Below are 72089 nucleotides of genomic sequence, written 5' to 3'. Positions count from 1 at the left end.
CGGTTGCAGGGTGACCAGCTGAATCCACAACCTTAAGTTTCTCATGTGAAATTTATCGATGGGGAAGGGTGGGGCCGGGGAGCTTGGGAGGGCGGCATCTGGTTGGACTCAGGCTAAACTGAGAGTCTTCGAACCAGAAGTCTGGGCCTCCCGGGCCCAGGCACATAATGTGCCCTCCTGTGCCAGCTGAGGAGGCCCACTAACTGGAGACGGGTTGCCTCGCAGAGAGATGCTCATTCTCAAGAACTCCTTTGTTGCCACGTATGGGCAGAGTGACAGCAAAGGGGAAATGTAAGCTGTTCCCACAGGCCCGGCAGGAACCTGGGGACGGTGTGGGCGTTAGGGCAAGAACAGGATATAACAAGGTGGAACCGAACTCACTGACAACGGGTGCCCTTACTAGAGATTCTGGATTTGAAGTATTGGCTCTTAAGGCTCTAAGTCTAAGAGCTTCCTTGCTTGGATTTGACTGGAACTGGGGCTCCGTGGTGGCCAACGGGTGATGAAGCTGAGGAGCTAGAGCTCCCATAGCAGACGTGGAGAAAGAAATCACCCGCCACCACATTCAGCTGCAGCTTCCTTGTGATGAGAACGTGTGAGATCTCACCTCTTGGTAACTTCCAGATATACAAACAGTATTAACTGTAGTCACCATGCTGTACAGTACACCCCAGGACTTCTTTTATAGCGGGAAGTTGGAAAAGTTTTGACCACTTCCACCCATTTCGCCCACCCCCACCACCCTCTGCCTCAGGCAACCGCCAATCTGTTCTCTGTACCGTCGAGCTCGGGCTTCTTTGTTTACTTCCACATATAACTGAGATTACATAGTATTTGTCGAGTTCTGTCTGAACGATTTCACTTAGAATAATGCCCTCAAGGTCCATCCATGTTGTCACAAATGGCAAGATTTCCTCCTTTTCTTGGCAGAATAATATTCGTGTGTGTGTGTGTGTGTGTGTCTGTCTGTCTGTCTGTGCCTATCAGTCATATTCTCTTTATTCATTCTCGATGGAAACTCGGGTTGTTTTCATATAGTGATGTTGCAAATAATGCTGCAATGAACGTGGGGTGTAGCTATCTATTAAAGTTAGTGTTTTTGTTTCTTTTGGACAAATACCCAGAAGTTAAATTGCTGGATCATATGGTAGTTCTATTTTTAATTTTTTGAGGAACCTCCATACTGGTTTCCATAGTGGCTGCACTAATTTATATTTCCACCAACAGTGCACAAAGGTTCCCGTTTCTCGACATTCTCACCAACATTTGTTATTTATTGTCTCTTTTTATAATGGCCATTCTAAGAGATGGGAGGGGCTACCTCATTGTGGTTTTGATTTGCATTTCCCTGATGACACCTTCTCATGTGCCTGCTGACCATCTGTATGTCTTCTTTTTTCCAGCCCCCCACCCCCCCCTTCCCTTTAATTCTGTGTATGTCTTCTTTGGAAAAATGTTTATGCAGATCCTCTGCCTATTTTTTAATAAGATTGTTATCTCGCTATTGATTGTATGAGTTGTTTATACAGGGTGGGGCAAAAGTAGGTTTACAATTGTGAGTACCCTAAACAGGGTTTGATCTTGTATTATTATTTGTTATTGTGTTATTTTCCATACCTTTGCCTCACCCTGTATATTTTGGATGTTAACCCCTTATTAGATAAATGATTTGCAGATATCTTCTTCCATTTGCTAGGTTGCTTTTCATTTTGTTGACAGTTTCCTTTGCTGGGCAGAAGTTTTTTTTAGTTTGATGTAGCCTCACTCGTGTTGCTGTTACCTTTGCTTTTGGTGTTAAATCCAAAACATAATTGTAAGACGGATGTGAAGGAGATTACCCACTATGTTTTCTTCTAAGAGTTGTAGGGGTCAGGCCTTGCACTGAAGTCTGTAATCTACTTTGAGTTGGGGTTTGTGTAAGGTGTAAGATAATGACCCAGTTTCATCCTTTTGCATGTGACTGTCCAGTTTTCCCAACACAATTTATGGAAGAGACTGTTCTTTCCCCAATGTTTATTCTTGGCTTCTTTGTCATCAGTTAATTGACCACCTACATGTGGGTTTATTTCTGGGCTCTCTATTCCATTAATCTGTTTGTTTTATGCCAATACCATACTGTTTTGATTACTACAGCTTTGAAATAGGGTATGTTATGCCTCTGGCTTTATTTGGAGGGGTCTTTTTTCTCAAGATTATTTTGGTATTCAGGGTCTTCTCTGGTTCCATACACATTTTAGAATTGTTTGTACTATTTCTGTGAAAATGCCATTGGAATTTTGATAGGGATTGCATTGTATCTGTAGATTGCCTTGGGTAGTATGGACATTTTAAGAAAATTCTCCAACCCATGAGCACTGAATATCTTTCCATTTCATTGTATCCTCTTCAATTTCTTGCATTAATGCCTTGGTAGTTTTTAGTGTAGAATTTATTTTAGGCACTTTATTCTTTTTGATGCAATTGTAAATGGGGTTCTTTTCCTAATTTCCCTTATAAGTCGTTATTTACACATGAAATGCAGTTAGTTTTTGCATATTGATTTTGTAACCTATAATTTTACTGAATTTATTAGTTCTGACAGCTTTTTGATATTTAGGTTTTCTATATATAATATCATGTCATCTGCAAATAGTGAGTTTTACTTCTTTTCTGATTTGGATGCTTTTTTGTTCCTTGCCTACTTGCTCTGGCTAGAACTTCCAATACTGTGTTGAATAAAAGTGGTGAGAGTGACGTCTTTATTTTGTTCCTGATCTTAGAGGAAAAGCTTTCAGCTTTTTCATCATTGCGTATGGTGTTAGCTGTGGGTTCATCATATATGGATGGCCTTTATTGTGTTAAGGTACATTCCCTCTATACCCACATTTTGAGAGTTTTTATCATAATGAATGTTGAATTTTGTCAAATGCTTTTTCTGCAACTGTTGAGATGATCATATGACTTTTATCCTTCATTTATTAATGTGGTATATCACATTGATTTGTAAGATGTTGTACCATCTTTGCATCCCTGGAATAAATCCCTTAATCATGGTGTATGATCCTTTTTAAAAAAATGTTTTAATTGATTTCAGAGAGAGGAAGGGATTGGGGGGGGGGGGAGAGGGAGGAGGGGAGAGAGAGAGAGAGAGAGAGAGAGAGAAACATTGATAGGTTGCCTCATGTACGCCCTCTACTAGGGATAGAGCACACAAGCCAAGCATGTGCCCTGACCAGGAATCAAACCAGTGACTTCTGGTAACATGAGATGACACACAACCAACAGAGCTGCACCAGATGGGCCATATGATCCTTTTAATGTATTATTGAATCCAGCTAATATTTTGTTGTTGAAGATTTTTGCATCTGTGTTCATCAGAAATATCGGCCCGTAATTTTCTTTTCTGGTGGTGTCCTTGTCCAGTTTTGCTATCAGGTAATGTTGGCTTCATAAAATGAGTTGGATATGTTCTGTCTTCTATTTTTTGAAGAGTTTTAGAAGGATTGGTATTAATTCTTGAAATGTTTGGTATAATTCATTAGTGAAGCTATCTGGTCCTGGACTTTTATTTGTTGGAAGGTTTTTTGTTTTGTTTTAAATATATTTTTATTGATTTTATAAAGGGAGAGAGAGATAGAAACATCAATGATGAGAGAGAATCCTTGATAGGCTGCCTCCTGTATGCCCCCTACTGGGGATCCAGCCGGCAATCCAGACATGTGCCCTTGACCGGCATCGAACTGGGGACCCTTCAGTCTGCAGGCCAACGCTCTACCCACTGAACCAAACCAGCTAGAGCTGTTGGGAGGTTTTTAATTACTGATTTAAGCTCCCTACTAGCAGTTGGTCTATTTAGATTTTTTATTTCTTTGTTGTTGTTAATCCTCACCCGAGAATATTTTTCCATTGATTTTAGAAAGAGTGGTAGGGAGGTAAGAAGGAAGGGAGCAGGATGGGAGAGAGACAGGGAACCATTGATGTGAGAGACACAAGTTGGTTGGTTCCTCCTGCACGCACCCTGGCAGGCCGGGCATCAAATCTGCAACCCAGGCATACACCTTTGAATGAAAATCAAACCCATGACCCTTTGGTGGGTGGTCTGATGCTCTAACCACTGAGCAACAGCATCCAGGACTAGATTTTTTATTTTCATGATTAAGTTTTGGTAGGTTGTATGTTTCTTGGATTGATTCATTTCTTCTGTGTTGTCCAATTTGTTGGCATATGATTGTTCATAGTCCCTTATGATCCTTCATATTTCTGTGGTATCAGTTGTAACATGTCTTCATTTCTGATTTTATTTGAGTCCACTCTTTTTTTTCTTGAAGAGTCAATGACAATTAAACGATCATCATTGTATCTTTTCAAAAACCAGCTCTTAATTTTATTCATCTTTTGTATTGTGTTTTTAGTCTCTGTTTCATTTAATTCTGCTCTGATCTTTGCTATTTCCTTTCCTCTGCTAACTTTGGGCTTAGTTATTTTTCTATTTCCCTGAGCTGTAAAGTTAGGTTGTTTTTTGAGGACCTTGTTTTTTTCATGTAGGCATTTATTGCCTTGAACTTCCTTTTTATAACTGTTTTTGCTGTATCCCATAGGTGTGTTGGTATATTGTATTTCTATTTCCACTTGTTTCAAAGTTTTTCTTTTGATGTTTCTCAGATTGCTATGGCCTTGTGCGAGCCCCATTGGCTTTCACAGGTAGATGTTTTGGGGGCCCTTCTCTCAGGGAGAAGTTCAGGGTTGTGAGTTCCCTCCTACTTGTGGGTCATTGCACCAGGGGTGGGATTTATGGCAAAATTGCATTTCAGCCTCTTTTACCCATTTTGATATGGGGATTTCCTCATTTGCCCAAATTGTGGGAGTTGCTCAGCTAGTTTGGGGTTTCTTTTAGAGGAAATTGTTTTGCATGTAACTGTAGATTGTGTCTGTGGGAGGACTTGAGATCAGGATCCTATAACATCGTCATCTTGAGCTGGAATGCTCCTACTCGGTTTTGATTGACTACAGGTAGTAAGATCCGGAGGCGTGATCAAACTCACGTTTAATTAACGGAGTAATAGATGTTCTCTGTTCTCTATTGTATCACATCAGGAGGCATGCCTGGCCGTCTTGAGTGATGAGAGAATTTAGGTGTTATTACCTTGATCCATCAGTATAAAGTCCCCCATTTTCGTAGATCTATGATTTCACTAGGAGTTGTAAAATGGATTGCTTCTATCATTTCTCCTGTACTTAGTACCTGGAATTACTCTATGAAGAAGAGTTTTTCCTCAACTGTCAGGTTATCCTGAAATGCAGTTATACTGATAGGACAATTGCTTGATTCTCTTTCATTTATCAGTTTTTATTGCTTAAAAAAATTTAACATTCTTTTATGGCTTAAAGAGCTTAAACTAATATCAATACCATGGCTTTTCTTTCCATAAATACCTCACAAATTTAAAACACTTGATAATTCTAATTGCAGTTTCCCACATGCTAAATGAGCATGAGCTGACTCTGCCAAAGGGCCAGGTACTCAGAGAAGAATGTTCTACCCGGAGACAGCGTTCAGAACTCTCTAGCTCTCTTTAGTCTCCGTGGATCTTCCTGTGCCTGGCTGAGGCCTCAGAGAAAGATCCTGAGGCAAGCTGAGCCTTTATTTTATAGTCAGAGGTAAACAAGGTAGTGGTTTCCATAGTTACACAGTTCTTGTGAGTTTCACTTGTTTACACTATTCTTGTGAGCTTCACTTGTTTTTGTTCTTGTTGCACTTCCCTCAGCCCATTAGCTTCCCAGGTAAGATCTAGGGATGTTATAAGGTCAAGCCTAATTATGCTAAGAGGACTGTGCCCTCTAAGCTGTGACTTTGCCAACAGGTCAGTCCGAGGTTTAACCCTATGGCGGCTCCCCACATGTCACCCTTCTTTTACTTTTATGCTACTATAATGAAAGTTTAACTTAAGCATCAAGAACAGAAAGCTACCATAATGACAGTAAAACTTAAATTAAGCATCAAGATAAAAAAGCTACCATAATGAAAGTAATACTTCAGCATCAAGAACAAAACTCTGGCTATTAAAATAGTAACAAAGCAATGCCAATGCAAAACCCAAACTACAGATCATGATGAAAGTAAAACTTAAACATCAAGCTCTGGCTATTAAAACAATACTAATGTGTTAACATTTTTAAAACTAGTAAGAATAACAAAAAATGCCAATGCAAAACCCAAAACATTTTAAAACTTAAGCATAACATTTTTAAAACTAGTAAGAACAATAAAACAATGGCAATGCAAAACAGCAATAAGTGAGTTTCTGCTAAATGAAAGTTTCTTTTGCGATTTACTCAGAGTCCTCGGACTTGGCTGTGCAGGTCTTTACAGAAGACTGGCGGCTAACCAATGCTAGCACAGCCAGAAACGTGGTGGAGGGAGTAGCTTCCACTTCTTGCTTTTCTACTAGCTGACCCCATGTTGGCACCTCGGTCCCTTGCGTAGCCTTCGTAATCTTCCTTTTCCGCTTTACTGTCATCTGGGCAACTTTCAGTCTTTGGAATGATGGGACAAGGAGCTTCTCTGGGTCCATGGTGGTGACGCACGTAATGCTCTGGTACCCAAATTAACTGTACTGCTCCTTCTGGAAAGATATAAAGCACAACCTCTTCCCCACATCGTTGCTGAATCTGGTAAAACTCTTATCTGGTTTTGCATCCTTCCACTGGGCTAAGTCGGCAGAGGCTATTGTACAGGAGGCCCGATGCCTTTTGGCTGCTGTACAACCCTCTGCATTGTATTTTTTAAAAAATTTAACATACAACATTCTTCTCTCCCTTTTTTTTTTTTTAAATATATTTTATTGATTTTTTACAGAGAGGAAGGGAGAGAGATAGAGAGTTAGAAACATCGATGAGAGAGAAACATCGATCAGCTGCCTCCTGCACATCTCCTACTGGGGATATGCCTGCAACCCAGGTACATGCCCTTGACCGGAATCGAACCTGGGACCTTTCAGTCCACAGGCCGACGCTCTATCCACTGAGCCAAACCGGTTTCGGCCCTTTTTTGTTTTTACAGAAAAGGTTTACATTGATGGAATTCTGACCATATATAAACATACATACTCCTCTGTATCCACAACTTCCCACTTCAACCCCAAAAGCTGCAGCTTCACATTTCTACCGTGAATTGGCTCCACCCCCAGCCTCAGCACCTCAAAACAAAACCCCAATTTCGAGCCAAACTGTTAGTTTTAACACATCAAAGTTAGCTATTGACACAAAAGGAAAAGCTAAGTAAAATCCATTTACTCAATCCAAAACAGGCATTAAAAAGAAAGACCCCAAATGCTCTCTTGTATCCATTTTAAGAGTAGGATTGGCGCTTTCTGCTATTACCTGAGTCCTGATCTATCACCCCAGGGAGAGCTTTCCAATCCTGCACTTTCCCGGGGTGGAAAGGCTGCAGTGGGGTTAAGGATAAGGCTCCTTGGGCCTACCTTCTCCCATGCCTCTACATTTACCTTTCCGGCACCTTTACTTCCTCAGAAAAGCATGGACATACTTTTTTTTAAAAATTTTTTAATTAAATCTTTATTGTTCAGATTATTACATTTGTTCCTCTTCCCCCCCCCCCCATAACTCCCCTCCTTCCAGTTCCCATCCCACCCTCCGCCCTCACTCCCCACCCACTGTCCTCATCCATAGGTGCACGATTTTTGTCCAGTCTCTTCCCGCATCTCCCACACCCCTTTCCTCCGAAGAATAGTCAGCCCATTCCCTTTCTATGTCCCTGATTCTATTATAATCACCAGTTCATTCTGTTCATCAGATTATTTATTCACTTGATTCTTAGATTCACTTGTTGATAGATGCATATTTGTTGTTCATAATTTGTATCTTTACCTTTTTCTTCTTCTTCCTCTTCTTAAAGGATACCTTTCAGCATTTCATATAATACTGGTTTGGTGGTGATGAACTCCTTTAGCTTTTCCTTATCTGTGAAGCTCTTTATGTGACCTTCAATTCTGAATGATAGCTTTGCTGGATAAAGTAATCTTGGTTGTAGGTTCTTGGCATTCATCACTTTGAATATTTCTTGCCACTCCCTTCTGGCCTGCAAAGTTTCTGTTGAGAAATCAGCTGACAGTCGTATGGGTATTCCCTTGAAGTTAACTGAGTTTCTTTCTCTTGCTGCTTTTAAGATTCTCTCTTTGTCTTTTGCTCTTGGCATTTTAATTATGATGTGTCTTGGTGTGGTCCTCTTTGGATTCCTTTTGTTTGGGGTTCTCTGCGCTTCCTGGAGTTGTAAGTCTATTTCTTTCACCAGGTAGGGGAAGTTTTCTGTCATTATTTCTTCAAATAGGTTTTCAATATCTTGCTCTCTCTCATCTTCTGGCACCCCTATAATTCTGATGTTGGTACGCTTGAAGCTGTCCCAGAGGCTCCTTACACTATCTTCGTATTTTCGGATTCTTTTTTCATTTTGCTTTTCCGGTTGGGTGTTTTTTGCTTCTTCGTATTTCAAATCTTTGACTTGATTCTTGCGCTCCTCTGGTCTGCTGTTGGGAGACTGTATAATATTCTTTATTTCAGTCAGTGTATGCTTAATTTCTAGTTGGTTCTTTATCATAACATCGAGGGTCTCATTAGATTTCTTGTAGATCTCATTAAGTTTATCGGCAGCTTCTAGACAGTTCTTGAGAGACCTTAAAAGTGTGGTTCTGAACTCTATATCTTCCCTTGACAATTTTGTCCTGTTTCTTTGTCTCCGCATTTTTTGTGCTTTCTTGGTGCACCCCCTAGTGGTCTTTGTGCGCAGTCTTATTGTAGTTAAGCCTTGATTATTGTAGTTACTACTAGGGGGATTTGACCTCCAGGCCAACTGGCTGTGAGAGTCAGCTGTGTCTGCAGTGGGAAAACTTCTGTCCTCTGGGGAGGTGCTAAGCTAGCCTTTGCCTGAGGCTATCCGACAAATGGCTCTGTGCAGGGCTTGGGCGGGGCGGGTCGCACAGGATCAACAGAGCGGGCGGAGGGAGCAGTTATGGCTGCTCTCAGTCCTGTCCCCAGAGGCTCTGCCTCTCAAGTCCCAGCAACCGCTGCAAACCTCGGAGAGAAACCTGCACTCGCGTTCCGACCGATGCCAGACAGTCCCGCTTCTCCCGTCTGAGTCTGGGTCCCCAGAGACTTGCCCAGACCTGGAGCCCCGAGCCTGAGCCTCCCTCCCGACCGAAAACGACAACCGCACCCTCAGCTACCAGCCCGCTCTGCGCGCACCTCCGCACCTTTGTATTTTCAGCACTGCGCCTCCTCTGAGTCTGGGTATGCTGTTCTCTTTCCTTCTAGTAGAAGAATTTCCCCTCAGCCAGCCTTCCTGTGGTTCTGGGTGATGTCCGTTCCGTCTTTTAGTTGTATTTTTGAAGTGGTTGTGCGAGGCAGCAATCAACGGTGTTTACCTATGCCGCCATCTTGGTTCTCTCAGACATACTTGTATAAAACATTCCGTCTGACTGGGAGTAACCTTAACTCCTCTGCTAGCAAGCATGTGTTAAAAGATCAATATGGAGTCTTTTTCCTTTAGACCAGGGGTCCTCAAACTATGGCCCGCGGGCCACATGCAAATACAAATATTGTATTTGTTCCCATTTTGTTTTTTTACTTCAAAATAAGATATGTGCAGTGTGCATAGGAATTTGTTCATAGTTTTTTTTAAAACTATACCCCGGCCCTCCATCGGTCTGAGGGACAGTGAACTGGCCCCCTGTTTAAAAAGTTTGAGGACCCCTGCTTTAGACTCAGTACGGCACATCTTCTCAATCTAAGTTCTGAACTATCCACCTTCTTACCCTACTTATCCTCTATAGGGGGTGTCTGCAGCACCCTGGTGGAGTCCTATCCATCCCGAGTGTGGGTTCTCAATGGGGGTGGGGGGGTGCTTACCTAGGGGAATCCTGTTCGGCCTGTCCGGGCGCCATACGCCGGGGTCCAGGGGTTGGTTCCCAAAGGTGTAGACGGAGTCGGCGAATAATGTTTTACCCGGAGACAGCGTTCAGAACTCTCTAGCTCTCTCTAGTCTCCGTGGATCTTCCTGTGCCTGGCTGAGGCCTCAGAGAAAGATCCCGAGGCAAACTGAGCCTTTATTTTATAGTGAGAGGTAAACAAGGTAGTGGTTTCCATAGTTACACAGTTCTTGTGAGTTTCACTTGTTTTTGTTCTTGTTGCACTTCCTTCAGCCCATTAGCTTCCCAGGTAAGATCTAGGGAGCAGTTATAAGGTCAAGCCTAATTATGCTAAGAGGACTATGCCCTCTAAGCTGGGACTTGTGATTTTGCCAACAGGTCAGTCTGCTAGGGGCTCCCCACAGAAAACAAAGAACTGTGTGTCTGGCTTGTTGACAGATGTAGATTAAAGTTTCTTTAGGGCTATAGGGCAGGGATCCACACACCACCATCCATTGCATGCATACATGTATACATACATATATATTTGAGTTTCCAATCAGCATGTCAGAATTTAAAAAAAAAAATATTAAACTTGTCTAGCCAGTGTTGCTCAGTGGTTGAGCATCATCCTATGAACCAGGAGTTCACAGTTTGATTCCAGGTCAGGACACATGCCTGGGTTGTGGGCTTGATCCCGCGTAGGGGGCGTGCAGGAGGCAGCCAATCAATGCTGCTCTTTCATTATAGATGTTTCTACCTCTCTCTCCCTCTCCCTTCCTCTCTGAAATCATAAAAATATATTTTTTAGAAGTTAAATTTATTGAGATAATTGTAGATTAGCATACAGTTTTGGAAATAAGTGATCCTGAGGACCTTTTTACCCATTTCCCCAAATCTAACATCTTATAAAATACATAGCACACCACAGCCAGGAGACTGACATCCACAAGGTCAAGACAGACAGTGCAGGAGTATCTCTCTGCTCCCTGCATGACACACTGCCCACTTCACAAATCGTTTAATAAAGTAATTAGACCTTCAAATTCGTATTTAAAAAGTAAGATACCAACAGTTCCATCATAAGAGTCCCTCAGATGCCCTTTTACAGCCACATCAACCCCGCCCCCAACTAATTTTTACACTGATACGGTTTCCTCAGGCTGCAGCAGCACCTTCCGCCCACCACAGAACAGGTCTGGTGTTGGGCGGTAGGTGCCGAGGGCAGGCCAGCCTCCTGCCAGGAGCTGAGGGGACAGCCGAGTCTGCACTGGGCTATTCTCCCTTCCTGCATTTAAAACATTTTTTTATTTTAAATTACACTTGACACACACTATTATATTAGTTTCAGTGTACAACCCAGTGAGTAGACATTTTTTTAGACATTAAATAAGTGATCACCCAGATAAATCCAGTACCCATCTGACATCATACATACTTATGACAACATTGACTACATTCCCCTACCAGTGGTCGACAAACTGTGGCTCGCGAGCCACATGCGGCTCTTTGGCCCCTTGAGTGTGGCTCTTCCACAAAATACCAACTTCTGGGCATGGGCCATGAAGTTTCCATCGCACTGTATGTGCGCGCCCGCACATGGTATTTTGTGGAAGAGCCACACTCAAGGGGCCAAAGAGCCGTATGCGGCTCGCGAGCCGCAGTTTGCTGACCACTGCTGCTTTACATCCCTGTGACTATTCTCTGACTACCCGTTTTGTATTTCTTAATCCCTTCACCTTTTTCCCCATCCCTCCAACTCCCTTCCATGTGGCAACCATCAAATTGATCTCTGTGCCTGAGTCTGTTTCTGTGCTTCATTTACTTCTTACACCCCACATAAAAGTGAAATCACAGCATTTATCTTCCTGACTCATTTCAGCACAGTACCCTCTGGGTCCATCTATGTTGTTGCAGATGGGGAGATTTTTTTTTTTTTATGGCGGAGTCATATTCCATTGTATGTTTTCACTTCTTCATCCACTCATATACTGATGGACACTTAGGTTGCTTCTGTATCTTGACTATTGTAAATAATGCGAAAATAAACATATGGATGCATGTCTTTTTGATTTAGTGTTTTGGGTGTCTTTGGATAAATACCCAGACTACTGCCTATTTTTTATGGCCTCCAGCTGAGAATGGCTTTTACATTTTTAAAGGGTTGAAGGAAAATTGCCAAGCTTAAAATGCTTACTATTGGACTTCTCCAGAGTTTGCCAAACCCCGATGTAAAGCAGTATGTGTTAAAAGCACCTCTGGGTGAAGGCTGTACTGTGTGGGAGGTCTCAGACCTGAATTCTAAAACTGAGCTCTCTGCAAAAAATGCACATGTACAAAGTTGTGCCTGTGTCCATCCCAGGCATTATGGCCCCAGGTTAAGACCTTGGCACCACAATATTGGATTAGCCTGCTCGAGCTGCAGTGAAGTACCAGACCCGGTGCTCAAACAATAGGAATTTCGCACCGTTCTGGAGGCTGGACATCTTAAGCTCAAGATACCGGCTGGGGTGCTTTCCTGACTTGCGGACGGTGCCTTCTGTGACCTCCCATGGGACTCGCCTTTCCTCTGTGCGTATGCCCTCCTAGTCTCTTCTGAGGTCACCAGTCCTTCTGAACTGGGGCCCCACCCGTATGACCTCATTTAACCTGAATGACTCTTAAAGGTTCAGTATCCTCATAGAGCCACCTGGGGGTTAGGACAGGACGATGGATTGGGGAGGGGGGCCACACAGTTCAGTCCGTATCACTATAAATACTAAATCTGAGGACAGCCGAGTACTGCGTGTCCACACTGAGGGCCTCGCCTCTTCAGCCCTGAGAGAGCATGTGGTCTGGGTGGTTTGCTCCTGAACCCCAGGCACTACCTTATAGGCTAAGGAGTCATCTTTGTTGAATTAATGAATGTTGGTGAGATTAATGCGCAAGGAAATTCATGGAGGAATGTAAGTTGCTAATTTGAGTATCACAGATTAAAATACTGTAGTAATTCTGAGGAGAAACTAGGAATTAGGATAATCAAGGGAAGTGGTGTGTTTTTTTTCTTCCTTTTTAAATGAGAGAACTACCTGTTTGGAATGATTTGCACGTAGGCAGACCTTGCTGGCATCAGGGCAGAGTGGAAATGGTTTACATAGGGTGTGGGCAGATTCTGGAGTCAGGAGAAGCTGAGATCTAGAGCCTTAAAACTGTAAACTACGTTCAAGACAAGCTGAGAAAATAGTTAATTTTAGCAGAGAAGAAAATGAATGATATATTAGGTAATTTTATCAAGTGTTCATCAACTAAAGAATTTTAATTGGTGAAATTCAGGGAAATGCACTGCAAACTGCCTGGGAAACACCCAGCGAACATGAATGGCTCTGATGAAACCAGGCCAGGAGGTTTTTGTTTGTGGGAGGAGCAGGAGTGGTTTACAGGACAACCTACACCTATTTGGTTGTGTAGGAATTTGTATTGTCCTAAGCCAGCGGTTCTCAACCTGTGGGTCGCGACCCCTTTGGCGGTTGAACAACCCTTTCACAGGGGTTGCCTAAGACCATCCTGCATATCAGATATTTACATTACGATTCATAACAGTAGCAACATTACAGTTATGAAGTAGCAACGAAAATAATTTTATGGTTGGGTCACAACATGAGGAACTGTATTTAAAGGGCCAGAAAGTTGAGAAGCGGTGAATTAGCTCTAAGCTAAATGATTTGAAGGGCAGGAAAACCCCTATTCCATTTAGAGAAAAATCTGATAAAAACTTCAGTTCTTTTGTGTCTGGGTGTGCAATACTTAACCTCTTTCCCCTTAGATTGTCACATTTAAATTAAAATCACGTGTCTAGGTTAAGAACTGAGACCCTCACCGCCTGCCTTTCAAAGAGAGTAACAGTTACATAAACACTCTGCTCCTTATTCTGGTTTGTTCCTTAAAAAAACCAGGCAGCTTTATATTTGGGACACTGTGGCAATGCATGCAGTATTTGGTAATAAAGGCTAATACAATTTTGTGCTTCTAATAAGTTTTTTAACCCAATAGAACAATATTGTAAATAGCATCAGATATCTGCCTAGCAATTAGCTTTTTAAGCAGTTTTACAAATCTTATTGCTTTGAGAATGAGTGCCAAAATACTTTTTCTTTTAAAAAACATATGACTTTTATTCTTTATTGTTTTTATTTTCCAAGTTTGGCATCCAAACTTAGCAAACATCATGGAGATTTGTACAAACATACATATACATATATACACACACACATTTTAATTTAAAGCCTCAGTTCCTCATTAAAGCTTGTGTTCAGGCTCCTGTTAAAAAGAGGTAAAAATGGTGAGAATTTTAAAATCAGGAAAACATGAATAAATCCCAATAAACTTCCTTGTTATGAATTCAAGCAGACATTTTAAGGCAAAATCCATCACTTTGCTAATAAAACTCCCACTGACAGCCTCAGATATTTACAAGAAAATACATACATAAAAAGCCCCTTGCACACTTCAACGTGTTTTAGTAACAAGCTAGCTGAGGGGTTGTGTTTTGTTATTTCAGGGAACTCTCCATTCAGGAACAAGTAATACTTCACTGATTGAAATTTCAAGTGTTAAAAACTAACTTCAAGCAGGGTCATCATTCTCCCCTGAGCGGAGTTCTTCACAAACCATCACAGTAACATTCAGGCTCTGAATTTAACAACGTTTACGGTTTGGTACTGAAGAGCAGATGCATCAGTTCACTCGAGGCCGTTTGGTACTATTTTTCTCTGGAGGAGCTTTTCGCTTTTGTGATAATCCAGACCCCAGTTCCTTGTAATTCTGAAGAAAGGAAACAGCTTCTGGTAGACAGTACTTTTCTACTGGAGGCGGGGTTTCCTGGAAGGGGGGAAACCATACATTATTCATTTTTTTCAAATTTCAAACTGTTAAAATCAGGTAATAGGTTCCTTCACTCTGCTTTTTGACTACAGGAATTTTATACATTTCCCTTTCATTCATATATTCATTCCTAAATTCTTGAAAAGAAAGCATTTATTTTCAAGGTTTGCTGTTTATCATGTGTCACATTTAGTGAACAGTCATTTATCAGAAAAACGAGCTGCTAGCTCAGACCTTAATAATGGATTAAATACAAGAATATGGAAAATTTAGAAAAATACAGTTAATAGTTATCAAGTGTGAGACAGCATGCTTAGTGTAATTTTTGAAAATCTGTTTACTGAATTTTTACTTGATCTTTACAATAAATACGTGAGGTATTTTTTGTTCCCTGTTTTACAGGTAAAAGAAAAAGGTTAAATAACAGTCAATATTATATAATTACCCCAGCTGGCAAAGCCAAAATTCATATAGTGTCCCCCAAAAAAGTATATACACTTAGCAGCGGATAGATCAATTGATGTTTCTTTTTAGATTTAACCCATTAGAATAAAAAATTGTGTATCCACTTTTTGGGGACACCCTATGTATAAAACATCAACTGTCACAATAGCACAACATATTCCTCCAGAAATCTAGTTAGTGCCGGACACAACCAAAAGTCAGATAGTGATCACCTCTGGGGTAAGGATTGAGGTGCAACAGGAATGCTTACGGAGTAGCAACATTCTGTATTTTTACCAAGTACCTAGATCCGTGGTCGGCAAACGGCGGCTCGCGAGCCACATGCAGCTCTTTGGCCCCTTGAGTGTGGCTCTTCCTAAGCCTTAGGAGTACACTAATTAAGTTAATAACAATGTACCTACCTATATAGTTTAAGTTTAAAAAATTTGGCTCTCAAAAGAAATTTCAATCGTTGAACTGTTGATATTTGGCTCTGTTGACTAATGAGTTTGCCGACCACTGACCTAGATGACATTTTGCTATTCTTTAATAAGTACATATGTTTTTTCTTAATAGATTTTTTTTTTTTTTTTTTTTACAGAGAGGAGGAAGAGAGAGGGATAGTTAGAAACATCAATGAGAGAGAAACATCGATCAGCTGCCTCCTGCACACCCCGTACTGGGGGATATGTCCACAACCAAGGTACATGCCCTTGACTGGAATCGAACCGGGGACCCTTCAGTCTGCAGGCCGACGCTCTATCCACCGAGCCAAACTGGTCAGGGCAGTATATATGTTTTATATGTGAGAATGCATACACAACACTGTGCCCAGCACAATATAGGCAATTAATAATGACCAGTTCTTGCCCTGGCCAGTTTTGCTCAGTGGTTAGTTTTAGGTCTCAGGTTCAATTCCCAGTGGGGGTGCGTGAGAGGCAAGCAGTCAATGCATCTCTCCCACTCCTATTTTCTCTCTAAAGATAAATAGAAAAAATATCCTCAGGTGAGGATTAAAAATTAATTATTGGTTCTTATCTTAGGTGGCAGCTGTATTCCTAAAATATCAGGGATGAGATTCAGTACACCCTACTGCTTTATGAAAAAGGCTTCATGTTTATATTTTGGGCATTCTTTTGTCTAAACCCAGAGCAAGCAGCAAAAGTCACATGGCAGGCTGCAAACTGGCTCCCCCTTTTTCCTATGCCATTCTGTTTGAAATCCTTTATAGTAAAGACATTTGTGACCATGTGTCACACTTTGCTGATGGCGTTTTAGGCACTCTGGTGTCAGGAAGATTTTTCTTTGCCCATTCAAATCATATGAACATGGGCCACTCACTACAAGTGTAGTGAGCCCTCCATATAAGCAAATGCTTGACTTACCTTAGCATCTAACACAGGTGTTCACTATATATCAATGCAAAAGGTTAAGAAAACTAGAGGACCCTTGGGTAAATGTTTCTCTTTGGACTCTTGAAATCAATTACTGCTTTCATTATATTCCAACGTCTAAAAGAGCACTTTTACACCTAGCTCATATTTAAATTCCAAGCTAAATGTTTACATATGTGTCCATGATTATAAAAAAATGAAATAGAAAGGGGTTAAATAGAAAATAACAGAGTCTGACATGTATTAATGAGGAGCTGAGGGTGGTGATGTGCAAACTTCTCTATGGAGATAAGCAGATAGCCGTAATGAGGTCAAGGACCTAAGCTTACAAACCTGCATGAGATAATCAGCGATGTATTCCGTTTTCAAGCAGTACACGTACTGGGCAGCAGCTTCTGCTATATTAAGTCCTGAGTCATCTGGTTTCAGTTTATTGAAGTCAGAAAAGAGATGTGTGGCTTCTTTAAATAAAGGCACAGAATGACCAGGTAGCACCTAAAGAAAAAGAAGCACCACAAGCTATGAGTGTCCCAAAATAATTCAACTGTATATCTGTACCTAGGGGTTACCATCTCACAAAGCACAGGAATTAGGAACTGATCATAGCAACCTTGCTTAGAAAGTGATGCATGTAAAAACCCAGTGAACTGGTTCAATACAAACCTTCGCTCCTCCGGACTGAAGCAGCCGTCTGAATCCTGCTTCTCGGGACTGATCGGCAACATGTAAAATAACCTTCCACCCGCTAAACGCCCCCTGCAAACACAGAACATTGTGTTGAAATTATTTGGAAAATAAATGACAGATAATGTTTTATGTGAATGAATAATCTTATAACCTTCATTCTGCCACAGTGGTAACTGTCTGGTCAGAATCCTCTGAAACACACAGCCATGTCTGGCACACAGTAAGCCACCAATAAGTACTTGAATTAAGGAAAATGATTGAATAGTTAGGTAATGTTAAAACAAAGCAACTTGAGTTTTGCTGAATCTTTTCTAGTGTTTTTTCTTACAATTAAGGGTAGAGCCTCAAGCACAGCTTCTTAGATTAGATGAAGCCTCCACTGTATTTCTCTTGAAAACATTTACAAATTGGGTACATACAGTGGAATTACTCCAAAAGAAAGGGAGTCAAAACAAGGATGTGGAGAAGCAGAGAACTCAGAACAGAAAGATTACTCAGGGTTTCTTAACCTTTTTGTGAGCCATGGACCCCTTTTACAGTCTGGTAAAACCTATAGACCTATTCTCTAAGTAATTTGTGTGTGTGTTTTTTTTTTTAATAATAGCTTTGTTTGTCATTTCCATAACATATGCATGTTTTTAAATATCCAAAGTTAGAGGATTACATAGGAAATAGTTTTATTGAAAATTACCCAATTATTAAATTATTTTAAAAACTGGGACATAATAGATGTGTGCTTCTGTACTAATGTATTAAATTGAAAGTGGTGGTGAGTTGAATACTATAATTTTAAAGTAGTGAACATAAACACTTCAGAATGCTTACATTATAATGCAAAGCAAAGATATCGGACTTCTCTCAGGGCAGGGTCACAGATACTGTTACTAGTGTTGTGATTCGTTGCCCAGATTTATATCTAAGGAAATGCTTTTCATTAGAGGTTAGTACAAACAAGGATGTATTGTTCCCTCATCTAGACTGGATAGCCTTCCTGAATTTAACCTACAAACTTCTTTGGGAAAGTCTGCGGACTTAAAGTTAAGAACCCCTAACGCTAGTTGCTGAAAGGATTCTTTAGAATAAGTATGGGTCACATTTTACATGTAAACTATTTTTAAAAGTGCTATCAACATTTTATATATATATATATATATATATATATATATATATATATACACACACACACTGTATATCTCAATCTAGAATGCCCAGACTACATCAAGTGATAAAAGATAAATAGAATTATTATTTTATCAAGCACATTCTCTTAAAAAAAACATCACATAATCTGGAACAGTCATGACATTGAATGCCATTTATACTACCTACATATCTGAGTATGCAATACCTCAACAATGCCCGATTCTTGACTCTGCTGGATTTTTTTCCTCCATCTCATTGCTGCAAGTGCTAGTCTTCGTTGCTGTGCACTGATTCCAGTCAAAACATCAAGTATGGAACTGCTTCCCCATTCATAGTCTTCTTCCTAGACAATTAGTCCAGCAAACTTTTTTGAGTTCCCACAATATGTCCTCCTGGAGTTCACAATCTAGCAAGAGTTAAAAACTACACATTCAGTTATTATAAATATAGAGAACATGAACTAAGCATGGAGGAAAGGTAGATTAATTTGGCTTCATATGAGAGCTAATGTATGTGGCTTTTTACTAGAAATAAAAATATTGCATACATTTCTCAGAAACACAGATAACCGTAGCAATCGGTAATATTTAGATTCCTGGGTTTCACTCAACATGAACTTCACAGAAGGACACGTCTCAGAGAAGGTAGATGCTAGCAGCTGCATTACCTGTCTATAGAAGCGATTCCTAAGAGATCTTGACGGAAAACTTCAAAACTACATGACAACTACAATTGTGATGGTCAGTTAGGAACCAAAATATTTCAAATAACTAGTTTAATATTTAACTGGCTAGCAGTAAAGCTTACAGTGAGATCACCTTAATATTTTCAAATGTTATTTCAATTAAAAAAACAAATTAAACCAAATTGACATAGCTAGGAATCTAGTTCTATAATTTCTAAATTTGGGGGGCTTTAATTATTAATGTGGACCTTATTGGTCATATGTGGTTATTTCAATTACACGAATGGCCTGTGTATGTGCTGCAATCAATTACGATAGTCACTTTTAAAGAACAAATTAAGCTATTCTGTAAAGAACAATGACCCTTATGTTAATTTGAATACACACCGCCACAAAACGCCCAGCAGTCCTGCATGCTTCAAGGTAGGAGCGATGCAGAACCCACTTCCCAGCCGCCACTGAGGCTAAATACTTCTCATTTCGAAGTGGATGCCCCACAATAATATGGGTGCAGCTGGGATCGAAGGACTGCTTCTCTATTACCAATCCACCTGAAGGAGAGAAAAATCGGGAAATTGTCTTATTTAGCCACAATGCCATTATCAGATCAAAAATAACTAACAAATTGTTTCCTATTTCAATACTAAATCCTTGTTCAAATTTTAGATTGGCACTTGTTTAATACAATTAAGATATTTAAAAAGAAAAACAAAATGCCAAACAAGGGCCATACACTGCAGTTAGTTGTTACATTTCTTAGGTTTCAACTACCTTAGCAATTTTAAGCACTGAATATAGATAATCAAAGAGACAGAAGTCAAAAAGGGGCACCTACAGACTAAAAGCAGAAAAAAACTTTCCGTGGAAATAAGGTCAGCTGACCACAGAAGCTTGGGAGAAAATACACAGGCTCAGTAAAGAGACAAAGCAGCAGGCAGGAGCTGCAATCTTTCTCAGGCACCAATGGGTGAAGCCTGAGTGAGGAACAAAAGGCGACATCAGTAAATATAAGCTTATGCAAAGCAGGGTGTTACTCAGGCTTTAGAGCTCAGCCTGACTACTGGCGAGGTGGAGATGCAGCCAGGACTTTCTAAGACTTCACATTCGAACGCATGCGTTGGAGATGACTAACAGAAGCAGCAATACCTTTTGAGGACTTACTATATGCCAGGGACTGTGGAAAGTACTCAAGATTATTAGCTCATTTAATCCTCACAAGTTTATGCAGTTACTATTATCTGCAATTTACATATGGGGACACAGGATTAGAGGTGCCAATAAGGTAGAAATTCCCTATTAATAAAATATCGATCCCTAACCAGCATTTCACCACCGTGTTCACTCATGAAGTGAAGGGCCTCTCTGCAATCTCTATCAGGAACCCTGTAGCCACAGACTCCCAATTTCAGCACAACCTCTGCCCAGGTGCCCCTGTGCTCTGTCCTCTTCCAGACAATGTTCTGCTGCTACTCTTGCCCAGAGCCTGCCCAGATGGGAACCACCTACAGGAGATGGACACTTAAGCTGTGCCCAGAGCTCACCAAACTGGAACGCTCATCAGTTCTGACTTATTAGGTGCCTGGGGCACAACATGATACACCTGAATAAAGTTTCCGAGAAAAGGCTTCTCAAGTGCACTATTGTACACATGGCAGAAATCTTTAAAAAACATGCATGGCTCTCCACATCCTTAAAAGGGCAGCCAGCACTAAGTACGTGGCCAGAGCACCAGGTTACCTGTCGGGTACGCTCGGCGCTGCCTGTAGAACGATGTCAGATCGAGAGCCTGACAACTGGTGGAATACAAACACTTCACTGAAACGTGGTTTTACTTATACAGTAAGTCTATAATTTCATTGATTTGGTCCAGGCTTCCATCAATGAAATAAATGCTCCAAGCATCACAAAAAGATTCTTAAACCTTAATGGTTGGTTTCAACTTAAATCTTTAAATCCTATGACCCAGTGCCTTTAAAAGCTCTAATGCTGACTCAATGTATAATCTTGGACAAATTAGCCATTTTTTTACCTCAATTTCTGTATTTTACAAGTGGTAACAATATCATCCACATTTGCCTTCTAAATAACAGTTATTGGGTGGGATGTTCTTAAGTAAAATACTTGTACCTAATTTCTCAATCAGATGACAATAATCAATACGTTCTTGAGGATTCAGAGATGACATCTGAAATGTGTACTGTTTTTTTAAGTCTTCATGAGTCTCCTCTATTGTTATCTGAAATGGAAGAGTTTTATTTTAGAAAAAGTAACATTTAAAAAGTTATTAGGTATATAGTTCTTTCACAGTAACATTTAGTCTTCTGAGTTATCAAATATAAAAAAATAATACAATGCAAAGAAATGCAGTTTTCAACATTTGCTAAACCCTTGATATGGATCCAATAAATTCTGAATGCCACATAACATCAATATCCAACAGCCAACACCACCAGGCTCAGGTGACAAACCTTTTCTCTCGGGTGTGGAGCCACCGGGGGGTTGGCCAGGGGGAACGCAATGCTGGGGGCTTGAGGCGTCGGGATCAGGTGGCTGTCTTTTGTTGGGGTTTCCAGTTCTTCAGAGGTGGGGTGTTTTGGAGCTTCAGTCACACACACGTTTCCAGGATCACAGACAACTGAGGGCAATAAAACGTTGCAGTGTGATATTACCAAACATGACCAAGAACAATTCTGGGAAATAGTCTCATCTGTCTTAGCCAAGATGAGATTAAACACAAATTCTGGAATGTAAAAAATATGTGCAAAAGAAGCGGCCTGTTTCTAGAGCTTATAAATCAATGAAATTACTTAGCATTAAAGGGGCAAATGGTGGTGTCCTCTGTGGGCTTCTGCCAAGCTTGCACCAATAAAAAGTATCCCAAATTTGTAAAATAAAAGCAAGGTTGCATTCGGAGAACATCAGAAGCAGAGGTAAATCTATGTATCTAATACAGAGACGTACCTAACATTCTGTTTTCAAGATAAAGTCCAAGGAAGAAAATAGGGGAATTCAGAAAGAAACTCATACAAATCCAAAGAACATGTGCAGTACGTGCTGAGAAGTCAGGAGAAGACTTAAATGGAAGTAAGGTGATCAGGAGAAGAAACAAATACAAAAAAGACTGGAATAAAAGAAACAACAACAGTGAAAACAGTGCCTAATCCTAAATTTAAAAATAAAAATGTATTTTTTAATTTACTGAAATTAATTACCTCACAATTATTTTCCTGATTTTTAAAATTTTATTTCAGAGAGAAAGGGAGAGGGAGAGAGAGACAGAAATATCAATGATGAGAGAGAATCACTGATTGGCTGCCTCCTGCACACCCACCACTGGGGATCGAGACTGCAACCCAGGCATGTGCCCTTGACTGGAATTGAACCCTGGGACCCTTCAGTCCGCAGGCCAACGTTCTATCCACTAAGCCAAACCAGCTAGGGCTTATTCTTAAATTTAAACCAAATTAGAAGTACCAAGTAAGTTTTTCATTCGCATGGACAATTCAGAGAATCACACTGTGCTTATCTGTTAATTTTCAAGAGGCCAACATGTACTTAATACAAAGAAGTAAATAATCTCTTTCTCATTACCCTGTTCAGCAGTTTTCAGATCATGGAAAGGCTCCTGGAAAGGAGAATCCTCCAAATTTTTAATGTCAGCCTGAGGTTCAGAGTATTGTGTGGGGCAAATCGGCCACTGCAAATTGCTGGCAAGCCGGGCCCTCTCCTCTCTGGCTGTAGGGTCATCCCAAATGATCTGTTCATTCTGGGAGGGCTCTGTGTTGAGGTCAGGTACTGTTTGACGAGACTGCCTGAGGAATATGAGGAATAAAAGTGACAGTTTTAATAGACAGCCCTAACAAAACCCACATTCATAAATTCCTTAAGTTAGACGGTACGTTTGTGGGTCACCTTTCTATGCCCGTCTAGCCCACAGTAAGCACTTGAAACTATTGAGTAAACAAACTTTGGGAAAGATTTTCTTTTTAAGACGTTTCAGTGAGAAAATGAAACATATTTTGACTGAAACTTCAAAGAAGGGGGAAAAAGTTCACTGTCAAAATGCTGCATTTAAAAATGGCAGTTTTTCCAGATACGGCATCCAACAGACTGTTAAACCTTAGAGGAAAGCAGGGGAGGGATAAGAGATCAAACAAAGGACTTGTATGCATGCATATAAACATAACCGATAGACACAGACAGTAGGGGGGCGGGAGCGGGTGGGGAGAGGCCAATGGGGGGGAAAGGAGACATATGTAATACTTTCAATAATAATAAGAAAAAAATGGCAGTTTTCTTATATTGGCTTAGGGAAACTGGGTAATGTTTATAAAACTGGTTGTTTTGCTTACTGATAGTTCAAGTGATAAAAATGGAAAATATAACAACTGTAATTACATGGGAAGCGTATTTAAATGCTGCCTTAGAAGAAGGACCTTTTAGCTCTTGTAACCAAATCTCCCAGAGTCACAGGTAGACCTGCCTTATGCTGAACTAAAGTAAAGCATGCTTTATGGTGTAACTAACAATTCCACTGAGGGTGAATAGAATTGCAACTCTTTTCTTTCAAGATATATAACAAATCTTTCAGCATTTATACACATACACTAGTACCCATGCATGCTATATATAACTATATTATATACAATCTAATTATGTGTGTGTGTGTGTGTATATATATATATATATATATATATATATAAAACATCTTAACAAAAAGACTTTACCAAAACTGATGATACCACTAAGAGTTCACTTGCCTCAAAAACAAGGAGGAAAGCCTTTTATTCTCAGGGTATTTACTCTAACTGGCATAAGATTTAGGCTCTCTATAATAAATATAACCTTAAGTATACTAACAAAAAGCCACTGTTACTCAGAGAATTAGCCTCATGAAATATACATTTATAAGATAAATGCATCGTTTAATTAATTTAAGATATAAGTCCCATAATGCTTATCATATAATTAGAGAGTTTTCTATCAGGAAAAGGATGATGTAATGCTACTGAATTAAGTCACATCACACTAAGATCTGTAATCACCTTTCCTAGAAGACAGATTTGTAGAGAATACAAAATACATATAGTTTCAATAAGAAACAACTGTTTAAATCACGCCTCACTGTGAAGCTCTGCTTGGTAAGAAACCAAACCTATGTGTCTGTTTCCTGCCCCCAATTATTCATTCCAGAACTGCCTGGAACAAGGGAGGGAAGTCAGAAAAGCGAGGAAGGTGGTTTCTGACTATAATATACAGGGGCGGGCAAAAGTAGATTTATAGTTGTTGCATGGAAAATAATTCAATAATTAATAATACAGGAATTGCCACCACCGGTTTGCCTCAGTGGATAGAGCGTCGGCCTGCAGACTGAGGGGTCCCAGGTTCGATTCCGGTCAAGGGCATGTACCTTGGTTGCGGGCACATCCCCCGTAGGGGGCGTGCAGGAGGCAGCTGATCGATGTTTCTCTCTCATCGATGTTTCTAACTCTCTATCCCTGTCCCTTCCTCTCTGTAAAAAATCAATAAAATATATTTTTTAAAAAATAATAATACAGGAATAAACTCTGCACTGGCAAGTGTGGCTCAGTGGTTGAGCATCATCCCATGCACCAAAGAGGTCGCCAGTTCAATTCCCAGTCAGGGCACATGCCTGGGTTGCTGGCTCAATCCCCAGTAGGGGGAATGGGGAAGCAGCTATCAATGGTTCTCTCCTACTGATGTTTCTCTCCCGCTTCCTCTAAATTAAAAAAAAACAAAGTACAAAACAAAATTCTGTGTTTCACATACAACTGTAAACCTACTTTTGTGAACCCCGTAGGTAGTTTGGGCTAAATAAGGCCCAGTGGTATAGCCCTTTTAGTGGTCTTGATAGTAAAGTAGAAGTTTAGTCTAAAGTAAAAAAATAAATAAAAATTACAAACAAAAAAGCAAAATTAGGCTTAATTCATGGAACTGAGTCAGTAGGTACCTGCATTAGAAGCTACCTCTCCCTAAAATCATGTAGTCACCGCTTGCTGCCACCAGGACGAGTGACAGGTACTTACCTCAGGGCCTCCAGGACTCTACTTCGTCCACTGCGGACGGAGCGAGTGCTGTCAGGGGTTGAAGAAGCACTGTTACAACCACTTCTTGAAAGGGAGGTCCTTTGCCCTTGGGGTTTCACTATTGATGTTGCAGACATTATCTCCTGAAGCTGCTTTTGGAAATTCTCTCTCATCTCCAACGTCTGTGTCAGTGCTTGAAACACACACAAATATACCTATCAAGGTAAGTTTCTCTCTTTTTTAAATCACATCTTATTCATATTAACTATTGTCTAGATTTGGTTGAATGATTTGACATTTACTGAATATACATACAGGCTATAGTAGGCATTCACTGAATATTACTTACAGGCTCTAGTAAAGTACTAAGACTACGAATACTGCAGAACACGAAGGCAGCCCTTACCACGAGGCCTGTGCATAAAAGAATCAGGAAGCCCTTCGAAGACACTCTGCTAAGACTTGCAGTGATTCTCTCTTGTAGAGCCTGCCTGCTTCTCACACGCTCTCATTTAGGTACAACAGTCTGAGGTGCACAACAGTCATTTATGTATGTGATTTTCTCCAATGGTCTTTGAAAACACACCACACTATATAATATACATTATATATATATATATATATATTATAGATTAAACACTGAAATAGGTACTAAATAAATATATTCGGAATGAACGGAGTGAGAGCAAATAGACAAGTCATAGGGAAAGCTCGGGTAGGGTAGAATGAGTATGGAAAATAGAAAATATTAATCCATTAAAAAGAGGACACTTATACATGTATGACTATTCACTGCAGCACACTTTGTAAGAGCAAGAAATTAAAAATATCCGAGATGCCCATCAACAAGGGACTGGCTAAGTAAAGTGGGACATTCACACAATGAATACTATATACTGCTGCCAAAAAAAAAAAAAAAAAAAGACTGAAGGAGCTCCCTATGTACCGATATGAACTGTTAAAAAGATCAAGATCAAAGTATAAAACAACATATATAATTTATGGTTGGTTTTTTTAAACCCTCACCCAAGGATATTTTTTCCATTGATTTTTTTAGAGAGGGAGACACATTGACTAGTTACCTCCTGTGTGCACCCCAACTGGGCCCAGGGTACGTGCCCCGGACCAGAATCAAACCCAAGACTCTTCAGTCCGCAGGCAGACACTCCAACCACTAAGCCAAAATTTATGTATTTTTTTAAAAAGCAGGCCAGGAGAGAATATACATATTTATGATCATGTATGCATAAAATAGCCCTTGAAGGATACAAAAAAAAAACCCCACAAAAAACCAAACTAACATTGAAAGGTAGAAGCTCTTCATGCCTCCTTCTGTGCCTTTAAAACCATGTGAGCCTTGGCCGGTTTGCTCAATGGTTAGAGCATTGCCCCGCATACCAAAGGGTCTCAAGTTCATAATATATATTAAAAAAAAATTATATACACTGAGTGACCAGATTATGACCACCCCATCAGTACAATGAAGTGAATTAGTTATGCAAATAATAATAATAAAACCTTGAGAGTATTTGCTTAGGAAGTTTTCAATATTCAGTATTTGGAAGTGTCAATGAAGTACTGATGGGGTGGTCATAATAATCTGGCAACTCGGTGTGTATATTACATATAGTAGAACTTTCTGAATATCACTGACAAGAACTGAACCAAAGGAAAAAAATTTTAGTCACCAACTCCACCTACCTTTAATAAAATAGGGCTATTTCACTTAAACCACTTGAAGTTTTGAATATTATTTCTTAATGACTGGCATGGGACTTCAATCAATCCTCAAATATATGTTTTATTTCTGTTTAGCACTTATTTTTCCATTTGATGCAAAGAAATTATAATTTTTTTAAATATAATTTAAAATACTTTACCTCCTTTAGAGTCATTCCTTCCATTTCCATTTGATGTTGCTACTTCTTTGTTACTGGTGGTGATATTGTCTATATCATTTTCTTCTACAGGCAAATGATCTGGCTATTAAAGGAGAAAAATAACAGTTGCTCAAACCAAGCCATTGTATACGGTTTCACAGCCATATGTGATTATACGCTCTGCTCAAGGAGGGGGAAAATGTACCTTCCATATTACCTACCTCATCATTCTTTGTTGTCCCATCAGCTGAGAGCAGCCGACTATTAGAGAGTCTGTCACCTTGCACTGCACTGATATCCAAGCTCATTTTGGGATTATAAGTATGTGGATACAGAGATTCGGGAAGGTGCTTATACTCCTGGGCACACTGCAATAGAATGGTGTACTTAAAGCAGGACTGAAAACATCTTAGAGAATACATGATGTTAAGTTGGATAAGGATAATCAATACAGGAATAATGACAGGATAAAAATTCAAGGTTTATTTGGTTGTTTTTCGTTAATCCTTACCTGAGGATATTTTTTTTTCTATTGCGTTTTTTAGAGTGTGGAAGGAAGGGAGGGAGGAGGAGATAGAAACATCAATTGCCCTGACCAGTTTTGCTCAGTGGATAGAGCGTCGGCCTGCGGACTCAAGGGTCCCAGGTTCGATTCCGGTCAAGGGCATGTACCTTGGTTGTGGGCACATCCCCAGTAGGGAGGTGTGCAGGAGGCAGCTGATAGATGTTTCTCTCTCATTGATGTTTCTGACTCTCTATCCCTCTCCCTTCCTCTCTGTAAAAAAATCAATAAAATATATATTAAAAAAAAACACATCAATTTGAGAGACACATTGATTGGTCGCCTCCCACACATGCCCTGACCTTGGCGGGGGATGGAACTTGCAACCTAGGTACATAACCCCTTGACCAGGAATCCAACCGATGACCCTTTGGTGTGCAGGCCAATGCTCTAACCATTGAGCGCCCCCAGCCAGGGCTTGCTAAATTAAAGTTTTGAAAGCTAGTTGATACTAAAACAGCCATTATACAAAGGACAATTAAACTCTCCTCACTTAAATTTTTTTTTAATTTTTAAATTGCAGTTTATATTCAATATTGTCCTCACTTTTTAATGTCATGTTTACTAATGTATAAAATCTAATTCTATTTCTATGCTTTTGCCAAGGTATCAACCACATTCCAAGGAAATTCCCAGAAAGAAGAGAAAAGACAGCTGTATTGGTAAATACATGCATTAATTAATTCTCCTTAAATTATCATAACATTTTTTCCATATCATTTCTCTTTAGTAAAACAGAACCAGAGATATTTAGTTTTTGATGCCAAAGAAATGAGATGTGCACTGTTAAATAAGGTAATCAAACTTCTGTACGTACACTGAAATTGGTTATGCCTTGAAATAGTGTTCATGTACATTTTCATTTAACAGACACAGGAGGATTAAAAGTATTGCTTACTTCTAAAAGCCAGTGCTCTGAAACAATGTGTATTCCTCTTTCTTTTACAGATTTATATTCTCGATTAGTGTCATTCTGTCGCCCTTGATAGATGAAATGAGTCACTGTTTCATCAAAATTCCACCTGAAACAACCAAGTATAAAAACTAAATAACTAAGAGAAATATCTACATTAGTTTAAGATGATCATCATTTCTATGAATAGAATATTTTGACATTCGCAAAATTTCAAGAACTAATGTAAGCAAGAACTAGCACAAGCAAGAATATTAAATGATAGGCTCCACTTTTTTGGTGAAATTTTATACATATATTTCTAGGTATATATAGATAGAGATATTTGGAAGGATGTACTTTAGAATATCACTTTTTTCTTTATACTTTTCTGAATTATTTCAACTTTCTTATAATGGATATAACTTTATAGTAATAATAAAGGTATTTTCAAATCCAAGCATTCAATGTGTCTTCAGTTGTTGGCAGTCACTATTCATTATACACTTGCTCTACACCCCATAATAGACCATGTAGTTTACACATCATTATCTCCATACAGCCCTCACAACAATCCAGAAACACTGGTATTATATTGGTTTTACAGACAACAGAACTAAAGGACATGGGTAAGTAAGATGTTCAAGGATATTCAGGAAATGACAGAGCCAAGTTTGACTTTAAAACTCACACTATTGACTATTTTATTATGCTCTGATCTCCTGATTCTTCCTACATAATATTTTCCTGACCTCAAAAACCTGTTTTACACATATAAACCCAAGGGTTGGTGTGTTTTTTTCAGTTTTAATATACACTAGTATACCAGACATACAACTACTGAGTGACTGATGACTGTACTTTGCTTAATTCTTGATAAGTCACATAACCAAAAGAAATGCTGCTTGTAGTATCTGTTTCAGCTGTGGCTGCAGCATTTGAGGTGAACTTCCCATATGCATGCATCCAAATGAATACTCCATTTTCTTCTAGTGTCGGCAGGCACAGGCACTTACATACTAATCATATATTCTGATTTATTTTTTTAAATTATAGAAATAGGTAAGTTACATATTTCTGAAGTCGTTTTATACAGTAAATGTTATTCAACATCTGTAATAAATATCTGCATCTGATGTGCTGAGCAGCTCTAGTCTAGATGTTTAACTGCTGGAAGCGGGAGACGGGAGACAGGATCAGTGATCTCTTCAGAAGTTCTGGTCCTAGCTATGGACAGGGACATCTGGGATATCTGCACTTGAGAAGCGATTATCCTACAAACACATAACTACTGTAACCTCTGCATAGTCAAGGGTTCTTCCCTCTCAACTATCACCAAGTCTGAGAAATCCATTTCAGGCATAGATTTAATATAAACTTTAAATTAATGCAATTGGCCAGTTAAATCCTATTTAGGAATTTCAGTAATATATTCTATTTTTCATACTGAGAGAGGATTGGCATTTTAAGTCTCATAAAAACACAAGTCATGTATGTATGTCCCTTTTATGTCTTACATCAAGTCCACATCCAAACAATATCCAAGGAAACATTCAATTTTTGACAAATTATATATATATATACATACATATACACACACACCCTCAGACTGTTATGAAAATGAAATGAGATAACGCTCATACTAAGTGCTCAGCAACCGGTAATATAATAGGTGACTAAATAACGTAACAATAGATACTATATTATACATATAATAGATAGTAATAATAGTTATAAGAAAGCTTCACTATCCTACAATAAATGCTTATAACTGTGACACATTTTTATATTCTGATCTAATTTCTCTTATCACATAGAAAGCTAACTGAAATAATAGGACTACTAAAGGGAAAGATGAAGCTAATCGCAATCCTCAAACTGTTTGCTACTTGTAAAACCACTCATTATGCTATCTATGAATGGCTGAACACAAGTGATGAAGAAAACTAGCACTGCAGACAGTGGAAGAATCAGTCAACGCAGATTGGCCAGAACAGGCCAGGGCCTCTCAATTCTCTCACACTGATGCCATTCGTGCTGGAGACATGCCTTTAGCTTGGCTCTCAGGGCGAGAGCGTATCTGCTAATCTATGTCTCCAAAGTAGTAAAAATCATAGAAATTAAAACATCTACAAAAAGACCGTTTTAATTCAGGAGTACTGCTAGAATACTTAGTAGTACTCAGAGGGCTCTAATCTCAAAATCACTAGGTAAAAATATGCTTAATTTCATACCTAGATGCCAAGTTTCTAGAACAGTGAATGGCACAAAATAGGTTGTCAAAAATTTGTTGAATGCACCCTAAAAGGCACACATATAAGAGTGAACTGATATGGCAGAGAACATTTTAAAAGGATGCAGTGAATTAAAAACCATTTGGAGAGATTTTGTACATAAAATGACACACTAAAAGGCAAGAGAAATGTTTCTTTGTAGGCGGTCACAGAGCTTGAAGTTCCCCTTAAACTGAGGCCATATCACCACCAATCAGAAAGATGGGCAATACCTGTAATCTGCTCCTAGAGAAGCCGCAATCCCGTTTAGTTCACTCTGCTTCTTACTGAGTTTTTTACTCACACAGACCACTACCTTGTGAAGTGGCTTTGGAGCTTCTTCCTGTCCATGGAAAATAAAACGCATTGACCATCACTGTTTGAAATGTTTGATCTAAAACATCTTTTCAGTAAGAGATCTAACTCTACCGTCTCTGATTGAGCGTCCTTCAGTGGAGGGCTGGCAGAAAGAGCCACAGCATCTCGTGAGCTATTTGCCAAAGCAAGCTTCAAGTTTCTGCCAATGACTTCAGAGAGGGGTGTACTCAGCTTCCTTTTCTTTTCGCTAGGTCCTCCTGGAGTTTCTAAGGCTGCCAATGCATCCTATATGTACGGAGGGGGAGAGCGAAAGGAGAGAGGTGGAGAGGAAGAGGAGGGGAAAGGAAGAGAAAAAGGAGAGTTAGAGAAAAGGGGGCTAATCCTCAAAATTAACTGGATTACAGCTGTAACCTCATCTGGTTTTCCTCCAAACAATAAAATGAAATATTATTTGTATCTATACACTACAAAGAAAAAAATTCATACTATCCCGCAAATTGGTTTAAAGAGACTGAGAAGCTTACATTTTCAGCAGTGCTTGCCACATTTACCTGAATCTTACATTTAAATAAAGGACAATCAAAACCAAAACAAATAAGCAGACAAAAAAACAGACGGTGCCCTGACCGGTTTGGCTCAGTGGATAGAGCGTCGGCCTGTGGACTCAAGGGTCCCAGGTTCGATTCCGGTCAAGGGCATGTACCTTGGTTGCGGGCACGTCCCCAGTGGGGAGTGTGCAGGAGGCAGCTGATCGATGTTTCTCTCTCATCAGTGTTTCTAACTCTCTATCCCTCTCTCCCTTCCTCTCTGTAAAAATTCAATAAAATATATTTTTTAAAAAATAGACGGAAACAAGTGAGCAAGGATGGATATAAGCAAGACAAACTACAAGGAAGGTAAGGAGTCAGACTGAGCTGAGACTTAAGAATCTTCAAAAGTACAAAGTACGCTCCTATGCCCAAGCCATCCAGTTCCCGCACCAGAGGAGGTCACTGCATCCAGAGGCTTGCTTTCTTTCCCATCTAAAAGCACAGCATCCCACGTGTATACAGAATGTATTTGACGGTGCTCAACTGACTAATATTTAGATTAGCAGTCTTTTGCCAATATAATGACGCAACGACTCATACACACACCATTTTGCACATCAAGAGTAAAGGGAACCACTTAAATGAAATGTATGTACCAACACTGACGTTCTCCTGAACAAAGCATTTGAGTGTATGCTTCCCAATACGCTTGACAGCACCGTGGGTGGGTTAAATATATTTGTATGTTTCAATTTCCACCCTCTTATACTAAATGAGATTAAACATCTTTATGCATGTGGAATATTTCTATTTAAATTTTTTTTATAGCTATCCCTTCCTACCTTTGCCCATTTTTCCATTGGGTTATGTCTTCTTTATATTCACTTAAATGAAGATGTTTGTATGAATTTACATACACACACACACACACACACACACTTCCCAATTTGTAGTTTGTCAAATTTTTGCTAGGAAGAATTTTTTTTAAACAATTACTTTTACTGCACATTTATAAAATTTTCATATTTAAATGCAGATAACTGGCTCAGCGGTTTAGCGTCGACCTATGAACAGGAGGTCATGGTCGATTCCTGGTCAAGACACATGCCTGGGTTGGTGGCTCCATCCTCAGTGTGGGGCATGCAAGAGGCAGCCAATCAATGATTCCCTCATAGATGTTTCTCTCACCCTCGCTCCCTCTTCCTCTCTGAAGAAGAATAAGTGGAGTTAACTTTTTATTACTGTCAAATTTATATGAATTTTTATTTTCATTTGGGGTACATTATAGTTAGAAAGGTTTTCCTCACATTGAATTATTTAAAAACAAACTCTCTCATGGTCTGTTCTAGAGTTTTTATGCCTTCATTTCTCATGTTTAAATATATGATCCTCTGGTATTTATTCTGATGCTAGGTTATGAAGTCTCATCCCAACTATTTCCTCAGTTGTCTGATTGAAATACATCATTCATTACATTATCATTTATTATATATGGGGTGTAATCTTCTGCATTGATTTGATAACTCATGTGACAATAACAAATTGCTTCAATTACTGCGACTTTGTTTTAATAATTAGGACTAGTTCCTACCCTCAATTATTCTTTTCAGATTTTTAGTACTACAGTAAAACCTCAATATAACGAACTAATTTGGGTGCGGGGGTGTCCATTAAAGCTGAAAGTCCTTTACATAACAAAGTAGGTTTTCCGAATGTGTATATTAAAAATTGACAATCTAAGGGAAAAGAGGTGAGTGCCCCTGACTAGCCAAGTACTGCATGTTTTAAAAATCCTGTGGTACACCAGTTGAAAAATCACTGCTCTAAACAATGAAAGCTTTAAACGTGTTTTATAACTTTACAGAAACTATTTCAGAACCACGAGCTTTCCTCTGCAAGGTATCTAAAAAAAGGTCTAAATGACTGAAAATATTTCATCTACTTTCCTGCCTACTATTACTTCATTTACTACTTAAAGATTCTGTGAACTATGAGACCTTAGAGGTCATCTACATATTTTCCATTATTTTACAAATGGAAATAATGAAGCCCAAAGAGGTCCTGATTTCACACTATTTTTTTCTCTAGCTGTTACCAACCACAGGTACATCTGGGGCCTCCACTCAATAATATGAATCTACTTGCCAACATCTCTGGAAAATTTACTACTATAAACTTTAGAGGTGATGCAGAATATGGTGCTTAAACTATAAAACTGTCAATTCCAGGACCATTTTCTAGAAACCTTACCTTTACATCAAAGGAAGGCTTGAAGAGTTTGTCCTTGGACAGAAATTTTGAGGGCGTATCCAGGTCTAACGAGGGCTCCTTCTGCAGCGGCTGTGCTGCGGGAGCGGGCTGTGGAGCCTGCCCAGTGTGCTGTGAGATCACAGCATGGAAAGCTTTACTCTGAAAGCGGTTCATATCTAAAGGAGTAACAGCGGCTTTTCTGTGAGTTTCCAGGCTTATGGCAGGATGCTCCGCAGCATCTGAATTTAGATTCATCCCATTTGTTATTTCAGTTTCTAAGCTTTGCTCTGGAGATTTAAAAAGAAGAACAAATGTGAGCCACTAATATCAACTTTTTTTCTTCTAAAGCACCTGAGATTTTTATCTTACTGTTATTTTTCATGCGAATTCTCAAGTACACTTTAAATCACAAAATTATATACCTACTTTTTAAAGAAACAGACCAGATGATATATTAAAATATGTTGAGTTAGCCCTAGCTGGTTTGGCCCAGTGGATAGAGTGTCGGCCTATCGACTGAAGGGTCCTGGGTTTGATTCCAGTCAAGGGCACATGCCTGGTTTATGGGCGTGGTCCCCAGCAGGGGGCGTGTGGGATGCAGCCAATCAATGATTCTCTCTTATCATTCATGTTTCTATCTTTCCCTCTCCCTCTCTGAAATAAAATAAAAAGTGATCCTCTTAAAAAAAAAAAAAAAGTTGAGTTAGACAAGCACATCAACTGAAATAATTAATGAGATCAGATTTCCCATTTCAGCCTGCTGTAACTCAAAATATTCTCAGTAAACCTCACAATTTGCCAAAAAATTAAATGTCATCATAATCAACGGCAGAGTAAAGAAAATTCTAATGACATGTACTCAGAGTTAACAACTACTCAAGTTTCTGGAAAAGTCCTTAATGAAATTTTAATATGACCAAAACGTCACTTTGCCTCAATTATAAAATTTCTAGGCTGCCTGGTAAGGAATGGCTCTGAGAGCTGTTCCTAAGCTGCTGAATTGTCTGTGAAGTTTGTCCAGGGATCCTACCATCTTATAAGAGGTTGGCTATTGTGTCCTCCCACCCGCCTCCTACTGTTTTCCACCATTTAACAAACACATTAGATGGCCACTCCATGCCAGTCTCAATGCTAGCCGATGGAAATACATAATGCCCAAGACATGCGTATTCCTTGCTTTTCAGAGCTTATAGTTGAGTAAACTAGAGCTATACAAGGGGTAATGCAGGGTGTGATGACAAGACAAAGGCCAGACTTGGTGAGTCAAGGAAGGCTTCCTAAGGAAGAGATCCAAGCTGAGAACTGAAAGGTAAGAAAGAGGAACAGGCATGAGGTAGGCTAGGGAAAACACACCAAGTCCAAAGATGAGAAGAGAGAACACCAATTACAGTGTGTCAGTATGAGCCACAGAAGGAACACACTGAGGCCCTAGAACACTCCTAAATTGTTTTGCACCCTCTACTTTCAGATAGTGCCTACACTCGCTAGTACAATTACAAATTAAGCATTTGTGCTATGAACACACATTTATTTTCCCACCCAATAATGAATGCCCAACAGTGGCTCACTGTGCCCATTGTGAAAAGTAGAAATCAATGACCTTACCTAAAAATAAGCTTTGACACATCGATATCCCAGAAACCATCAAATTGTAAAACCATGTATATACAAAAGAACAAAACAAAAGCACTAACCTTCTTTAGTTGAATTTTCAATCAGAAAATGGTCTTCAGTTGCTCTCCTTCCAGTTCTAGCAGTCTCCAACAGCCAAGCTATAGTAACCGCCGGTAAATTCCACTTCTTGGAAGCTTCGTATTTAGAACCACTTGGTTCTTTCAACACAAGATGTGTACTAGCAAACATGCCTTTCTTTGCATTGGATTTGCGAACAAAGAATTCTTGAACGCTAGAAGTTGTATTTAAAGAAAGCAAATGGTCATATACACACACGATTAGCCAGCAAACTAAGAATGAAGTTTCTAACACAACAGTGTTGTCAGAGTTCTATGTGTAAGTAAATACTGTACTCACTGATTAAAAGTCAGTCCTATATCTTAAAATAAGCTAATACCCTTAATACTTTAGGATAAAAATGTATTGCTACAATTAAAACTTTTTTATAAAAACAAGCAAATTAATTAAACTAGACTTTCAAGAAATAACCACCCCCTCCTTCCTTTCCACTCTCTCTGAAAAGCAATGGAAAAAATTTTCACAGGTGAAGATTAACAAAAATATATGTATACTTGATTCTTTCCCTTTATTTACCAGCTCTCAAAATGAAGGGTTGGTTCCCTAGAGACTTTCAAACATGACCAATTAGCTTAGTTTGTTTGATGTCATTAGGAAATCATGATTGAAACATTATTTGATGTGTTTGGATCCACTACCATTATCATCTCTAGTAATACTCAAATTTTCCTTTCTTTGGCCAGTGCAGTTCCTTTTGACACAACCTTCCCTAATATTTGCTATCTGGTCTCACAAGTGCTCCAGACTCACTGGTACTTTTTGCTGTCCCAAATGTGGAATTAATGGTTTCTTTATGCTTTAGTGGGAAATGGTATTTTAAGATCACAATCCAGGCCCTGGACGAGTAGCTCAGTTGGTTAGAACATCATCCTGGTAACAGCAAGGTTATAGGTTCGATCCCCCATCAGGGCACATACAAGAATCAACCAAGGAATGCATAAACAAATCAATGTCTGTCTGTCTCTCTCTCCCACTTCCATTCTCTCTCTCAAAAAACAAAACAAAACAAAAAAAAAACCCAAAACATTTTTAAGATCACAATCTGGGCACTAGAGTTCCTTGTCACTACTGATTTGATAACAATTTCTAGGCTTATAAATGGTTTCAAATTCCTATTTGAACCACGAGTTGTTAAAAACAGTTAAAGAATGTCCAGTTGACAAAGTCTTTTCACTTTCTATTTCTACTATTCATTTCCAGTTTTTTGGAACAGAGTTTGCACTCTTTCTACTTTAGGAATTTACTGAGGCTTTCTTTGTGGCAAATTTCTTTAGGCAATATTTATGCATGTTCCACAGGCACTTGAACAGGTATGCTCACTGTTTCAGGGTACAAGTCTAACTATGTTATTTAAATCTATCCTTCCTTGTTTTCTGTTTGACCTGTCATGAAGTAAAAAGATGGGAATTCAAGTCTCCTACAAGGAATGTATTTCTGTTGATTCCTCCTTAAATCTCCTGTTGTTTTTGTTTTATGAATGACAGTCATGGTCTATGTTACATATATCCTTCAGTGTGAATAGTACTCTTGATTTATAAATCCTTTTTGTTTGGCATTAAAATTGCAACCCCTCTTTTTTTTTTCACAATCTTTTTTTTTTAATTAAATCTTTATTGTTCAGATTATTACATTTGTTCCTCTTTTTTCCCCCCATAACTCCCCTCCTCCCAGTTCCCGCCCCACCCTCCGCCCTCACTCCCCACCCACTGTCATCCATAGGTGCACGATTTTTGTCCAGACTCTTCCCGCATCTCCCACACCCCTTTCCCCCACAAGAATAGTCAGCCCATAGAAAGGGATTTCTATGTCCCTGATTCTATTATAATCACCAGTTCATTCTGTTCATCAGATTATTTATTCACTTGATTTTCAGATTCACTTGTTGATATGTGTATTTGTTGTTCATAATTTGTATCTTTACCTTTTTCTTCTTCTTCCTCTTCTTAAAGGATACCTTTCAGCATTTCATATAATACTGGTTTGGTGGTGATGAACTCCTTTAGCTTTTCCTTATCTGTGAAGCTCTTTATGTGACCTTCAATTCTGAATGATAGCTTTGCTGGATAAAGTAATCTTGGTTGTAGGTTCTTGGCATTCATCACTTTGAATATTTCTTGCCACTCCCTTCTGGCCTGCAAAGTTTCTGTTGAGAAATCCGCTGACAGTCGTATGGGTATTCCCTTGTAGGTAACTGAGTTTCTTTCTCTTGCTGCTTTTAAGATTCTCTCTTTGTCTTTTGCCCGTGGCATTTTAATTATGATGTGTCTTGGTGTGGTCCTCTTTGGATTCCTTTTGTTTGGGGTTCTCTGCGCTTCCTGGAGTTGTAAGTCTACTTCTTTGACCAGGTAGGGGAAGTTTTCTGTCATTATTTCTTCAAATAGGTTTTCAATATCTTGCTCTCTCTCATCTTCTGGCACCCCTATAATTCTGATGTTGGTACGCTTGAAGCTGTCCCAGAGGCTCCTTACACTATCTTCGTATTTTCGGATTCTTTTTTCATTTTGCTTTTCCAGTTGGGTGTTTTTTGCTTCTTCGCATTTCAAATCTTTGACTTGATTCTTCCGCTCCTCTGGTCTGCTGTTGGGAGACTGTATAATATTCTTTATTTCAGTCAGTGTATGCTTAATTTCTAGTTGGTTCTTTATCACAACATCGAGGTTCTCATTAGATTTATTGAGGATCTCACTACATTTATCGGCAGTTTCTAGAAAATTATTGAAAGACCTTAAAAGTGTGGTTTTGAGCTCTATTACCTTCCATTTCTGTCATTTCTGTCCTGTTTCTTTGTCTCCGCATTTTTTTATGTTTTCTTGGTGCACCCCCTAGTGGTCTTTGTGCGCAGTCTTGTTGTAGTTAAGACTTGATTGTTGTAGTTAATACTAGGGGGGATTTGACCTCCAGGCCAAGTGGCTGTGAGAATCAGCTGTGTCTGCAGTGAGAGAACTTCTGTCCTCTAGGGAGGTCTAATCTAGCCTTTGCCTGAGGCTATCCGGCAAATGCCTCTGTGCAGGGTTTGGGCGGGGCGGATCGCACGGGATCAACAGGGCGGGCGGAGCAAGCAGTTATGGCTGCTCTCAGTCCTGTCCCCAGGTGCTCTGCCTCTCAGAGTCCCAGCAACCGCTGCAAACCTCGGAGAGAAAGCTGCCTTCAAGTTCCGACCGAAGCCAGACAGTCCCGCTTCTTCCGTTTGAGTCTGGGTCCCTGAAGACTTGCCCGGATCTGGAGCTCAGAGTCTGGGACTCCCTCCCGATTGAAAAAGACAACCGTGCCCTCTGCCGCCAGCCCGCTCTGCATGCACTCCGCACCTTAGTATTTGACTTCAACACTGCGCCTCCTCGAGTCTCGGTATGCTATTTATTCTCTTTCCTCCTAGTTGTAGAACTTCCACTCAGCCAGCCTTCCTGTGGTTCTGGATGATGTCCGTTCTGTCTTTTAGTTGTATTTTTGAAGTGGTTGTTCGAGGCAGCAAACTCTGGCGTTAACCTATGCCGCCATCTTGGTTTCTCCTCATTGCCCTCTTTTTTTTTTAATCCTCTCCCAAGGATGTTTTTACTGATTTTAGAGAGAGGAAGCGAGAGAGGAAGAGGGAGAGAGGAAGAGAGAGAGAGGAAGAGGGAGAGAGGAAGAAGAGAGGGAAGAGAGGGAGAGGAAGAGAAGGAGGGAGGTGTGGAGAGAGGGAGTGATGGAGAGAGAAACATCAATGTGAGAAATAAACATTGATGTTGCCTCCTGTTCATGCCCTGACTGGAGACTGAACATGCAAACAACACATGTGTCCTTACCTGGAATGGAACCCGCAACCATTTGGTGTACAGGATGATGTTCCAACCAACTGAGCCACAGGGCCAGGGCCCTCCTTTCTGTTTGCATTTACTTGACATATCTTTGACAATCTTATTTTGTTCTTAATCACTTAATTTTAGGTGCACTTCTTGCTTAAAATTTTTTAAGTTTGCTTCATAATCTAAAATAACTTTATTTATTTATTTACTTATTTATTTTGAGCAGCCAAATTAGCTGTTTTTAAAAAATGTTTTTATTGATTTCAGAGAGGAAGGGAGAGGGAGAGATAGAAACATCAATGATGAGAGAATCATTGATTGGCTGCCTCCTGCACACCCCACACTGGGGATCAAGCCCACAATCTGGGCATGTGCCCTGACCAGGAATCAAACCATGACCTCCTGGTTCACAGGTCGGTGCTCAACCACTGAGCCACACCAGATGGGCTAAATAACTATTCTTTTATGTAAAAGTTTAGTTTATTTATAATTACTAATGTAATAGTTTTCTATTTCTTTTAAAACAACTACCATCTAATGTTCACTTAGGGTTAATTTGGATTTTGGAAGCAACTTTTAAATTCATTTTCTTTCTCCCAAAATATTCATTATTCCCACTTAACATTTGCATTTCTGGCTGAAATAATGCTTAGATAAGCAATAAAGGTGCACATATCAGCTTTAAATATTCCCTTTCCTGGCAGGTAAGCATTAATGTCTGTAGTCTTAATATTTGCCAGGCACCCACCTGATACACTCTCCCTTCTCCTGTTGAGCCATCACATAGAAACACTTCACACTACCCATACTAGGTAAATATTATAAAGACACCCAGCCAAATTCTAATTAAGTCAAAACACACAAAAGTACGTCAAGACAGCAGGTACACTAAAAATATTACATACCTTGCTCCAAGGAACTTTGCTAAGAATGTCAATGAGTCTTTTTCTGCTCCCACACACTGGCTGAAGGAAATAACACAATCCTCTAAAGGAGTCATTCCTGCCATTACTGGGACTGGCTTGAAGAGAGGACTTGACTTGGGATCAATTAATGTCTGATACTCTATACAAGTTACCTTTAAAAACAAGAGAAACAACATCAACCTGAAATAAGCAACCAGTCGCTAACACTGGTTCAGTTATAGTAGCAATAATTTTGGTTAAATGAAAAACTTTAATATAAACTTGTGTATGCTTATTCTCATTACATTTTAAATATGTAAAGGAATATCTCAATTCATTCTATTAAATATTACATTCTAAAATATTAAGAATATTAAATCAGTCAGGCTTATTGAAGTCATTGAATATTGTTTCAAATTTAATTTCTTTCAATGTATTAGTTTATAATTTTTTCCTCTAAATACTTGGAAAGTTAAAAAAAAAAATCAATGGTGAAATTACCAGTGATAAGCCAACAAGATGGAATACAAAAGTGCATGTCATGCTTTGGTGGTGAGAAAACGGGGAAAACTGAAATTGTATGAGATGACCTGGAGTAACTCCCTAACAAGAAATGCTGCTGCTCTGGCCCTGGGCAACGACAGTCCCCACCAGGATTGGGGCCAAGAAGCTTGAATGTTCTCCTGTTTTAGCACTTCCTTTGCTAAAAGAAAACCCAGTCAGTCACTCACTGCTCATACCCAAATACCAATTTACCTAAATTGAACTGCTAAGAAATAAACATTAGCACTCTTGGCATTCATATGTATTTTCTTACCAGCCACGTGTTTGTAACAACTTCTCCCACAGCTGCTTCTATTTCAGACCCCAGCAGAGGAACCACTGCATAATCGGCAACGATTCTGCTCTGAAGGGATACGGTTGTTCCAGCATTTTCTCTTATGGCAGTTGCAATGTTAGACTCATTTTCACTATTAAAACCCAAAACAAGGAAACTCTTTTGGCTAAATAAACCTTCTTCAGTAATTGTAGAGTAATCAGGGGGGTCATGACTGACAGAAGATTGGTTTTCTTCTTGCATAGAAATATGAGTAGAATCATTCAAGGGCTCAACATGAGTAGTGTCATTAAAGGCCCCAACTTCAGACTTTGCAGCTTCAACTGGAAGAGAAAAAGGAATGTTTTCTAACAGTTTATCTTATAAAGTTTACTTTCTAGCAAGGATATTAAGGTAACACAGAGTCTGAGAATTGTGACAACACTTAAAAACTAAGGCTTTAATAAATACACAATGCATAAAGGATATGAAACCACTCCATCTTCTGGGTTATCAAGAATGTTATCAGTATTACCATGTTTCATTAGGAAGGGTATCAGCAATCATGTTAACCATTCTAAGTACTCCTAGCATACTAGAAACTCTAATTAGCTGAAAATTATGAAGCTCTAATCACCCCTAGGTGTGTCTTAGTTCCAAAACTGGTTTAGATAATTCACATTAGGGAGTATATCATTAAAGAAAAAACAGAAGTAACAGGCCTCAAGTAGTCAAGCCATTTACATGAAAATAACTGTATAAATATAATAATAAGAGAACTATGGTTACTTCTTTTACGAATTCCTAAAATGTTTTATATTGAAACTAGAAGCCCAATGCATAAAATTCGTGCAAGGGGCTCAGCCCCCGCCGCTGTCATGGTGGCCGCCTCTGCCCCTTCCCCCGCAACCCTCCCCACCCCTCCACCAACAAGGCTTTGTCCGGAAGGTCGTCCGGTCTAATTAGCATATTATGCTTTTATTATTGTAGATAGAAGATTGGAGCTACTTAGCTTCTATACAGATTTCTTAAGAGAACTGATCAAGGACCCAAGCAAATGATCTTAACTTCTTTTTAAGATCAAGTTGGCTGACAGATGGGTAGTAAAAGAAAAAAGACATAGCTATATAAAATATAAATGTCAGTAACTAAAATACACAGTCCCTAGTGTGCAACAAACATTGTCAGATCAAGGCTAAAAGTTTAGGAGGTAAAAACTGAGTGTGTTCTTAAAAACTCTAGTGATGCCATGTTGGAAGGTTAACATTTTACAGTAGGATCAGCAAACTACAGCGTAGGGGCCAAAATGGGCCTCTCACAGTCTGTGGGTTAAGAATGGTTTTTATATTTTTTAAAATTTATTGTAAAAACAGAATACATGATACGGAGAATGTGGCTGGCAAAGCCCAAAATATTTACCATCTGACCTTTTATAAAAACGGTTTGCCAACCCCTCCTATACGGGATTCAAGTAAGCCTAGAAGCTATTCAAGGATTCTTCATGTATTCATCTTTACAGGCATTGTGCCCAAGTGTTTTACATGCATGTGATTAATGCTCATGATACTATGGGGTTGACACTATTAGTATATCTATACCCTTTCTCCAGGCGAAATCTCAGGCTTAAAGAGGTTATGTAAATTGCCTAATGTCAGTTATTGTGGCAAAGCGATATAAACCAATCTCTATGTGGCTCCAGAGTCCATAACATTGTTATAATGTTGTCTTCTTATTGCTATTCTAATCTCAAATAGACATTAAAATTTTTACTTTTAAACTAGTCACTGACATACATATTTAAATATGTTATATGTAAACGTACATAGCTTATTCCTACGTAATGAAAGTTAAATTGCTCTTATTGGCACTCTGAAGAAGTATAGTTTTCAATAGAGCATTTACTGATCAGGTCAGGAAACTCTGATCCTCAGTTACATACTATAATGAATAAAAAGAATAATAGTATATGTTTATAATTTACGGAGATATATGAGGAAGGTGACATCATAGTATAAAACATTCTGCAAAGTAGTTTAATAGTTATGCTTTTTAAAAAAATATGTTTTTATTGATTTCAGAGAGAAAACATCAATGATGAAAGAGAATCACTGATCGGCTGCCTCCCACATAACACACTACTTGGGATTGAGCCCGAAGCCCGGGTTTGTGCTCTGACATGGAATCGAACTGTGACCTTCTGGTTCATAGGTCAATGCTCAACCACTGACCTACACCAGCCCAGCCAGAAACCATTCTTTTTTTTTTTTTATATTTTATTGATTTTTTACAGAGAGGAAGGGAGAGAGAGATAGAGAGTCAGAAACATCGATGAGAGAGAAACATCGATCAGCTGCCTCCTGCACATCTCCCACTGGGGATATGCCCGCAACCCAGGTACATGCCCCTGACCGGAATCGAACCTGGGACCCCTCAGTCCGCAAGCCGACGCTCCATCCACTGAGCCAAACCGGTTTCGGCATCAGAAACCATTCTTGACCAGACAGACAACCATGCTCCTATTTTCCAGGACCAGCTCCCACATCAATGTTTCTCTCTCTCTCCCTTCCTTCTCTAAGAAAGCTTTTCAAGGGTGGCTACAGAGTCTGTGAAGCTGCCTCAGGAGCCAGAGCTGTCATATCCTTGCCTTTTCCACTTCACATTGCAACCAATTAAGGCTGTTCATATCACTTAAAAAAATAAATAAGTTAAATAAAAATATTTAATTTCCAAATCAGTAGAGGGAAAGATATGAAGTTTAGAGTGGGAAACATAGAAAAATGGGACAAAATAAAAAATAAGATGGTAGAATAAAAATATATCACAAATAACAATAAATATAAATCAACCAAATTTACAGTTAAAAGAAAAAGTCAGTCATACTAATGCTAATACACATGAGGCAGGGATTAATATCAGACAAAATTGACTAAGTTTAAAAAAAACTCAAAACACATAAAAAACTAAATATGAAATTCTGACACATGCTAAAACATAAATGAATCTTTTCTTCTTGACAAACTAATTTTAAAAATTGGTATGGAAGCAAAGGTACAAGAAGACTTGAAACACTTTTGTAAAGAAAACTGAAGGCTTTTAATCTCAGATAGCCAAACATATTACAAGATGATTATAATAAGACAGTTTATCAAGTGTGGTATCTCAATGGAACAGAATGGAAAGCCTAAACAGATCCCCACTTAACAGAACCTTAAAATGACAGAGGCAGTAGTGCTAACTAGTGGAGAAACAATGGACTATTCAATAAAAAGTATTAAAAACAAGTGATTAGCCGAAACCGGTTTGGCTCAGTGGATAGAGCGTCGGCCTGCAGACTGAAAGGTCCCAGGTTCGATTCCGGTCAAGGGCATGTACCTGGGTTGCGGGCACATCCCCAGTAGGAGCTGTGCAGGAGGCAGCTGATCGATGTTTCTGACTATCTCCCTTCCTTTCTGTAAAAAATCAGTAAAAATATATTAAAAAAAATAAAAATAAAAACAAGTGATTATCCACACGGATAACATACAATTAGAAAAGTTCACATCAAATACAAAAATCAACTCCATATGGAATGAAGACATGTGAAAAAGCAAAAGCTTAAGACTTCTAAGACAGATATAAGGAATAACTTAACAGTGGAACTCTAAGGCTGTTCTGCCTCAATGCAGCTCAGGGTCTCCAGAGGCGGAATGAACCAACACCAGTGGTGGGGAGAGGTCTGAAATCCAAAAGTACCTGAACTTTCTAGAGCCAGGATGTGTGCCACACAACAGCAGGGGGCACTACTAACATAAACCACCTGTAAGTCCACCCCTTGACAGAGTAACATGGCAGCTCCTCTTGGGAGGTCAGTAGTCATAAGTCCTGCAATTAAAATGCCTAGTGTTCTGCCCTAGCTGGCTTGGATCAGTGGATAGAGTGTCAGCCTGTGGACTGGAGGGTCCTGGGTTCGATTCTAGTCAAGGGCACATGCTTGAGTTGCAGGCTCGATCCCCAGTAGGGGATGTGCAGGAGACAGTTGATCAATGATTCTCTCATCGTTGATGTTTTTTTCTCTCTTTCCCTTCCTCTCTGAAATCAAGTAAATAAATAAATAAATAAATAGCCTATCTAATAAAAGAGAAACATGCAAATTGACCATAACCCTTGACACCCTTCCCATTGGCTAATCAGCAGGATATGCAAATTAACTGCCAACCAAGATGGCCGCCAGCAGCCATGCAGCTGAAACGAACTGGAGGCTTGCTTGCTCCAGTGATGGAGGAAGCCAAGGTTCCCCGCCTGCCGCAGCCCGGCTCTGAGCTGCACTCTAAGCAACTATGTTGCAATTATAGAAGCTAAACAGGCTCCAGAGACCTGCTTTCAGCCAGCTTCGGCCTCAGAGCTTAGAGCTGCTGTGATGGCAACAGAGTTTCAATTATAGAAGCCAAACAGACCCAGAAACCTGCTTTAAGCCCTCAGAGCTGGAGCCGGCTCTCAGCTCCAGTGACAGCTATAGAACGTAAATAAATCCCAGAATTAAAAAAAAAAAAAGAAAAAAAGGAGAGGCTGGGAGCTTAAGTTGCCCTCCAGCCTGAAAACGACTCTCAGGCCCTCACCCAGACTGGCCAGGCACCCCAGTGGGGACCCCCACGCTGAAGGGGGTGTGAGCAGCTGCAAACAGCCATCAGCCCGTCATCCAGGCTGGCCAGGCACCCAAGCGGGAGCCCCACCCTGATCTGGGACACTTTTAGGGCAAACCAGCCGGCCCCCACCTGTGCACCAGGCCTCTATCCTATACTACAGGCAGGGCGGGACAGCGCTAGCTGCCATCCGGGCCCCATGTGCAGCCCTGGGCAGCGGGGCATAAGCCCCGCCCCCAATCGGGACCCCTGTGTGCCACCTGAGCCCTCAGCCGGGACCCCCGTGCCGCCTAAGCCCCGCACTGCTAAGCCCCGCCCCAGCTGGGACCCTATGACTATTGGAGAGCAGGAAAGTGCCCCTGGGCCCTGGGTTACTGTGGTGATCCGGCCATCGGTAAATAGAAAAGTGCAGCCTGTAGGCAGGCCCCAGCTACGCCTAATCCGGGAGCAGGAAAGCAAGCCCGGCCTGTGGGCAGCTCCAAACTTTCCCTGCTCCCCGGTCACCATGGTGATCCGGGAGTAGGAAAACAAGCCTGGCCTGCGGGCAGCCCCAAGCTGGGCCTGAAACGGGAGCAGGAAAGCCCGGCCTGCGGGCAGCCCCCAGCTGGGCCTGCTCCCTGGTCGCCATGGCGATCCAGGAGCAGGAAAGCCCGGCTTGCAAGCAGCACCCCCATCCTGGCCATAGCTCAAGGGAGAGTACAACATGCAGTGGAGGCCAGGAGCCTGAGAGATCAACACAGAGGGGCTCCTGCTCCAAGCCTCCATGGTGTGGCTGGGGGCAGGCCCCCAGCAGACACACACACACACACACACACACACACACACACACACACGGCAACTGCTTCGAGCCTACGTGGCGCGGCTGGGGCAGGCTCTAGCAGACAGACAGACAGAGACAGACACACACACACACACGGGACGCCGGCTCCGAGCCTCTGCTGCCAGACTGTGGCCATCAGTAGGACATCCACTGAGGGCTCCCGGACTGTGAGAGGGGCAGGCCGGGCTGAGGGAACCCCACCCCCCCAGTGCATGATTTTCGTGTACCGGCCTCTAGTATATATAGCCTAGTGTTCCGTTTAAGAAAACTGTAATGTGATTAAATGAAAATAGAAATAAAAGCAATGTAAAAAAGGAGTAACTTTATGACTCAGGGTAGGAAAACTTACATAAAATAGAAAAGCACAACCACAAAAGAACAGATTGAAAAATTCAACTACCTTAAAATATTATGGCCAAAAAAATAAAAATAAAGATATTATGTCCGCCGAAACCGGTTTGGCTCAGTGGATAGAGCGTCAGCCTGCGGACTGAAAGGTCCTGGGTTCGATTCCAGTCAAGGGCATGTACCTGGGTTGCGGGCACATCCCCAGTGGGAAATGTGCAGGAGGCAGCTGATCGATGTTTCTCATCGATGTTTCTAACTCTCTATCTCTCTCCCTTCCTTTCTGTAAAAAATCAATAAAATATATTAAAAAAAAATAGATATTATGTCCAATAGCACTCAAAATTGACTATGAGATCTTTCTTTACATCCATCAAACTGGCAGAAATGTCAAACTTACAAGAAATACTAAACGTTGAAAGTATGTGCAACAGAAACCCTTACTATCATTCTAGTGTAAAGTGGTAAACAAAGACAAAGCAATTTGCATTATATAAATATGTATCCCATGAATCAACCACGTCCACCCTAGAAAAATTCTTGCTCATGTGCAGAAACATGCATAAGAACAATCTCAGTAGTATTGTTTGTATTGGCAAAGAAAAGATTATAAAAATGTCCATAAAGTGGGAAAATGGAAACATTATAGTATGCTCACATAGCAGTGTGGTCTTTTCTCAATTAGTTAGTTGGATCAGATGAATATCTCTCACATTTAGAGAAGCAGGTAGAAAGAGAGGACACACCATCTATCATTTAAGCTAATATACACAAAATGAACAGTGTATATATGTTGTTTACACAGATTGTAAACTATAAAAAGATGGGGAGGAATTGACAGGCATAGAATATTCTTTCTTTTTTTAAAGCTAGATAGCAGTATACAGTTATTAATTATATTATTCTTTATATCTTTTTGGATGTATTAAATCTTTCATTTTTTTTTAAAGGACATATGATGCTTACTACTCTTCAGTGGCAATTTCCCTACCACACTGAGAATACCTGAGGTGGCAGTAGTCCACAGTATAGCACTGTATGCACTAAAAACCACAATAACCCAGTAAGAGATATTTGTTACAAGGTTGTTATAAAATAGTCACAGGGATGTCAAGTACAACATAGGGAATATAGACAATAATATCAAAATAGCGATGTATGGTGAAGATGGTAGTGAAAGATTGGGGGTGCCTAGCTGGCGTGGCTCAGTGTTTGAACGTCAACCTATGAACCTGGAGTTCACAGTTCAATTCCCAGTCAGGGCACATACCGGGGTTGTTGGCTCAATCCCCAGTGTGGGGCCCGCAGGAGGCAGCCGATCAATGATTCTCTCTCATCATGATGTTTCTCTTTCTCTCTCCCTCTCTGAAATCAATTAAAAAAAAAAAAGATTGGGGGTATCATTATGTAAAGTATGATCGTCTAAACACTATGCTGTATACCTGAAACTAATACAAAAATACTGAATGTAAACTATAATTAAAAAACAAAAACTTCATGTTATAAACTCAAACCAAGTGATGCCAAATACAAAACAGATGAAAGGGGAGCCCTTGAGTAGAAGTGAGAAAGAGGGTCTGAGGTTTCTTAGCTTTGCCTGCTTAGAAAAAGTAACTAGCAGGCTCTCTCCCTCTCAGGCATACATCTCCTAAACCAGGGGTGGGCAAACTTTTTAACTCGAGGGCCACAATGGGTTCTTAAACTGGACCGGAGGGCCGGAACAAAAGCATGGATGGAGTGTTTGTGTGAACTAATATAATTCAAAGTAAACATCATTACATAAAAGGGTACGGTCTTTTTTTTTTTTTTTTTAGTTTTATTCATTTCAAACGGGCCGCATCCGGCCCGTGGGCCGTAGTTTGCCCATGGCTGTCCTAAACTCTAAACGTCCTCAGATTTGCAACCAGGGGAGCAATGGGCAGCAGCAGCTTGTCCCAGACTAACCCCCTGACCCTGTCTCCAAGGCCCCTTTTCTCTGACTTTCCAGTTAGCCAAAACAGCCCTGCCTAGGCTCTCTCTTACTGCCCCCTTTTTTTTTTTTTGGTCCACATTAGAATTTCTGATCTATTTGGAGTTTCTTCCTTTTTTTTTTTTAAGTGTATTCATTTTATTATTTTTTAAATATATTTCTATTGATTCTAGAGAGGAAGGGAGAGGGAAAGAGATAGAAACATTAATAATGAGAAAAATCATTGATCAGCTGCCTTCTGCATGCTCCCTACTGGGGATCAAGCCCACAACCTGGGCATGTGGCCTGATCAGGAATCTAACCGTGACCTCCTGGTTTATGGGTCAATACTCAACCAACTGAGCCACACTGGCCAGGCTACTGCTTCTATTCTAAGCCTTTCCTTGTTTCACTGTCCCCAGCTTTAATAAATGTACTCTCAAAATAAAAATATTTTTTACGCTACTACTAAAATAGTTCCCAATAACTATAAACACTAATCAATTATTTCTTACCTACTGTTGTGTTATTATTTACATATTGAGAGAGCAGATCTTCATCAGCTTGCTCATGCTTTTCAGCAGAAGCGAAGTTTTTCTTGGAGAAGCTGTTGTTCTTTTTTAAAAGGGCTGTTTTACTTTCAGGTTGATCTGAAACTGGGATTTCCACTGGTTTGTAATTAGCATGGATGTATGGCTCTTCAGGAAGCATATAACCTTTACTAAAACACTGTAGCAACCATTTTGCTCCCACTACATAAGGCCTAAAAAGTAATGCAGAATTATATGTTAGTTTAAACTATAAAGACCATAATCCCACCTGCCATGCAATTTCCAAAATTACATGAACATGCAATTTTAAGAAGCATTATTATAGAATAGAAATTGCTGTGAATTAAAAAACGACAAAACCTGTGGGCTGATTTATCCCAAAACTGCTTCAATTCATCATCATAATCTCCCACAATAACATGAGTTACATCTTCATTGAGCTGGTTAAAACGAACTCCACCTCCACTGTTAATAAGCCTTCTCAGTTTATCTAGTTTTCTGCCACTAAAACCGCAAAGATATATCTGCAAAGAAAGAATTTACTTTGATTAATGCATGTAAGACACTATTTCTCTCACAAGTAACACATTACAAATATATATCAAAATCTACTGTGCATAAATAAGACAACGTGTGTTTTAAGATATATTGATAGAAAAAAACGAGAAAAAAAAGATATAATGAAGAGTGTATTCTGAAATTTTGATTTTTATCACTTCTTCATAATCCCAAAGCATTCTTGTACTTTACAGTAGATATTTGATAATTACTTTGGTGCTTTAAATAAAAGCCAGAATAAAATTATCTTCTGAACAGACTTTGAAGGATGACAGATGAAGGTACATCCCAGGCAGAGGGACCCTGACAGATAAAGGATGGACATGGCCTAATAAGTGCACCTGCTTAGCTAGTGTGGAGGGTTCATGCAGAAAAGGAGGAAGCCCAACTCTGAAGGGTCTTCAAAGTCAGACTAGGAAGTACTGATGTACACTGTCACTTCCTGCAATTATTACGTAATAAAGACATACCCGGCAACCATCTAACAAATCTTCAGGTGCTTGAAAGGCACTGACATCCAGATTTTCTAGGTTTTCAAGTACAGGCTCCACTTTGCTATTAAGAATGGAATTATATATCGATTCATTTATGCAACTTGCATTGATGTTGGAAATATTGCTGACATCTGAAAGAGTACGACCTACATATTAAACAAAGATGTAATATTTATGAAGATAAAATAACTGATTACATGTTTTCCTATAGATTAAGTTTTCTGATACACACAGAGCTATGAACAGCTTCCAAAGTTAAGATTCAAGTGTTTTTACTGAAATCTTGGTGGCAAAATACGAAAAGGAAAAATAAAACTAAGGCTCATATTTTATTGAAATGAAAATATATTTAATATGTTTACTTAACAGTGATTAACTTTTAATAAAAAATCTAAAGTTGCTGGACTTAAGGCCCAGGAAACTAATGTTAAAAAAAGTTTATAAACATTTCTCAATTGCCCAACATGTAACCTACAAACTAGAAACGGTTTTAAATTTTATACGAATATAGATGATCTAAAACAGCAGCAAACTAATAAAAGAAGGAAATGTACTAATATTTGCACACCAGTCAAGTGTTTAAAAATTAAAATTTTAAGTCTATCTGTTAGTATTCTTAATTTCTTTAAGCATCTTCTTCATTACATCAGGGTATGAAAGAAAGTAGGCATTCATTACAAAAAAAAATCAGAAGTTCTTAACTAATTTTTCATTCAATTTGGTTCTAATACAATTATGCCTAGAGGCAGAGCAAGAAAAGATGGAATTCCCTACTATCTCTCACTGATTCAATTATCAATTCTTACACAGAAAACTGATAGTTTACTTTAATCCCAATGAGACTTACTATTAATTGTGTTGATCTGGCCAGCAGGAGTTGAAGTATCAGGCATAGTGTTTGTTTCTGGTCTAGGCTCTGTCTTGTACATGGATTCATCCTGACAAAAACCTTTCTCAACACTATCAAAAAACCACTGTGTGGTCACACAGTGTACATTCCATCGCTTGGCACATTCATATTTTTGACCTATCATGTTCATTAGGAAAGAGAGCAATGCAAATCATTAAACTCTGTCTTGGCAGAAATATTCAAATTTATGATAGGTTATTAAAAAATCCACCTGACACAAAGTTAAAGTCACTAGTAATTACTCTTTTAAATAAATACAAATGCTATGTGAGGAGTTACATCTCTTACAAACTTATATAGAGACAGAGGCAACTGTGGGGTAACTGAAATAATATTAAACTTGGTTTGAGTATATCCTCCATCACTTAATTTCTTTAAATCAGTTTCTTTGTCTATAACAGAGGGATAACTCTCAGAATTACACCATTTTAATAAGAGTACATAAAACAACTGTGAAAATTGCCAAATACCAGCTCTGAGTAGACTACTCTGATGTCATCAGATTCTACTTGAAGTCCAGGAGAGATATGCAGATAAATAAATTACATTAAAAAGAGCATATACCCCTGGCCGGTGTGGCTCAGTTGGTTGGGCCTTGTCCCATGCATTGAAAGGCTGCTGATTCAATTCCCGGTCAAAGCATACGCAGGAGGTAACCGATTGGCGTTTTGCTCTCACATGGATGTTTCTCTCTCTCCCTCTTCCTTCCTCTCTCTATAAAAAAGTCAAAAAAGTCTTATAAAACAAATATATATATATATATATATATATATATCCATAAAACCTCTTGCTGCCTTAAAAATATTTTAACACAATGCATTTTGAAACCGTATCATAGGGAAATTGAGGTCAACATGTAATAAAAATAACATGAAAGCCGTTTTTTTACATTCTTGAGAGCCAGGAAATGAACTATCCTCAGAATCAGAAAACAGCAATAGCAGTTACCAATTTTACTTATAATATAATTGGGCATACACAAAATTCTGACTTAATTACAATGACCAATTTTAACAATATTTTTCTAATTTTATGTCCTATCTAGGTCTGAATAAAACACTGTATAGATATAAGAGGTTAGAAAGATATGTAATTTAACTACATCTTTTAGCTCTCTTGTTATCCATCCAAATTTCTTGTCTCTTTTCTAAGTATTTGGTAATTGTGTAGGAGACTTAAAAAAATAAACAAATTGGATAATAAATTTAGATAAAGCACCACTGAAAATTTTTATTTTATATTTATTGAATGACCTGGATAAACACTAGGACAGTCATGTAATTTTTCTACAAATTGTGACCCAAACTATTTTTGTAAGATTTTTAGGAGAAAAAATACCATACTACATTTATGATATGTCAGAAGCAAAAGCTATTCTGTAAAGAAAATCTTAAATTGTTAAAAAGCAGAGAAAATCTTGCATTTGTCCATTCCAGAAATAGTTTTACCTTTTGGTTCTTGCACAATGAGGTGTGTACATTCATTCATTTTCAATTGTCCCATGTATTGGCCTCCATGCTTAACTGTGAGTTGCTGAACTGACTTCCTTTCTAAGCCACACAAGCCAGTCACGCAGATTATGCAACCAAGAAAAATAGGACACTTGAAGTCTTCCATGTTTATATCAGTATATCTAGTTATTGTACTGGGGAAAACAAATGATAAAACAGAAAAATGAACATATTAAATATACCCGATAGTTTAAATTTTACCGGAAAAGAATATCACTAATGCTTTCTTCATTTTTAAAGATTTTTATTAAATCTTAAGGGGAGCCCTAACCGGTTTGGCTCAGTGGATAGAACCTCGACCTGCGGACTGAAAGGTCCCAGGTTTGATTCCGGTCAAGGGCATGTACCTTGGTTGTGGGCACATCCCTAGTAGGGGGTGTGCAGGAGGCAGCTGATCAATGTTTCTAACTCTCTATCCCTCTCCCTTCCTCTCTGTAAAAAAATCAATATATTAAAAAAAGAAGAAAAAAAATAAATCTTAAGGGGAACTCACAGGCACTCAGAATTATACTAATTGCTAATCTAAGTTTGGCACCATATCTCTAATAAAAAGTAATGTTTCAGACTTTTTTTCAGAAAGTAATGTTTCAGACAGTTTGGCACCATATCTCTAATAAAAAGTAATGTTTCCGACAGTCTCTCAAAATTGTTTTAAGGGAAAACTTTTCATTAAGAGTCTGTGCTGGTTAAAACGGTGGTTATTTTCCAAAATTTTAAGTCGGAATCTCTACTTCGGTTGCCTACTAGAAAAACAGAATCTGTATCCTTTTCTTATACAAATAAGCAATGATTTGGGGCAGAAACCAACAAAAATATCACTGTCTTCTGCTGCCATGCTAGGCAGATGTGCTGATGAAACAGGCTGGGAATGAGGGTGCCAACGTGGAGACATGATTAGGATGTGCGGGATGGTGTGAAAGACTGGGAAAATCCCTATTTAATTCAAACAGTGGAACCTGGACTTAGAGTTACTCTAATTTTAAAGGAAACTCAATTCTGTCCCTTGAAATAAGCTCTAAGTGCCATGAAGGCAGAGATGCCATCCTGTTTTGCTCACTATATATGCTTACAGCCTAGCTCAGGGCAGATACATAAAATGGGCTCAACTAATATTTACTGAATGATCACATCCCAGTTAATGACTTACACTTTATTTTCAACCTTACACATATCCACTTTGGGAGGGAATACAACTGCCCAAATGACTAATTTGCTCTCCATATTAACATATAGGTACAGTATTAAAGAAAGCAATAGAAAAGCTGCAGCTGCCATACTGATTTTCCCAACTATTTTACAGGTACTGCTCAAAACAATTTTATTATCAAAGCATTTCCTACCTTGTAGCTAGTTCTAACCCCATAGCCCAGTGATAGCGAACCTATGACATGCGTGTCAGAGGTGACACGCGAACTCATTTTTTTGGTTGATTTTTCTTTGTTAAATGGCATTTAAATATATAAAATATCCAAAATATAAATCTTTGCTTTACTATGGTTGCAAATATCAAAAATTTTCTATATGTGACACGGCACCAGAGTTAAGTTAGGGTTTTTCAAAATGCTGACACGCCGAGCTCAAAAGGTTCGCCATCACTGCCATAGCCCATTCTACCTATCGACCTCTAACCGGGTAACAGTTTTTAGAATCTGCTCTTTTGTTTTCATTGGAGAAAAGAATAATGACCCAATTTTTGTCACTGACTGATAAATCCAAAGATACAATAAAACCTCCCCTATGAAAACTCACAAGTTAGAATGACTGAATGTATCATTTTCAAATCTAGAAAATATCAAAATGTCTTTCTTACTTCTCTTGTGACTTCTCCCAAAGTGTGTTAACCCAAGAAGGAATCAAAATTGGTTTCTTTAGATTTGCAGCAACTAAGTATTTTTTGCTACCAACTTCTCCGGCAATAAGGTGAGTTACTGATACATTAAGGTCTCTGTATACACGTCCACCCATCATTTGTACATATTTATGAACTTCTTCCTGTAGTCCCAAGAGAAAATATATTAATACTGAAGCAAATTTATTTTTTTATACAATATCCCATATATATATGTATTGTTAGCTTGAATGCACAAGTGTTTCTCACCAATATAAAATTAAATAATTAACCATTTAATTAATATATTTGGAAGGTAAATATAAATTATAAATAAAATTTTTTAAATTTCTATTTATTGATTTTAGATAAAGAGGGAGGAAGGGAAAAAGAAAGCAAGAGCGAGAAACATAATTGTCATTCCACTTATTTATACATTCATTGGTTGCTTCTCGTGTGTGTCGACTGGATATCAAACCCACAACCTTGGTGTATTGCGATAACACTCCAACCAAGTGAGCTCCCAGGCCAGGGCATAGATTTTAAAATAATTACCTTTATACATTATTTTCCTGTTTATCTCTTTGAACTCCATGAAGTTATTAAACTATGTTGTTGGGGTTTTTAAAATATGTTTTCATTGATTTTTAGAGAGAGAGAAAGGAAGGGAGAGGGATAGAGAAAGAAAAACCTTGATGTGAGAAACATTGGTCAGTTGCCTCCCGTACACACCTCGACTGTGGACGGAACTCACAACCTGGACACATGCCCTAACTGGGAATCCAACCGGTTCCCTTTCTGGTGCATGGGATGATGCTTAACCAACTGAGCCACACTGGCTAAGGCACTATATTGCTACTATAATAAACAATATACTTTAATTTACCATACCTATTTTAAAATGTGTAAATACATATATAACATATCTATTACATACCTCTCTCAGAATCCCCCTCTTTTTAAGGATTTCCCTTCTACAGTGGAAAAATGTAATTCAAAAGCAAATTCATTGACTATATAGGGGAAAAAGTGAGTTTCCTTAAAAATTCTTTTTTGCTTAGCCCTGGCCAGTTTGGTCCAGTGGATAGAACATGGGCCTACGGACTGAAAGGTCACAGGTTCGATTCCGGTCAAGGGCATATGTCCAGGTTGTAGACTCAATTCCCAGTGGAGGGCGTGCAGGAGGCAGCCAGTTGATGATTCTCTCTCATCACTGATGTTTCTCTTCCCTTCCTCTCTGTAATAAATAAAAATGTATTTAAAATGTATCTTCTTGCCCTAGCTGGTTTGGCTTAGTGGATAGAGCATCGGCCTATGGACTGAAGGGTCCTGGGTTCGATTCCAGTCAAGGGCACATGCCTAGGTTGTGGGTTCGATCCCCGCAGTGGGGAGCGTGCAGGAGGCAGCCAATCAATGATTCTCTCTCATCATTGATGTTTCTATCTTTCTCTCCCTCTCCCTTCTCTGAAATCAATAAAAATAGATTTTAAAAAAAAATGTATCTTCTTAAAAATAAATAAAACAGATCCCACTATATTCAACTCATAAAAAAATAAAAAGCTAGTCCTGGTCAATGTGGCTCAGTAGGTTGAGCATTGTCCTGTGCACCAAAGAGTTGCAGGTTTAATTCCCGGTCAAGGAACATGCCCACGTTTTGGGTTCGGTCCCTGGTCAGGGTGCATATGGGAGGCAACCGACTGATACCTATCGGTTTCTCCCCCCCCTCCCCCCCACTCTCTAAAAATAATAACAAAAATGAAAATATAAACACCCAGTGTAAACTCTTTCAAGTATATTCTACACAGTGAAAAATTAGGCATGCAAATACAGACATATTCCTCAACACCTACCCTTCTGTCTTTTTCCAGGCTTGTACAAGATACAGTTACATCACACATAACCATATTATAAACTGGATGCTCAGCTCTTGGGACACACCGCTGGTGTTGCATACAAAATATGACTACTTGAGGACCAACAATTCTGCAGCCAAGCTATAAAAAAAGGAAAAGTTCAGTAAGTAGGGAAAGAACTTCAGTCTTATAAAATTACATTTTATATTTTTTACCAATTCTTTATAAAAGTTGATGACCACCACAAAAATTTCCCCAAATTGCTTTAAGAAAAACAGAGGCCATTATATAATTTCTCAGATACAGTACTCATTAACTACACACACATAAAAGCAAATCAAACAATGCAAGCTATCAAAAGAAATAAGCTCCAAGAGCCACACTCACTCAAAATTACCACTGAAATTTTAATCTCGGAAACAAACACAATCTTAACAACGGAAGGGTGTATGACTAACGGTCTTATGCTATAATTAGGAATTATCCTGACATATTTTTTAAATGAAGCAACTAGTCAATGAAGCAGTTTAAAAATACTAAGCCTAAATAAACCTCATCTAAAATACCTCTTATATCACCAAAAAACACCACCACAAAACCATATAGTTCTGGGCAGTTTCTACATTTGTTTTAAATACTCTGTCTGCAACTCAAAGTCTTCCCAAGGAAAACCCACAAACACTTCTTTTAAGATACTGCAGGTTACTAAAAACAAAAATGACCTTTCAATTTCATTGATAATTGACACTAGCACATTCAAGCCAGGCTAAAAAAGCCTACGGTTGTGAAAGTCACCATAACATGACTGAAATATCTACAGAGTAAATGATTATCTTCTTGGTCAGAAGAAAATTGAGTTTTTGATGCGACTGATTCTATCTGACAAACAATGTTATTCCAAAAGGAGGGTAAGACCAACAATGCTTCTGGCAAAAGTGGGCACAGACCTTCCATAAATTGTACAGATACTGCATCTGCCTACTCTTCTACGTTTTCTTCTCCTTCAAACAAGAATCACTTCTTTATAATCTGGATGGAATTACAGCCCGTTTACTTTTATTTCAATGCTTCTCTCTTGTCCAGACACCAAAAAAGTAATGAGTCAGTAGACTCTAGAATCAACAGAAAGAAATGAAGATGGCTCACTGGTATATTAGCAATACTCATCACCAAAATGCTTCCTTTTAACAAAACTTTTCAGTCTTTAAAAAGTACAGGTATTAAAATTCTACCTGCAAGAGCAAGTAGTCTGAAAGACAGTGAGTAACCAAGCATTACGTTGAGGTCTTTTCCTACTCTCTATTTCTCCCTGAAATGTTCTGCAATCACACCAAGTTTAAGGACAGTAGAACTCAATCACTAAAATGCTTCATTATCGCCTGGCTGGTATGCCTCGGTTGGGCGTGCAACGAAAGGTTGCTGGTTCAATTCCCGGACAGGGCACATGCCCGAGCAGGGGGTGTGGAGGAGGCAGCCAATCGATGTTACTCTCTCTCACATCCATGTTTCTCTCTCTTCCTCTCCCTCCAAAAATCAATAAACTATTTTTGAAAGGGGTGTTAGTTTACAATATAAAATGCTTCATTACTATAGAGTCCCCTTATACTAAGTAAAGTTAAATCCCCTGAAATACTATAAAAAATACATATTAACAAAAGCTTATTATAACATAATTAGCCTTTAAAAATATTCCAGACTCCCCAAACCAAAGAATTTCTTTGTATTCATTATTTGCATAACACTTCATGCTCAATAATTTGTCCACTGAAGCAAAAATAAACCAAAAAATACACTACTGCAGGAACACATTATAAGTCAGCAAACCTTTTTGAGGTGATCGAAGACAACACCACTAAAAGGGTCACAGATATAAAGTGATCTATCATTCTCCTTTATCTTCAATGCCTCTTCTTCTGTAATTATCTGAAGATATTCTTCGGACTGGAACTCTTTTATTGACTGAAAGAAAAATGAAATAAGATTGCACCTGAAATTGTCCCTTGTTATTTAAATCCTACGAACTCTATATTCAAAATCCACCTCAAGTCCAGCCTTTTCCCTGTTGGACTCTTCCATCACCTCTCACTTAGACCTCTGCAGAAGTCTCTAAAGTGTTTTCTTCTCCCTTCCTTGCCCTAAATCTCTTCTCCATACAACAGCAAGGAATCTTTTCAACAATATAAATCACATTATGTTACTCTGCTCAAAAACTTCAATGTCTTTCAAGCACACCAGAATAAAATCCACACTTCTTAGGATGGCCTACAAGACCAAGGCGTCTAGCCCTTGCCTGTCTCCCTGTCCTTACCTTCTACCTCTCGCCGGCCTTACTTTTTCTCGAGCCACTCCAGCTTTCCTGCTACCACTGGAACAAGCTAAGCATGACCTCATTTAGAGGCTTTGCTCTTGCTCCCACTGCCTGGAATATTCTCCCAGGTCTTCACCAGACTTGATGCCTCACTTCAAATGTCACGTCCTCTGCGATGCCTTTCCTGATCACGATTTCTAAAATACCCTTTCCCTCCAGTCTGTTATGAAAACATAACACTGATACTGTGTAGACATATATAGTTGTCTCTCTCCCTTAAAGGAAAGTTTCACGATCTTGTTTGCCACCATATCCTGGCATCTAGGTAAGCACTCAAATATTTTCTGAACAAAATTTGAAGTCCTCAGATCATGCCACTGTTCTGATTAAAACCTTCCAACGGCTTTCCATCTCATTGAAAGAAAAAGCCAAAGTCCTTACAATGGCCCACAAGGCCCTACATGTCCTCTTAGTCCTCCTCTCTGAAGCATCCCTTAATACTCTTCCCTCCATCTCTTGCTCATCATACTACAGCCACACTAATGTTGGACAGACACTCCACGCACTTTCCCAGGGGCCTGTTTTCCCTCTGCCCAAAACCTCCTTCACCAGATAGCCATGCAGCTATGTCACCTCCTTCAAGCAAACTCAAATATCATCTTTTCCATAAAGGATACCCCAATCACACTCCATTTAAAACTACAACCTTCCAGACCGCGTAACCTGTCTTGCTCTTTTCCCTTACCACTTAGCACACTGTAACATACGATATAGTTTACTCATTTATCATGTCTGATTAATGTCTACTTCCTCCTGCTAGAGTAGAATGTAAACTCTAAGAAAGTAGGAATCTTCTGCTCTGATCACAGATGTATCCCATGTGCTAGAGCAGTGCTGATCAGGCACACAATATTTATTTGCTGAAGGAGTAAACGTTAAGGAAAACCCTGCTACAACAGAGCTTCTTAAACTTTAATGTACACAGAAATCACACTGAGGATCTTGTTAAAAGGTAGATTCTAATTGGTAAGTCCGAGTTGGGGCCCAAGTTCTGCTTTTATAACAAACTCTCAGGCTATGCTGCTGCTGCTGCTGGGGTCTGTGAGCAGCAAGGCTGCACCCTGCCCTCAGGTCCTCCCATATCATGCTGTACATAATGAAACACTTTTAACAACCTACCAACCAAATAATAACTGTAACCAGTACAGGGCTGACTCAAAATTTTTCAACACACAAAGGTCTATTCTGATTAGTAGACAAAAGAAAGCAACTTAATTTCCAAGAACAGCAGGTCTGTCACTTTTAAAAAAATATATTTTATTGATTTTTTACAGAGAGGAAGGGCGAGCGATAGAAACATCGATGAGTGAGAAACATCGATCAGCCGCCTCCTGCACACCCCCCACTGGGGAGGTGCTGGCAGCCAAGGTACATGCCCTTGACCAGAATCGAACCTGGGACCCTTCAGTCCGCAGGCCGACGCTCTATCCACTGCGCCAAACCGGTTAAGGCAGGTCTGTCACTTTTAACAGAAATCTCAGATTTAAAGCCCCCCCCCCCCCAACAAACATAATGATATACTCACATTAATGAAAAATATCTAGCAATGGGATATCTATGTTAATGGAGACTACAGTAAAACTATGTATTTATGAAAATAAAATAACTATGAGATATAAAAGTCCAATAAATCAAAAACTCTAAAACCAAGAAAATAAAGCATCAAACAAGATGTTTTCAACTGTTCTTACCTCAAGAGCTTTAAGAAAGCATTCGGAATTGTCTGGAGACTTTAAAAACTTCACAAAAAACGGTTCTTTGTCATTTTTGGACATTTTTGAACTGTCAAAATAAGGGAACCATTAACAAGAACAAAACCACATTATGCATCACTCTATCTGCTTAAGGGACCTATTTTTTCTGCGCAGACAACAATGCCTAACGATAGGCATTTTGGCCTCCTCCCCCGTGAATTCATCCACTCTGTTCGTAAGAAACGCACCTGCAAGTCAGAGGACCAACTCCAGGTCCCGGAGCTGAATACCTTAAGGGCCTTCACAGTCGGGGCTCTAAGTCCCCTAAAGTTTAGGGCCTAAACCAATGAGCGATCCATTGCATTAAGGATGAATCTGTCCCGCAGGTAACCCTTGGCCCTCGCGGTCTGTTCGCCCACCCGCACCTGGGCTTTCATGTAAACGTGCAGCCGGGGAGCACGGCGCTGCCTCCCCTAGGCCGGGCGTAGCTCCCCGGCCCCTCGGGGAAGGCCCGGCTCCCGGCCCAGCCGCAGCCACCCCTCCCCGTCGGTTACGGGCGCCGCCAAGGCCAGAGGCGGCGGCGGGACCCCCCAACTGCGGCGGGGAAGGAGCGGGGTCCCCTCTCCGCGCCTCACTCACCTCCGGGGAGCGCGGGGGTTTGGGGGCAGCGTGTGGGGGCGCGCGCAGCCAGCGGGAGAGCGGCTGGGGTCGGGCGCCAGCCCGGCCACACCCGCCGCACCCGCGGCGCCCCCTCCCCAGGCAGACGCGGGACCCGGAAATTGCCGGGCCCCGAACCGACTTTCGCGCCAACCGCGCGGACGCGCTCACCTTTTCCGGCGGAAGTGACATCACCCGCAGCTGCGGGAAGGGGTGGAGTCGTCCACAGGGTGAGAGGCAGCGGGAGAGATTGGTGTAGCAGCCGGCTTTGGGGTTCAGGGGGACTTGGGCCGGGTGCCCTGGGGCTTCGGGTTTGGGAGGGCGGCCCTGGCCCCGGCGGGAGTCGGCCCAGCACCCTCGGCTCAGGGGGTGGGGCCGCAGCTCCGGATGGGGCCGCTGGGCCGAAATACCTTAGGGGAAGTCCTAAAACAAGGAAATGTAAAGCTTAAAGCCAGGGGAAAGAGCGTTTCCTCGGTAAATAGCTTTTTAAAAAAATATACTTTTATTGACTTCAGAGAGAAAGGGAGGAGAGAGAGAAACATCAATGATGAGAAAGAATGATTGATTGGCTGCCTCCTGCACGCTCCCCCCTCCCCCCCATTGGGGATCCAACCTGCAACCTGGGCATGTGCCCTTGACCGGAATTGAACCCAGGACCCTTCAGTCCGTAGGCCCACCTCTATCCACTGAGGCAAACCAGCCCCTGCCATGGGCCAGGCAGTGCGTGAGAAACCATATATTACCACCCAAAACAACTCTACGAGGCAAACAGTGGTATTTTCATTTCACAGATGTAAAAGCTGAGGCTTAGATAAGTTAAATGATGTGTCCGAGGTCACAGTTAAATGGTAGAGTTCAGATGTAAGCCAAGTCTTGTTATCTTTTTGCATTTCTTTTATTTTCCATCACCATTTATCCCCCCTATGCTTCCACCCCCATCCACACCCACCCCCAATCACCACTGTTGTCCGTGTCCATTTCTTTTGTTTGTTGAATCCCTCCACGACCCTCTACCACCCCCACCACCAGCCCTGACTGCCTGCTATCCATGAGTCTGTCTCTATTTTGCTTGTTAGTTCAGTTTGTTCATTAAATTCCACATATGAGTGAAGTCATTATGGTACTTGTCTTCCAGTCTTGACTTGTGGATGAAAATAGTAGGGGTTCTATGGAAAGTAACCTCACAGAGTGATCTAATCATAAATTCCTACCTGGGCAGGTATGATGGGTAGTCAAGCCCCAGGCATAGAACTTTAGTAAAAGACTTATCTTTACCTTAAGGAAGCCCTGTCCATCGTTTCTGCGCATCAAGGTTAACACACCTTTGAAACGGCCCCCTTCAGTCTCCTCCTCCTCCCAGTATGCCCACCCTGTCAGAGCCCGCCTTATAAAGTGTGAATCTTAACTATCCTGTAATTTGGCCTGGGCCTTGCTTTCTCCCACCTTCAGGCAATCTTCCTCCCATCCAATCTCAAATGCCTAAAAGCAACTGCAAACTGTTAGTCTCTAGTCTCCAAAGCATGTATCTCAGGCTAGTGAAATCTTGCTTCCAGGTGTGTCCTGTTCGGCAATAAATTTTTACAAAAATTCTCTACAGATTTGTACGTTCTTACATCCACAGACTCCACGGACAGGGCTCTTTTCCCTACAATTTAACAAGAATATAATCACTGCTTACCACAGCCAAGAGGGCTGGAGGGAAGAAAGATGTCCGGATGACTAGATTGCACATCAAGTGCAAAGATGTCTTTGCCAAGATTGCTAACGGCCCTCTCCCCTCTTTCTCCCTTCGAGGAGCATATCACCTTTCTCTGTAACTCCCTGAGTCTAGGGGAGATCTGGGATGGAAACTAAAGTTCAAATGGCGAAGATTGGGGGAGAGGAGGTAAAACGGGACGGCAAAATCTTGGTGTGTTCATAATGAACAAGTCTGTTCGAATGGCAGACTGCTTAGATAGTGTTTCTTATTTTAAGCTTGAGATTGAAAAGCTCATGATTTTGGATTGAGTAATGTGAGAGTTTACAGGGGTGGGCAAACTTTTTGACTCGAGGGCCACAATGGGTTCTTAAACTGGACCGGAGGGCTGGAACAAAAGCATGGATGGAGTGTTTGTGTGAACTAATATAAATTCAAAGTAAACATCATTACATAAAAGGGTACGGTCTTTTTTTTTTTTTTAGTTTTATTCATTTCAAACGGGCCAGATCCGGCCCGCGGGCCATAGTTTGCCCACGGCTGGTTTAATATCATGTTCCTTGATTGTTTTTCTTTTTAGCAACTAAAGATAGCAATGAGCAGCTTGGGCCTAAGTATGTGAATATACCCAAGCCAAGTGAGTCAGAAACAGTAACATTAGGGCTCAATGTAAAGACCTGGTGTTGTTGTGGACAGGGCGAGGAAAGCCTTAAAAATAAAGTTGTTAGAGTTTAAAAAAACATAAAAGGATGCTACAGTTAATGGTTAGGGAACAAATCTGTCATGAAGCTGTAACAATAATGACTATTCATAGGGTACTTTACTAGTAGTGTCCATAAAGGACTCCTGCTTGCACTATTCCTGTTTACTTTTCTCAGCAATCCTCTAGTACAGTGGTTCTCAACCTTCCTAATGCCGCGGCCCTTTAATACAGTTCCTCATATTGTGGTGACCCCCAACCATAAAATTATTTTCGTTGCTACTTCATAACTGTAATGTTGCTACTGTTATGAATCGTAATGTAAATATCTGATATGCAGGATGTATTTTCATTGTTACAAATTGAACATAATTAAAGCATAGTGATTAATCACAAAAACAATATGTAATTACAGTGGGGCCTTGACTTACGAGTGTCCTGACTAATGAGTTTTTTGAGATACCAGCTGTCTCTCGGCCAATTTTTTGCATTGAGTTGCTAGAGTAATTTGAGTTAACGAGCTCCTTAACAAGCTCAGTCTCCGAACGAATTAAACTCGTAAGTCAAGGCCCCACTGTATGTATGTTCGATCCCCAAAGGGGTCGAGACCCACAGGTTGAGAACTGTTGCTCTAGTATGTGGGCATCATTGTCCCATATTATGTAGATGGGGAAAGTGAGACTCAGCGACTGTGTTACTTGACCAGGGCCACACAGCCAGGAAACGGGTGTACCTGGGCTTGAGAAGAGGTGGCCTGACTGGAACCCTGGGCCCCTCCTGACCAACCACACTGCTCCTTGTCACATGCTGCCTGCCCATCTCTGCAGGAAGGTCTGCACTGGGGCCTTGCTGCTAATGAAGATGAGGACAACGAAAGCACTCTTAGCTTTTAGCCAGCTGGATTTGAATAGGAGGGGAGTCAACCTTGCAAGTGACAAGTTCTCCCATCTGTGTCTCCACATGGGCAGAGAGGCATTAGCTAGAGCAGTGATTCTCCATCTAGTGTAGTACCTGGAGCAGATGCCTCAGCCTCACCTAGGAATGTGTTGGAAATCAAAATTCTTGGGCCTGACTTCAGGCCTGCAGAGTTAGGAACTCTGAGGGCGGGTGCCAGCATTCTGTGTTGGCACAAGTCCTCCAGGTGATTGTGATGCACATTAAAGTTTGCTTGAACAGCAGTCCCTTAGGAAAGGGTGAAGATGGTTATGGGAGTTTCGGTTAATGAAGATTTCCTGAAAATGGGGAATAGCTGTGATGCACCCCGATGTAACTCTCAGAAGAAGGAGTTCAGGGATTAACTTTCCCCTCACCTCCCTGGCATTCAGGGTTACCTCCCTATTTCTTTGGCACTTCTTCACCTAGAATCAGATACTCCAGACCCTGCTTGCAGTAAGATTAAAGGGGGCTTTATATTTATCTATTTGTAGAATGGAAAAACACAGGAAACAAATATGGCAAAACAGTTATTTTTAAAATAGAGGTGGTGGGAGTATGAGTATTTCTTGTTATATTTTGCTACATAGATAAGATTTCTCAAAATTAAAAAATAAATTAAAAATAGATTTTTGAGGGTTTTATATTTGTTTTTCAGTGCTATAAATGAATTTGTATAAGTAAAGAATTTATAATTTAAAAGGAGACTAGTAATCTTAAATAGTCTTTGCTGTGGCAAAACATTTAGTTTAAACTGTTGTCTTCAGTAACGTGGAAAGTAAAACAGACCTACTGAGTATGCTGAGGTGGAGGGAAGGGGGTAAAATAGAATGTTAACAGCACATGTTGGTACTGGCTGCATATAATTAGGTATTATAAGAAAGACAACAAGCTCCGGGTAGAATTGCTTTGTTTGCAAGCCAAAACAAAAGAGAATTTAGCAATCTACAAATGTGAGGTTTTGCAAGGTTGGACAAGCTGACTGCATCTAGGCCCTAAAAATGAGATATCCCCGAGAGAGGTTTTAAATGGCCATTGCAACCATCCATGTAGAGGATCTAGTTAAAAGTATGGTCCTTGCACCCAAGCCGGGTAAGCAGCATGGATTGAGAGAGAGAGAGAGAGAGAGAGAGAGAGAGAGAGAGAGAGAGAGAGAGGTGTGGGGCCAAGGACAGCAATCAGGCTTGAAAATTAGTTGGAGAGAAAACTATGGAGTGGCTACTGTTGCAGGGAAACAGCTCTTCCAGGGCTCCCTGGCAACTTTGCACATATCCATATGGGCAGAGGTGAGAACTGTAGCACGTCTAACCTTCTGCTCTGCTACTGTGAGAGGCCGTGTCGAAGCAACAGAGATGGCTCTAGCACTCTGGCTGTCCTTCCTTTGCACCATGACTTTGTCCCTGTACATAGGAAGCTTTCGGAGTTTGCTCCATCCTGAGGTCAGAGGGCACCTTGGATTTGAGCTGTGTTAGCTTTAGATAGATGATTAACCTTAGGAGGCATGTTCACCTCTGAAGTTTGGTTTTTATCAGCAGATCTGCAGAGAAGATTGCTCAACCCACTTTTGAGACAATCATTATATTTATTTATTCATTCATTTGTGTGTTTTTTGGAGCCCTATATTATAGCAGACCCTATTTTCCAATTTAGGATTAGCATACTGAACAAGAAAAACGTGGTCTCTGCCCTCATACCACCTATTTTCTTTCAAAGGGATGAATAAATGAAGTGAGAGCTAGAGCACTTGTAAATGAGCACAATAACCTATAAAATTCATTCACTCAGAAATAATATACTAGTCTTAAATGATAAAGATTAAGAATTAGTAGCTAACACAGTCCTCACTCGTGCTTCTGTCGTGATGACGTAGCATGGGCAGGAATTGTGCCCTTGTCGAGGACAAATAGATGTGGCTAAAGCACTAGGAAACATGTGCGTGAGAGCATTAGAGACTAAAGGTGCTGAGTTTCTGGAAAAGGGGAGGTAACACAGAGGTGAGATGACATTCTGCAACCACATTTTCCTTGGGGCATTTGCCACTTCTGGGCGCAAGGGAAGAGGGGTCTGGAAGAGGCCCTCTGCTAGCAGAGCTTATGGCAGTCGCAGGGCTGGGAAAGCGGAAGCAGAGGCATGACTGCATCAGAAGGGAGGAGCAGTGAACTAAGCCTGACAAATGACCAGTGTTCCCTTCAGGTATTTGGCACAACCCCAAGCTCCCTGGAATGAGAGACAAAAAGGAAAATTCTATGCCCTAGAGAAGCCGTTCTCAACCTGTGGGTCCCGACCCCTTTGGGGGTCGAACAACCCTTTCACAGGGGTTGCCTAAGACCATCGGAAAACATATATATAATTACATATTGTTTTTGTGATTAATCATATGCTTTAATTATGTTCAATTTGTAACAATGAAAATACATCCTGCGTATCAGATATTTACATTACGATTCTTAACAGTAGCAAAATTACAGTTATGAAGTAGCAACGAAAATAATTTTATGGTTGGGGGTCACCACAACATGAGGAGCTGTATTAAGGGTCAGGGCATTAGGAAGGTTGAGAACCACTGCCCTAGAGGGATCCCAGTGACTACACTAGGTGCCTTAGTTCCTACGGCTGCTGTAACAATTACCACAAACTTACTGCCTTAAAACAACACAATTTACTATCTCAGCTCTGTGGGTCAGAAGTCTGAAAGGGGTCTCACTGGGAACAGGTGAAGGTGTCATCCGAGCGGTGCGCCTGTCTGAAGGCTTGACAGGAGGACCCCTTTTCTTGCGTTTGCTCCCATCTTTTGGCTCATGGCCTCCCTCCCTTTCATCTTCAAAGCCAGAAACGGCAGAGTCTTTCTTACATTGCATCACTCACGCACTAACTCTTTTGCTTCCCTCTACATTTGAAAGACCCCTGTGATTTACATTGGCCCACCCAGATAATCCAGGATAAAAGTCACCTGGTTAGTAACTGTGTTTCCATCTGCAACCTTAACCCCTTCTTGCCATGTGACATAACATATTCACAGTTTGTGGGGTGAGGACATGGACATCTTTGGGGGGCCATTATTCTGTGTACCACACCAGGCTTTCAGTAGGAAGGCACGGGAGCTTACCCAAACTGCAACTTAGCCTGGATGCAGCACAACCCCGATTGGTTCAAAGTGATCAGTCCCCACTCTATCTTTTTAGAAAAATAAAAGGATGAATGCACTTTGGAAATGATAGCAGATCATGCGACACCTCTAAAAAATCTTTATACACAATGTCCAATTACTTGTTCAAGCAAAAATTAAAAGGCATGCCAAGAGAACTATGCATCCAAAAACTAATAGAAAAACACATAATATACCAGTAAGTAGATCTACCCCTTCATCTATGGTGTTAGATATCAGAATAATTATTACTTTTGATCATCAGTGATTATAAGAGGGATGAAGGGGCTTCTGGGCTTCTGGTAATATTCTCTTTCTTTATCTGAGTACTGGTTACATGGGTGTGTTCCTATTGTGTCAAACCATAGGCTGTATACTTATCTGTATAATTCAATAAAATGTTTGTATTAAAACTATATAAATTTCTTTTCCTCTAAATTAAAAAGAGGAAGGGACTGCTATTCTCATTTTCAAAAATGCTAAAGGTCAAAGGATTCCTTGGGTGAAAGAAGGAGAAGTAGCTGAGAGACCCAGCTTGGCATCTCTGTCCTTAGGGGAGGTGCTCCTTCTATGGGGTGTGTGTGTGTGTGCAGCAGGTGGTTACCAGGACTTGTGTGTTACCAGCTCAGCTGGCCCAGAGTAAGGGTTTACCCCTTAGCAGCCTCTGGGGCAAATCACATGCCAGGGATCTCTTGATGAGTGTCTCACCAACGGGAGGACTCATTCATCCTTTCTTTTGTGATAATGTTCAACATGGATTGCTGGTTTAGAGATTGCTTGAATCCCTGACCAGAAATATGCTAGCTATGTCCAGCTCAAGAACAGAGGGGCTATGGTCAGCAGGGACCCTGCCAGCCTCTATGCACACCGTGGACCCTGTGTAACAGGCTGCTGTGCCTTTCTCAGTGGGCTCCAGCTGGTCTCACTCTGAAGCCCAAAGGGTCACCTTAGAAACTAACCAGCTGGGAGAGGTCCCCTCCTCCCTCCATCCTACCCTTGTCACCTGGCACACTGAGGGGGACAATGCACATTCTGGAATTGGACACTTAACTCAGCTGGCTGGAGGGGGAGAGGAATGGTGATAATCTTCCCATTAGATTGTCCAAGTCTGCCCTTGACCTTGTGACTTCTGTGATTTACAATCTCTTCTGACTCCCTCGGGACTATCTCTACCCTCAGTGGAAGGCAGCGTTAGTTTCTGCTGGAGGGATTAACTTTTCATGTCTTGGGAGGGGCTGAAACAACATTTACTAGCAAAGATTCACCCTTTGCACACAAGAAGAGGATGTAGAATAAAGATTTTTTTTGTGGGTTAAAGTAATAAGATAGACTGTTTAAATTTAACCATAACATATTCTTACATTCTGAAGGCCCAATTCTGAGGATGCTTTATTAGATAAAGTCTTGGATAAAGTTTGAATTATGCCATTACCAGTTCCAAAACTAATTGAATAGAAACTCTATTTAAAATGTATTCAGGCCAAAACCGGTTTGGCTCAGTGGATAGAGCATTGGCCTGCGGACTGAAAGGTCCCAGGTTCAATTCCGGTCAAGGGCATGTACCTGGGTTGCGGGCATATCCCCAGTGGGAGATGTGCAGGAGGCAGCTGATCGATGTTTCTCTCTCATCAATGTTTCTAACTCTCTCTCTCCCTTCCTCTCTGTAAAAAATCAATAAAATATATTTAAAAAAAAATAAAATGTATTCAGGGCAAAAGACTTGAACCAACCCTTTACACGAGAGAGGGCTAAATGGCCAATAAGCATACAAACTGATACTCAACCTCATTAGTCACCAGAGAAATTAAAAATCATAACACAAGACCTCCAAAATTCCTACAAAACAGCAAAAAGGTGGAGCAATCAAATTCCCATATCTTAAGTTGGGATTGCAAATTGGTTCAACTACTTTGGAAAACTGTTAGACGATCTCTATTTAAGTTGAATATACGTCTACATTATGACCAAGCGATTACTCTCCTGAGGAAAGACCCTGCAGAAATGCATCCCTATATGCACTAAAAGACATGTGCTAGAATGCTCATAGCAGCGCTCACTTCATGAGAGCCCAAACTAGACACTACCACCATCAGCAGGAAAGATAAGTGTGCCACATACACAGTATGGAATAATATGCAACACGGAGAATGCATGCAGGACAACTGTTCACAAATATAAGCTTGAGTGTAAGAAGCCAGACACAAAATTGTACGTATGTATTGTACGATTCTACCTCGCTAAAATTCAAAAATCCACAGAATTAGTGTATGTTCTTGGAAGCTATGATAATGGATCTCTTTGGGGGAAAGTGACCTGAAAGAGGGCCCCGGGGAGCCATCCCTGCTCTGCTCCCGTCCTGTTTCATGACACCGGTGCTGGTATGTGGATGTGTTCACAGGGTGGCTATTCTTCAAGTTGTACGCCAGCATCTGTGAAGTTTTACGCATGTTTGTTGTGCTTCAATAAAACCTTCTTAAACGTTATTTAAATCCGAAGACTTCCTCCAGGCAGAGCTCACAGACTGGGGACGACTGGGCTGCAGGTTGCAGGGGCGAGTAGAAGCAGCCCTGCCGGGGTTCAGAGCTTCATCTGATCTTGGCCTTCAGCAGAAGGTTGGAGGGACCTTGTCATTTGTGGGGCGTGAGTTCCAAGAGGGGCCCGGAGGGGGCAGCAGAGACGCTTTCAGAGGAAGATTCTGAAAACTGTTCAAAACGTTGTGTGCACATACTTTCCTGGGGGAAGGGTCCCGTTTTCACCGAGGACTGGCCCCCAGCCTGAGGAGTCCGTGCTCAAACATTAAAGAGCTGCTTAGCTGATGGAGCTCCGGAGGTCGGGGAACGTAGCGGACCGGGCGGGTCGCTCTTGTCTCGTCCAGCGGGCTCCAGGTTGCTTCGGTCGTACCTCTGGGGCGCGTATCCCGCGCCCGGGGCTCCAGCCTTGCTGCTCGGGGCGCTGGGCAGAGGGCGCAGCCTCGGGGCAGGGGGCGAGCGGGTGACAATTTGCTGTCCTCCAGCCCCACAGAGGGCCCCGGCTGCTCTGGGGCGTGGTGGGGGTGTGGCAAAGGTGACCCGCCCGGAAGGGCGATCCCTTCGGAGGAGGCGGATCCCTCCCCCTCCCCACCCAAAGGACCAGTGGAGCTGGCCAAGGCGGCTCGGAGCCTGCTCCGTGTATCGCTCCGCAGTGAGGATGAGGCTCACCATCTGCACCCTGCTGTGCGCGGGGGCGCTGGGTGAGTGGCGCACCGGGGGGCGGGGTTGGGGCCGGCCCTCCAGGACTGTGACCCGGAGCCCGCCGAGGGTCAGCTATAGCGGGATTCTGAACCCCCCGGGTCTGAGGAGCCCCAAGGCCGCCTAGCACCCAAAGGGCCTTCCGCCCAAGGTGCACCCAGGCACTTGACCAACTTAGCCTAGGGCTGGGGGCTCACAAACTAGGACCAGCTGTCCAATCCTGCCTGCCGCCGGGATGAGCTAAGGATATTTTCTGTATCTTTGAATGGCTAAAAGAAAATCAAAAGAACAATAGTTTTGACACGTTAGTTACATGAAATTCCAATTTCGGTGTCCATACATAAAATATTAGAACACAGTCACACTCGTTCAGGTAAGTGCTGTCCATGGCTGCTTCCAGGCTTCAAGGGCAGAGTTAAGCGGTTGCCACAGAGACTGTGGCCCGCAAAGCCTAAAATATTTACTCAGCCCATTACAGAAACAGTTCGTGACCCCCTGGCCTAGAGGCTGTTGATCCTGTTTACAGTGAAGGAAACAGGAACAGAGGAGGAGGCGTTTCCGCAGGGCTCACCTGTTATTATTAAGAGGGAAGGGCACATGTCAGATATGCCTTGACTTGTCGAGTGTCTAAGCAGAGGATCTTTCCTGCTCTGAAATGTACACCTCCCATCCCTACCACACACCAGCGAGGGAGAGGAATGTAGGGGGAAAACAACCACCCTACAGTGGGATCCTCCTGCCACTCAGTGCTGTGTGACTCTAGGCCAGTCATGGGCAAACTACGGCCCGTGGGCTGGATCGGCCCGTTTGAAATGAATAAAACTAAAAAAAAAAAAAGACCGTACCCTTTTATGTAATGATGTTTACTTTGAATTTATATTAGTTCACACAAACACTCCATCCATGCTTTTGTTCCGGCCCTCCAGTCCAGTTTAAGAACCCATTGTGGCCCTCGAGTCAAAAAGTTTGCCCACCCCTGCTCTAGGCTGTCCCTTGACCTCTCTGAGCTGTTGTCCTCATTAGTTCAGTAAGAATTGCTTTTTCACAGTAAGTACACAGTTGCTGTGAAAGTGAAATGAGATAATGTATCTAAAGGCAGAGCTCTAGACACA

The 72089-nt window shown here is 40.5% G+C and overlaps 1 protein-coding gene across 1 annotated transcript; it reads right to left on the bottom strand.

Moving 5' to 3' along the window:
* Positions 1 to 14033: 14033 nt before the first annotated feature.
* TOPBP1 (DNA topoisomerase II binding protein 1) lies at positions 14034 to 60701 on the bottom strand. Its single transcript, XM_081106177.1, has 27 exons — positions 60617 to 60701; positions 58382 to 58516; positions 56555 to 56698; positions 54687 to 54868; positions 52814 to 53010; positions 51303 to 51482; positions 50432 to 50601; positions 49764 to 49927; positions 49368 to 49615; positions 41121 to 41464; positions 40304 to 40476; positions 35559 to 35770; positions 33865 to 34151; positions 31196 to 31369; positions 31000 to 31109; positions 28500 to 28623; positions 27261 to 27407; positions 27040 to 27142; positions 25160 to 25352; positions 22704 to 22924; positions 21581 to 21747; positions 21240 to 21348; positions 19500 to 19663; positions 18633 to 18770; positions 17261 to 17353; positions 16931 to 17092; positions 14034 to 14756 (listed from the first exon to the last, which is right to left on the bottom strand). Exons 1-27 carry the CDS (start codon positions 60698 to 60700, stop codon positions 14613 to 14615), a joined length of 4569 nt encoding a protein of 1522 aa, XP_080962303.1. The 5' UTR covers position 60701; the 3' UTR covers positions 14034 to 14612.
* Positions 60702 to 72089: the final 11388 nt, after the last annotated feature.

The sequence above is a fragment of the Myotis nattereri genome, assembly GCF_964212035.1.
Source record: "Myotis nattereri genome assembly, chromosome: 14".
Classification (NCBI taxonomy): Eukaryota; Metazoa; Chordata; class Mammalia; order Chiroptera; family Vespertilionidae; genus Myotis; species Myotis nattereri.
This window is presented reverse-complemented; position numbering and strand designations above follow the sequence as displayed.

Coding starts and splice junctions, on each gene's coding strand:
- TOPBP1 (XM_081106177.1), bottom strand. CDS start 60,700: ATGTCCAAAAATGACAAAGAACCGTTTTTTGTGAAGTTTTTAAAGTCT. Junction 56,699..58,381: donor TCTTCGATCACCTCAAAAAG/GTTTGCTGACTT, acceptor CTTTTTTTATAG/CTTGGCTGCAGAATTGTTGG. Junction 31,110..31,195: donor AGGACGCTCAATCAGAGACG/GTAGAGTTAGAT, acceptor TTCCATGGACAG/GAAGAAGCTCCAAAGCCACT.